Source organism: Diuraphis noxia, unplaced genomic scaffold (assembly GCF_037042655.1).
Source record: "Diuraphis noxia isolate RWA-SAM2 unplaced genomic scaffold, SU_Dnox_SAM2 contig0003, whole genome shotgun sequence".
NCBI classification, from domain to species: Eukaryota; Metazoa; Arthropoda; class Insecta; order Hemiptera; family Aphididae; genus Diuraphis; species Diuraphis noxia.
The window spans coordinates 32641542-32705820 of NW_028301713.1; the positions used below are offsets into that span (position 1 = coordinate 32641542).

The 64279-nt window shown below is 28.3% G+C and overlaps 4 protein-coding genes across 10 annotated transcripts; 3 read left to right on the plus strand and 1 right to left on the minus strand.

Moving 5' to 3' along the window:
- Positions 1-4015: 4015 nt before the first annotated feature.
- Positions 4016-17060, plus strand: LOC107166469 (protein Fe65 homolog). Of its 3 annotated transcripts, XM_089222873.1 has the most exons (16): positions 4016-4472; positions 5142-5261; positions 7317-7460; positions 10528-10804; positions 10873-11028; positions 11164-11348; positions 11425-11537; positions 12016-12137; positions 12226-12418; positions 12514-12641; positions 12881-13047; positions 13104-13208; positions 14198-14397; positions 14462-14641; positions 14699-14896; positions 14959-17060. In XM_089222873.1, the coding sequence occupies exons 3-15, from the start codon at positions 7349-7351 to the stop codon at positions 14873-14875; spliced, it is 2115 nt and encodes a 704-aa protein (XP_089078999.1). In that variant the 5' UTR covers positions 4016-4472; positions 5142-5261; positions 7317-7348; the 3' UTR covers positions 14876-14896; positions 14959-17060. The 3 variants fall into 3 exon arrangements, with proteins under 3 accessions (XP_089078999.1, XP_089079000.1, XP_089079001.1); XM_089222874.1 differs by lacking the exon at positions 5142-5261; XM_089222875.1 differs by lacking the exons at positions 4016-4472; positions 5142-5261 and adding an exon at positions 7222-7238.
- On the minus strand, positions 16434-19386 carry CSN6 (COP9 signalosome subunit 6). Its single transcript, XM_015514648.2, has 3 exons — positions 18897-19386; positions 18296-18735; positions 16434-16823 (listed from the first exon to the last, which is right to left on the minus strand). Exons 1-3 carry the CDS (start codon positions 19203-19205, stop codon positions 16613-16615), a joined length of 960 nt encoding a protein of 319 aa, XP_015370134.1. The 5' UTR covers positions 19206-19386; the 3' UTR covers positions 16434-16612.
- Positions 19387-19634: 248 nt separating this feature from the next.
- On the plus strand, positions 19635-25175 carry LOC107166154 (dynactin subunit 2). Its single transcript, XM_015514709.2, has 8 exons — positions 19635-20219; positions 20582-20656; positions 21126-21262; positions 21332-21440; positions 22489-22628; positions 23329-23539; positions 23973-24258; positions 24400-25175. The coding sequence occupies exons 1-8, from the start codon at positions 20181-20183 to the stop codon at positions 24597-24599; spliced, it is 1197 nt and encodes a 398-aa protein (XP_015370195.1). The 5' UTR covers positions 19635-20180; the 3' UTR covers positions 24600-25175.
- Positions 25176-28691: 3516 nt separating this feature from the next.
- Positions 28692-38439, plus strand: Chro (chromodomain-containing protein chromator). Of its 5 annotated transcripts, XM_015515103.2 has the most exons (19): positions 29124-29540; positions 30729-30827; positions 30894-31033; positions 31267-31327; positions 31386-31516; positions 31599-32002; positions 33083-33378; positions 34076-34260; positions 34319-34605; positions 34670-34772; positions 34842-34932; positions 35611-35709; positions 35983-36179; positions 36244-36446; positions 36532-36799; positions 36903-37091; positions 37249-37462; positions 37531-37660; positions 37747-38439. In XM_015515103.2, exons 2-18 carry the CDS (start codon positions 30764-30766, stop codon positions 37626-37628), a joined length of 3030 nt encoding a protein of 1009 aa, XP_015370589.2. In that variant the 5' UTR covers positions 29124-29540; positions 30729-30763; the 3' UTR covers positions 37629-37660; positions 37747-38439. The 5 variants fall into 5 exon arrangements, with proteins under 5 accessions (XP_015370596.2, XP_015370589.2, XP_015370582.2 ...); XM_015515110.2 differs by lacking the exon at positions 29124-29540 and adding an exon at positions 28692-28833 and having other exon boundaries at positions 37531-38439; XM_015515096.2 differs by having other exon boundaries at positions 37531-38439.
- The last annotated feature ends 25840 nt before the right edge of the window (positions 38440-64279 follow it).

Consider the following 64279-nt stretch of genomic DNA (forward strand, 5'->3'; position numbering starts at 1 on the left):
TATTATTATTTATATTATCTAACAAACGTACAACATATAGCAAGAACGCCAAGAACTGTTTGCGCCTGATTTAGAAGCAACCAAATATTCACACTAAAAAGAGGAGAATATTTACTGTGCAACATGGTTTTTATGATTTCGATGTCACAAATACCAAAAAAAGTTCTGATTGTTTTAAAATGTATTATTTCAAACTTGAATAACTTTTTTCGTATTTTTGATGTCGAAGTAATAAAAACGATGTGGTACTGTACCATTGGTACCGTAAATATCCTCCTCTTTATAGCTTGAAAATTGTACAGATATGTTATTAATTGATTTTTGCTGGATACCAACCCCTTTAAAAAATCGTTAGTACTTCACTATGCAGTTCAATGATATTACATCCTGGCATAACGACATGTCATGTATGAACTTTTATGTTTTATGTTACAGTTAAAGTGTCTACTTCTGTTATTTTATGAAATAACTATAGGTAGTTCATGAATTACCTTCAAATATTAGTATATAAGTATGAAATTATACATAAAATAGGCGGGTAAGTCGTGGATGTCGCTCTGCTGTACAGTAGGTTACAAGTGGGTAAGGATACTGTAATGGATGGAATTAAATTTAAATCCAATGATATTATATCATTGTATACGAAAAACGATTCTGAGTGAAGACGGTTTATCTGTCTATGATATATTATAGATTATTAAAAATTTTCAAATCTTAGATTTAAAAAGAAAAATTTTTATGAATTTCTAGTTTAAATAATTTGCGAATTTTCGTGATTTTCGTGATTTTTACATATGTTGTCAAACTTCAAATTTTGAATGCTTGTAAAAAAAAATTTTGCCAATATATTTATTTTATTTTCACCTGCTATTGTAAAAATATGTTAGGAGCCTCTTTTATTTTTCAACTGCAATTGTTACAATGTGTTAGAAGCCTTGTATTTAATTTTCAAGTTTTTCTGCCCAACAAATAAATTTTTATCGATATTTATAGAAAAAAAAACCAAAAAAGTTGAAAAATTAAAATGTTAGTAAACAGCTCAAAACAAATTTAAATATTTTGAAAATTTTATCAAATATAGAAAATTAGAAAATGCCTAAAAAAATTGTGACTAAGCATTTCTTGTATTTTTCAACTGCTATTGTAGCAATATGTTAAGAGCCTTGTATTAAATTTTCAAGCTATTCTGCCTAACAAATATGTTCGAGCGCGATTGACGTCATGGCGACGCTTCTATATTATTAAAGCTGCTATCCAGCCTCTACGTCGCGCGATCGGACGATGACGACAAATCATCCCCCTCCTTGTCATATTATATTGCCGGCCGATGTCCACGACTCTCACTCGTCTGGCCATCACCGTTTTTTGTTTTTCACCAGCCGCCGAACCTGGCGTGTCTCGTATTTCGTCTGCGGTTCTTTATACTTAGTTTTTTATTTTGGTGACCTCGTGGTCAACTGACCCGTGTTTCATTTTGCTGGTTTTTTATTATACCGAGGGGTGTAGTGGCAACTGTCGTAGTTCCGAGATAGTTGGAGTCAGACTTTGCTCACTACATTCCGGCTTTATTCGAGCGACTATCAAATTATCATTTGTCATCGTCATTATCTCAAAAGGCTGTCGCCGTTCCAGCCTGGACTCAACGGAGAAGCAACAGCTCAGGTTTCACCTTTCTTTTGTGTATTAATTGTTGAACATTGAAATTGTATGTGTGTATAAACAATCAAACCTTTTGATTGACATACTATATTATTATTTATTATTGTCTTTTTATTGGGCCCGCGTAATTATTATTATTATTATTATTATTATTATTATTATATATATATTTATTGTTGACAATATATGTCTGGCGCCTATATTAGTTAATATTCAGTAATTTGTTATTATATTATATTTATTAACCCTTTTTTGTACGCCGTGGGAGATCCCACCCCCGTCCATCATCACTACGCGAGTCGTTTGCGCTAACCGCGATATTAGAAGTAGGAGCGCACGGCGAACAAAATAAATTGTTATCGATATTAATTTAAATAAAACTAATAATTATGAATAATTGCATGGTGGATAGAATATACTTATATACACATTCGGTGAAAAATGCATGTATCTATGGTCATTTGTTTTAAAGTTACATCAAAAACCAAAATCGATTTTGTCGAAAAATGAGTGTGCGTAAAATTTCCCGTTTTTCCCTTATTTTTTGGTTTGTTTTTCTCGATTATTTAGAAAAGTATTAAGAATTTTTTACTTTTGACCCCCCAAAGTACCAACTAGATTCACTTTCTGATCGAACGAGGTACTGAAGTCAAAAATTGATGCATTTTTACTGCCCCAAAATGTGATGACAGACACAAAAAAAAAAACACATCACATCATGGTAAAATCTATACATTCATCGCTCCGCTCAGTATCTAAAATTAAACTCTAACTAGTATTTCATACAATATCTAGTTATTCTATATGCAATTTTAGTTATATATCCGTTAAAGTATAAAATACATTAAAATTTAAAATATATTATTAGATGTTATATATTTTAAATTACATACCCAGTGGCCAGTGTTACACATCAATTAATTACTCGTTCATAAATAATATTTTTAAAATAAGTTAATGTTTACCTTTAAATAATTACCCTGTATACTTATGTTTTTAGATTATATATACAAATAAATTTTGTTAAAAATACTAAAATACTAAAAATGTAAGATAGTTTTGCAGTACCTATTCCAATAAGTCGTGTTCTGAAGATCACTACTGCATAGCACCTATACACTTTTCCAACGGAAGCGTTCGCATGCACTCATAGAGAGCTACAGTTGAAAGATAATAGCTATTGATATACAATTAGTAAATACAAGTATTTAAAAAGAATGGTAATACGACTAATACGTATAATTGCTTAGTATACATATGTAATTTATATATTAAATAATGAGTTTGCCATTTGACGTCCTGGAAATAGGTCTAAGGATGACATTGTATGTAAACATGACTTTAATATCTGTAAGGTCTACTGCTGATCATGTAATTAAAAATATAGGATATTATTTAAAAATCAATAAGGTTTCACCATCCGACATAAGGTGGAAAAAAATAAGGGCAATATAAAACGTCAATATTTCACGTGTTTCTTTGAAAAAAAGGAATTTCAGAGAAATTAAATACTTTTCAAAATAATTAGTGATCCAACAGTATATATATTATGCATATGAAGACAGTGGCGTATATATGCCGCGCAACTGATGCAATATCATTGTTTTCAATATTTATTAATTAGATCCAAATCCTGAATGAGACACTTATTTAAAAACTGTCGTAGCTACTGGAGACTTGTTTAATTAAATTAAAATAATTTTTCTTCCAGCATTGTGCATTTAATCTAAAAATTGTAGGTTAGGCGGTATCTATACGCCTATTTAGGTAGATGAACTTTTAGTAAGCTCAGCAAACTAATTTATACAATTCTTTATAGAAATTTAAATATTTGATATTTTTTTATTGGAATTGGCAAAATCACTTATACCTAGTGGTTGATTTATTTAAAAAGATTTTTTTTTTAATGATTATAAAGAAGCATTTTCAATTATTAATTTACTCAAATGCATTTTATCTCTTTTTTATTATATTATCCTTAAATAGTTAAATTCAATATTAATATGTGGATATTCTTCAAAAGACCATGGAATATAGAATAATTATATGTCGTTGTTAATTTCGTATATCTTGTTTTATCCTGTTTGTAAATCACAGTTTTTTTTCACAGACTCGAATTCGGACAATTGTTTCTCATAAGTGATTTTGTTGTATGTTGTTTCAGATGAGTAAAGGTGGTTTAGTCTACCTATATAGGCTGCAGTAGGCACATTATATTGTGTACACATGAACACACATCACACGATAAGTTGACAGACACACGAGGTCATCCAGGGTACCGTTATCATGTGCAGCGTCGCAGTGGCCGGGTCGTTATTTCCTTATCAGGAGACCGAGTGCGCGCGGTCTTTTATTCCAATGGTCTATCGTCATTCGCCAATTCGATTCTGGATTAAATGTTGTGAGTTCCACGCGGTTAATTTTTCTGCAGTGCAACTTTTTTACTTTTCTTTTCGTGTTTAGTGCGATAATACGAATACTGCCTTTAGCTCTAAATGTGTCAAAAGTCATTTTCCTTCCAAAAGTATTTTTCAAAGCCGTAAGTTCCATGTACATTATTATGTACACAGCATACATAGGTGTCATGTACTTGGGTAATAATTATACTTTTGGATAATTCTCATCGGTTATTGTGTAACAGTAAAACGGTATCTATTTATAAAAAAAAAAATCAGTATCGCGTTGACGTTATAGTGGATTGTGGATACAAAAATAATGATAATGCATCTATAATATTATTATAAACACTGCACGCGAAACGTAATTATAATATTATCACAATACGGAAGTAAATATTATACCAACCTACTGGCGTAAGTACGATTGTTTGTTTAGTGGCTAAAAGCTTTTAGAAACATCTACTCGACCTTTGGTAGTAGATAAAACAGTACGAAATGTATATATAAATCAGTCAAACTAGGTGTGGTTGTAGTTAGGTATATATGTATATAATAATATGTGCGTTGTGTTGGTTGTTCAACATAAATTAAATGATTATTAAAAATGGATCAATTTGGGTGAAAAGTTTATACTAGTATATTATTATACATTAAACGATTAAACGGAAAGTAGTATTGCAGATTATAATATGGTGCAGACTCCTCGCGCTTTATAAATATGACGTGCGCTTTTACACAACAGGAACGCGAACGGGAAACGCACCGTGCGCTAAAATAGTTTTTCGTATAATACTTGTACTATCCCAATTATACATCTATATCTATAATACATATTATCACAGCGTTTTTAAGAAAATAAAAAAATATATGTTTTCCATGACTTTCCAAATAGTTCGCTGTATTTTTCCAGAAATTTAAACGTGTCGAAACCTAATTCGATCCTGTTTTAAAATTAATGTCTCGCCGAGTGTCTGCGTAATGTGTATGTGTGTGCAAGCGCAGGAAAAATAATCGATACCCTCTAGCGTCGGCCATGTTTGTATTGTTGCGTCCTGCGCCTGACTAACCTTTTATGACCAACAGCTGGGTTATCGTTTCTTATACTCTGTTTGTCATTTCGGCGCTGCAGTGACAGTCGAACGCCAGTTGTAACTTTTATTACAAGGCTATTAATCATCCGAATCCTGTCGAAAAAGATATTTTGTAAGTATAATAATTATATATATGTATATACAATTTTATTCTCTAGACCATGTAACTGTACATAAATAATACACGAATTTATATACATAATATTATATTTATATCGAATACTTCGTTGGTTTAAAGCTTTTCATCAAATGTAATTTTTATTTGTTTTAAATATACTGGTGCCGGGTTGCATAAAATAATTATCTATGTTATGGTTCACTAAAACTTAATAAACGACCATGGGCCTTTAAATTATATTTATAAAAGATCATTATTAGTTCACTATATTGGTTAATTAAATTGTCTGCGAAAATATTTATGCAACTCGGAATAGTACCTATAACTTAATATTTCAATGTTCAATCACGTTGTATATTGTACAAAATTGTATTAAAAATCATTTTATATCTTTTTTTATTTAGAAAGTTGAAGCCTCAACAATACCATTGACTTGTAATACATACGAGTATAGTTAAATTTTATAATTTATTATTTTCATTAAATCCATCATCATTCATTATATTAATTATATATTTATGATATTTCATTCGATATCACATCAATATAACAGTACTTAATTGATAGAAAAGGTAATCTATTCTTAGGTAGGGATCTTTAATATTAGAAAATAGTATAAAAACCAGATTAACTCAAAAAATAAAAAGTTATTATCTGTATATCGTTATAATAATCTTGTTTTATAATTCATAGTTAGTAATTACTCGGTAATCAATATGTATATTAATATGTTTATTTATTTAACTAGATAGCCAAAATATATATAATATATATATAAGCATTTTTGTTACCGATAGACACCAGACACGATATGTTATTGGATATTTCTCTTTTTTAACACAAATTATTATAAAACAAAATTAAAACTAGAAAAGAGAATATAATGAACTTAAAACTTAGAACTTAGTAAGACTTAAAACTTATTTTAGACGCATAATATGTAGTTCAATATTATAAAACAGTCGATGCATAATAATGGAAAAAACATTCACAATAATAATCATTATTCATTAACTGTAATAATAATATTCTACATATTCCATGGATTCCACAAATTAAAAATAACATAATAGTTTGACTGATTTGAATAATGCACTTGGCTCCAACAAGTCTACATGTCTTTTTTAATTTCGGACCACCACGCAAGACTAGTGTAATAAAGTGCAGCCTTTGTGGCGCCAAAAATGGTCGCTCAGACCCAATCAATATTGCCGGTAGGATGGAGGAAATGAATACGTCCCGTCGGCCGTCTTAGCATTTCATGCATTTCACGCCCTCGCCTTGTAAACTCGTTTCTGGACTGTTATCGTCATTGTATTGGTGCACATTGTGATTTTTTTCATAATTAAATCTTTAAACGGCTTGTTTTTGAACTATATAGATATATTGATCATTAATGTTTATTTCATTAAACTCAATATAGTATTTGTGACATTTGTGTGATATACTGATATATTAATACCAACGGTTGAAGAAAAAAACGTTTTGAAAAAAAAAATTTTTACAGTAGGTAGTTAACGTTAATATAGTGTAACTTTACCTATCAAATATTCAATAAACGTTTATAACTTTTTCAAAAGTCGGCTGAAGTATAATCTGATATGAATTATTGTGAAAAATTTGTCGTATAATATGATATATTCATTGATCGTTCAAATCAGCCCTAAAGAGTATTAAAAAAAATCATTTTATTATATTTAAAATGTATAATAATTACTGATTATACTGCCTAGTGATTTGGCACAATGATAATAAAAACTATTGGATATTCAGTAAATCTGTTTTTATTTGAATTACCTAAGTTATAAATACAAACGAAAAAGACATTACTAGTTAATTAAATTTATTAAATACACGCTGCATTGATCAAACCCAAATGTCTGTTATAAAAAAATAGCTCAATTCAATTGAAGATTTTGAAACAACTACAACTATACAAATGTCCATATGAAGTGCTTAAAATAAAATAATGTATGAGTGCTATAGTATAAGTTAATTTATTATTTATGTCTTATGTTAATTATGCATGTACTAATTTGTGTTATCTAGGGTGTGTAATTTGAGGTCAGAACACGTATGGTATGTTGTGTGGTGAAATAATTAGATCCCCAAATCGAAGTCCATACGCTACATTGTTGTCGTCTCTATATCCGATGATGACTGCTGCAGTTGTTGAAGACGACAATTTGCTTGGTAAATACTAATTACTAATTACTTTATAGTTTATACCTTTATCGCATTGTTTATTGAATCAATTCGCAGAGGAATATGAAAATAGTACGCCTGCATCCAAAAACGATAATTTTTTTAATGATTTATTTTAGCGATTATTCAATAAAATAATTGCTAATATTTTCATTTCTACTTAATTATAGCAATTGATATTATTACGATATAGGTACATAAGTGTTAAGTGAATAGGTGCAAATAGACTATATTTTTAGGGCTATAGGTTATTTTTGTGAAATCCTAGAAATAACTTTCTTACGGAAGATTACGTCGTGTATATATGAACGGGTTTTTTTTGGCAAGGAGGGGTGGGCTTTGTCGCAGACAAAAATCATTAGCTCCTTCTGGCTAGTTTGAAAATAATTCGATTTGCACCTATAAATTATAATAATAGATAAATGATAAAAAATTTATATTTATTGTACATCACACTTATCATTATATAGGTATATGTATATTGTATACTGTATAGGTTATTATATTTAATCTATAATATTACCAAATTGCATGAAACATTTCTAAACATTGATCGAATTTTGAAATATTCAAGTTATTCATAATATAGGTACACTTATGTTTGGCTCTTGGATATTTATACAATAGTACAAAATATGTTACATATAATGCATGTTTCTCAAAATTAAAAATTAATCGTATTAATTTAAACAGTTGGAAAGATAATATAGATATTCATTGTAATAATTTAAAAAAAATTATAGGTATACGAATCTTTCATCATATTATAATATAAAATATTCGGTACTTATGTTTCATATTATCATCTAGCGTTTGATGGAAGTAGCATTTTTTATTTTGTTTTGAGAAACTGTACATTATTCATCCGGGAGTTTGTATACCCCATATAATATAGGTATATCGATTTTTATATTCGAGCGTTATGAGTCATCTCTACACTATATAGTGGCGAACTGGCTGGCTTACTATGCGCATGGTTAAAATATTACTACACACGACTACAGTTGTACTACGCATAATACGTTTTCTTTATTTAGTTTACCATAACAATATAATTTATTATATGTTTATCAATGGACTACGTTCAAGTAATTGTGGGTGTGTATTTTTTTTTATAGACGATTTAATAATTTATAAAATCAATATTAATTTTAAAAATTAATGTTTTCTTTATTTCTTTGTCTTGAATAATAGATAAATACTTAAATATGGTTATTTTTTTCATGAATTTTACAACTCAACGATTGAAAATAATTTTGAATAATAAACCTACCAAAAATGAGCTTTAGTTGAATATTTTGAATAGACTACAAACTAGCTATTATAACTTTTAAGACAAACTAAAACATTATGTTAAATAATTTAATAAATATAGGTGGGCAAGTATAATCAGTTATTTTCATTAAATTAGCCAACTCGAAATTAGCCATACGTAGGTAGATAATTTTTAAATAATTCAAAAGTACACTAAAATGTATTTATCACTATTAATAATTATTATATAATATTTGGTATTCAATATTTACTAATGAATATACATTTATAATTTTATGTGTACCTAGTACTACCTATACACATGTGACATGTGTAAATATTTACATTTGAATTAACGGTTATAAGAGGACACTATAGTGCTACTACACTTGCATATCTTTGTCTCTATACCATATACCCGTAAAATAACAAATCTATGTACTAGATTCTTACTACAGTTTATACTGTATATTTATATAGATAGTTAGTATTAAAGCAAATTTACATATTTCATCTGATTTATTGAGTATATACAGAGTGATCCATTTAAGTGGGTATACAGGTATACTTAAGTACTTAACATCTCGAAATCTATTAACTTTTTTTGAATTAATTTTTTTAAACTTTTAGGTTTATGTTTTTCTAAAACCGTTTGATATTTAAATTTTTTCACCCTTATATTTATTGGTGAAACCACTCTCAACTTTTGATTTTCAAATGGTAATATGTAGTAAAAAATCACAAATTAATAAAACCATTTTTTTCATGAATTCATTTAAAATTTTTATTTTTCATTAATTGGTTTGCGATATACAGCTTCTCAAAGTGTTAGTGGTTTTTACTATTTTTTCAATAATAGTAAATACCAGGAGCTACTGATAAATTCAATATCGATGAATCCAAGGTAACAAAATATATAACAATTAATTAAAGATTACTATTGTACTTTGAACCATAATCATTTATTGACTTATCGACTAGAAAAGTAATATTGTTACTTATTAATTCGAAATATTATATTGAATTTATCAGTTATAGCTCCTGATCTTTACAAATGAAGAAATAGTATAAACAATGCTGCATTTCCGACTATAACACCCGCTTCAACCAGCAATAATTTGAGGAGCTGTATCTCGCATACCAATCTACGAAAAATAAAAATGTTAAGGCGTAAATTCATAATTGAAATGGTTTTATTAATCCATGATATTATATGTTACCATTTGAAAATTAAAAGTTAATAGTGACTTCACTAATAAATATGAAAATTTTTTTAATGTTATACGGTTTTAGAAAAACATAAACCTAGAAGTTTAAAAAATAATAATTCAAAATAGTTAATACATTTCGAAAGGATTAGTATACCCACTCATTATGGATCACCCTCTATATACTAATAATAATATGTCCAAGTCAAGAGTTTTTTTTTACATTAGTTTTAAAACCTGGCTAAATTCTTGGAAACTTAATTATTTAAGTACTTTATTTAACTCGATTTAAAATAAAGTTTTCCAAGCATAAAAGATATAATATTACATTTTACTTTAGACAGGATATAATAGTATATAGTGTCAGTGTGGGTATTTATCTTAAGTTTTAATATTTTACCACAGTATAGCTAGTAGGTATTTTACTTAAAGTATATTATAAAAATTAGCATTATGAATTATGACCATATTTCAAATTTAAACTTAAAAATACAACTAATAATGTACGTTATAGTTAAATCTATAAGAAAATAAATAAACAATAGTTTATTATTCTTAATTTTCACAAAAATGTTGAATGTTTTTTTTTTTAGAAAACGGTCGTCTAAGTTATGAGAATCCAAATTATCATCTTGCTGGGACGGGTCACTTAGCCCTGGATGATGCATTGAATTCAAACCTAACATCAACTACTGATTCTCCAGCTGGGTTCAATTTGAATGATGACTGTATATTATATTCAGAACTTTTGTGTCGGGAATTCGACACAGTGTGTAATATTAACACGGACAACATTAATAGAAAACGCTACAAATCCTTGGATTTGGGATCAATGGGCGTGGACGTGTTGGGCCAAACAGGAAAAAATTGGTAAAATATTGGTCAAACATAAAAATTATAATTAAAAACTGAAGAAAATTATGTAATTTTTTACATAGGAATACAAACTTAAGTCGTAACGTGACAAGAGACATGAGTATTATAAATCAGCATGATTTAACGAACGTTAGTAACCAAAACCACCAAATGCAAGTGTCGTACGTAAAACCAGATTTAATCGAAGAATCCGAGCAAACAAAATGTAAAGGCGGGAAGTAAGTTTATCTATTATCTGATCAATTAATAATACACGTTTAATATAAGTACATTGTACATATGTTATATTGTACATAATAATTATTAATAATAAAATTAAAATAATATAATACATACCTATACCTATATTATAGCATAAACGAGAAACGCACGCCACCTAATACTCTATCTTTAAACAAACAAAAGGATACATCTAATATTAACATGGATATACAACATATTCAAGGTGATTTGAATAATGATTTGTATGCAGTTCCAGTGAAAAATAATTCACACGAATGCAACGATGAATTGCCAGCCGGATGGGAAAAACACGAAGGTGCGTACAGTTTCAATGTGTCTTTACTTTTTTCCTTTCAAGAAGTTATATAGGTATTGGCATAATTTAATTTTAGACAACGACGGTCCTTATTATTGGCACATTAAAAGCGGGACGATTCAAAGGGAACCTCCTGAATACAGTGGTAAAAATGAACCGAAAACACCATTGGTCAAAGATGCAGAATCGGTAATGATAATATAGCTTAAAATATTAAATACCTATAGGTAAAATATAATATTATGCATATAATGCATATTATAAAATATATATACATATTAATTTACCATAATCAATTCTATAATATTAAATTCTAATAGATATAACACTAAAACCAGAGCATATTTTAAGTAATGTTTACTGGATAGCATTTTGTTAAAACATTTTATTTGAGGAACACTGATATAAGTTAAATCAACCTTCAGACCCAACGCTTTTTTCCCACTGGGCGGCACTAGTGCCACGTACTTTATATGTTCAAATATGCTCTGACTAAAACAGTAACAAATTATTTGAATTATAAATTGTTTACTTGTCGACTTAAAAATTAAAATCTGTAATCCACGTATAACAATTATATTAACTTAATTTTTAAAACTTTTGAATACATTAATTATTAAAACTATAATATAAGATACACCATATAATATATTGGTATTTGTTTAAGGTATTAAATAGTTTTCAAAATAACACTGGAGGTTTAGTAAGTTCAGTGACTAGAAGTACGACGAGCTCAGCTCTCGAAAATCTTTGTTACCAAAAGAATAGAAAAGAAGACATGGCTTATAAGTAAAATATTAAATAAAATAGTATAGCATTATTTAAAACAAATCTATTCACGTTGATCTCACTAAATATATTATATAATATGCTTTAGACGAAGAAGTTATCCAGCTAGAATCGAAAATGAAAACAAAGGTATACGATTTGCTGTGCGTTCTTTGGGATGGGTAGAAATTTGCGAAGACGATTTAACCCCAGAAAGAAGTAGCAAAGCTGTGAACAAATGCATTGTTGATCTATCACTTGGGCGTAACGACTTTATTGATAATGTCGGTCGATGGGGAGACGTGAGTACCTATTACCTATATCCGTATACTGCTTCAGTATCAACCTAACTGCTAAATAAATATAATTTTTTTTTTTTTAATGGATAACATTTCAGGGGAAAGACCTATTTATGGATTTGGATGAAGGAGCATTGAAATTAATAGATCCAGAAAACCTCACTGTGTTGAATACGCAACCCATACACACAATTAGAGTGTGGGGAGTTGGACGAGACAATGGCAGGTTTGTTAGTCATTGATATCATATTTATATTGTTACCTAAATTAATAATGTATTGTTTTTTATAATCCATTGTTGTTATTTTTTTTCAATGCTTAACCCATAGGGAAAGGTAATAATAATAATGTATATAATTTAATTATGAGTTTATAAAAAATAATAATAATAATAAAATATAAGAGTAATATAGTTTATTGGCATTATATAAATCCATAAATCGAATCTACAAAATTATTTCTCAGGGATTTTGCGTACGTAGCTCGTGACAGAATAACCCGCCGACACATGTGCCATGTATTCAGATGTGACATGCCTGCTCGTACAATTGCTAACACTCTTAGGGACATTTGTAAAAAAATCATGATTGAGCGCAGTCTCCAGCAGAATATTTCTAGATCTACAGACATAAGTATACACTAAACATATTATTTTTTAGAACGGTAACTAATTAGTACGGTTTTGTAGATACTGCAACAAAAATGAATCAACCGGTTAGACCAACGAACCTTCCACTGGAATATCGCAAACGTAGAAGTTATCGGGGCAGTTACTCTGCAACCACCAACTTGAGTATAATATTATGTCTTCTTAGTCAGCGCCCAACTTAGGGGGGCTAGGGGGCTGCAGCCCCGGGCCCCGATATTATTTGGCGCCCCGGGCCTCTGTTGATATTTAATTATTAAAGTGGCATTTTGAAGTAATTGGTTACGTAGTTTCGTTAGTCACGTTGGTATCGTGATGGAATTTATGATTATTCTCTAATCGATAAAATAAGCTATTAAGTTTTAAGATAAAGTTGGTCAAAAGCACTTTATATCGTTATGATTACAATTTATGTACCGACACTTCTTTATTTATATTCATATTTTTAATTTCATCGTTTTATTTTTATTAATTGTCATTAAATAATTAAGGTACGTTTTCCTTGCAGCATCCGGACGCGGCGTTCGGACCTTGCGGCTAGTCGACGCTAGACGCGGCGTTTGAACGCCGCGTCAAAACGGTTTTACAAACAGCGTCTAAACGTCGCGACCGTTCCAATTTTTTTACAAATATTCAATCGAAAATAACTAAAACCAAATTTCTTGTCAGTTTTTTTCTAAATTGTTAAAAACCTTTTACAAATCGAAATCAGGAATTAAGAAAGCATCACCAATCAGTCGATCTTTATAGGACTATAGGTGATCGCAATAAAAATGTAGTATACACGATACAATATATTGTATAAACTTCATGTTCTAATGTAAAAAAATGCAAATAAATATATGTCGATCATCAGTTTTAAAATTAAGAATATAACTCACTTATTTGAAAAGGTTGACAACCCTTAATCTAAAGCAACATATTACTTATATAGCCTTATTATGGTATAATTGATTTATAACCTTAAATTAATTGAACAAATCTATATAGCATAAAGACTACATTTATAATTTAAGTTGATTATTTAAAATTTAGATAATAATTAATTTTGGGGCCCCAAAATTCCTAAGTTGGGCTATGTTCTTAGTTCTTATATCATTCAATTATGTAATAATTGTTCGATATTATTTTCAAAGCTCAATCATTCCCTACACCGATGGAAGAACCACGTAAAGTCATTCGAGCTACTTACTTGGGTTCGATTGAAGTGAGCAAAGCATCCGGGATGGATGTACTAAATGACGCGATTGTCGCTTTGGAAAATTCTCCTACATCGGTACCCCAAACTGTTACAGTGGCTGTAGCACCTTCAATGATTACCATACAACAAGATACTGTAATACGAAAAATATTAAAAAATACGAGTGACACAAATATCCATAATATCTGTTGGTTTTCAGGATGAAGGAGATCAAATGGTTGAATGTCGAGTTAGGTACTTATCATTTTTGGGAATAGGTCAAAATATAAAACAATGCGCTTTTATAATGCATACTACCCAAGATCTGTTTATTGCACATGTGTTCGAGTGTGAACCATCTGCCGGAACACTTTGTAAAACTATAGAAGCTGCATGCAAAGTATGTCGTTGCTAACTAATCGTAGTTTACATTTAATTTTAATTTTACTTTTTGCAGTTACGATACCAAAAATGTTTAGATGCACACCCTCAAGGTTTAAATCCAAATGCATCTTTATGTCATAATATTGATAGTCCAAATGTAAATGGCATATCAAGGAAAGGTATCAGTTCTACATTAAAGTCATTGGTGGGCACCATCACGGGTCGTAAAATGAAATTAACCCAATCCTGAGAAGAAGTCTTCACGCTACAGGTACAAATTAATTACTAAAACTTAAAAAAAAAATTATTTACATTTTTTTTTTTATAATTTAGGAAGAGTTAACAAATCCTGGAGTGCGTGAAGTAATACCACATCGACATTTGAAGTCTCCACACACTATAAAATATTACGCTCTATCGACCAGTTTACAGTCGTTATTGTCACCAACCATTGACAACCGGACCATAAATGACCCTTACTAATTATTTATTAAGTCGTAAAATTGTGACTAATAAATGTAATCACTTAGGGAAACGAAGCATATGAAGTAACATTAGTTTACTCATTTTGAGATACCACTTATCTAAATAGGTTATAGAGTATCATAAAAGACAGTCTTTGAATATGTCGTAATATCATGGGCATGATCTTTCTTGTCCTTCAAATGCTGTGTATTATTAAATAATAATGTATAATTATAAATAAATAAATATATATATATAATATATTATATACATATATAGGGTGATCCATTTAACATAGGACACTTTTTATTTCGAAAAGTTTTAACTTTTTATTTTTTTTTTGAAATGTTAAAATTAAATGATATCTACATATAATTAATATTCCCAACATTTTATCATTTTTTTGTTATATGATAAATATGAAACAACTTTGAGTTTTAAAATGATAACACCTATATTTAATACCAACAAATTATAAAACTATTTTTTTTAAGAACTTCTGCGCTTTAATTTTTTGTTTTGATTCAATATCTTTTGAGGTATAACCAATTCAAAATACGATATAGGAGAAGCTTTTTGTGTTTGTTTACACTTATTGTTATTAATTTTTAGGTCAATCATACAAATCAATAATCTTTGAATCAGGGTCATCAGGACAGCTTATAAACACTTATTACATTACACAGATAGATATTAGACAATAAACATATGGTGACTTGGCCTGGCACATCTACAAAAATAAGGATTAAAATATTAGGGGATATGAAAAATGTTTAAGTATTATATCATTTTGATATTTAAAAAATAAAAATTTGAAAAATGTTAATACTTTTTGAAATAATGAGTGTTTTACGTTAAATGGATCATCCAGTATATGTATATCTATAGAAATTAGGCCTTCAAATGTTGCTACAATTTATATGTTCCATGAAAAGAATCTTATTTAAATAAAGCCAAAGCTGGTTTTTTAATCATTAGGAAATAAAGATGACAATAACCTGAAATTTTACAAGCATGTAGACAAAAATTTAAAAAGCACCTTTTTTATTTTTCTTAAATGCTCTCCACATATCAAGCTTAATTTATTGTATTTTTTTTTTGACTGATAACTTTTTTCTTCAAACATACTTATTTAAAACCTATTAATAAATAAAACAAAATTAAATTCCTACTATTGAGTGATCTCAACAATTTTGGTTCATGGGTTATTTGTAAATTAAATATAGCTTGTTAAAAACTAATTCTTATTTAGGGAATGAGCACAACTATATTGATGTTGTGAAGTTTAGAGCTAAGCTTTATAAGTGTTAAAATAAAAAAATAAAAATAAAAATATCAACAAATTCACTTAAATTGTACATTTATTCAATATTATGACAGTCTTAGTTTTTATTTTTATTTTTCAAAATTGGTTTACATCGCCTAAACCGATTTACAAAAGTTAAAAGGTATTAATAATTAATAAATGTGTATTATTACATATTGATTTATAAAGTTTCAACATTTTATATGAAAAAAAAAATTATAAAAACAAACCCTTAACTTTTCTACCAACCACTTGACGGTCATAGAGTGCATTAAACTTGTTACAGTAATCGTTTACTTCATTACTACATTTTGTCAATACACCTAAGTAAGCAATCAGTGCTACATCATTACAATGTGTATACAAATCCCTGTAAAACTCTCCAGATTCCATAACTGGTAGTCGATGACACAAAGAAACAAATTCCCTAGAAAATAGAAAATGTTTACATATAATATATTTTTTATTGACAAATGACTTAATTTATTTTATTGTTATTGGATTCATAATAAAATTGGTATTTTTTTTTTATTATTATTATTATGCTAATATTTCTGGTTATTATTAGTTTTATAACGAAACACTAAATAAAACAAGATTTTGTTTATTATAATATACTTAATATTTTATAGAACCATTAAATCAACCATTTTTAATTAACTAATTTATTTAGTACTATATTGATTGTATTTAATGATAAATCCATATTAGAAAATAGAAATGTAAAATCAATTACTTTCTGGTATAGAAAACTCTTAAATTGAAGAGATCTTTAAGTTTGGAAGACGGATGAAGTATAAAGTATTAATAAATACTAAAATATATTACATATACATCTGCAAATTGATATAAACATAATGGAAAAAAAAAATTAAGCGATTGATGAAGATAAAACTTAAAAGTGAAATTAAATTACAATTTAAAGCTTTTGATGGTATTTAATAATGTATATTTAATTTTATAAACATTAAGTATAATTTATATTAAATTTTATAAACATTTAGTATAATTCATATTTCATTAACATTAAGTATAAAAACGTCTAAAATCCTAAGTTTCCAGTGTATTACATAGACAAATATGGATAGTTACGGTATCAAATCCCCTTAATATAATTTGCAACAAAAGGGTATCGAAGGCAAATTTTTGATGAGCAAATTAATATGTTCTAGTTTCAGTAAAATAATGTAATCAGAACATTTATAATGAATTTTAGGGATGAAATTTTCAACCATAATATGCCACTGCCCACTGATTTTTAATTTTATTTTTATACACATTGGAAAAATTCCCATTAAATACAAAAGATATGTACAATATACACATTATTTAGGTTTATTTTATAAAGGTAAGTGTATCAATGCATATATTTTCAAAATTAAGTGTTTAAGATATTATATGTACTGATTAATTGTGAATATGAGTTACTTGTTTACTCGTATTGGAATTCAGACTTTGATACTACTATATGAGCAGTGTTGGGAAGTAACTTAACTTAAATAACAAATTTACAGGAAATTACTTTTTAAGTAATTTTATGGTAATTTAATTACTAATTACTGCAAGTAATTTATACGTAATTTAGATTACTTTTAGGTAGCAATATTACAAAACTACTAGTTACTTTTTTTCTTTTAATATTATCAAAAATAATTGATATATTATGTATATATATATGTGAATATTATAACATAATATCAAATAAGTATTTAGTATTTTTATTTATAAATTTAATATTCTTAATTGTGATATTTTTCTAATAGCTATTTTTATTGCCTATTTGACATAATACATTTTATTTTAAAAACAGTAACTTCTATTGTAATTAAGTTACTTTTTAACTCAAAAGTAATGTAACTTGACTCCCCTCCATTTCAAATCTTAAATTTAAATATTCACCTCAATAATTCATTGTTCACTGATTCGTCAGATTTCTTTACTTCTTTCAAATACTGAAGTAACATTTTAACTCTACTATGTAGCATCTTGATGGCATTAAACTGAACAGTTAGTGTTTCAGCAACCAAACTATTTTCTTGTGCATCATTGGTTGACATTCGTGCAACATGATCAACACCAATACGTTCTGCATCTTCAGTAGATAAGGTGTATGTCAATTCAACAAATAACATTTTTGGGACTCCATTCATTATATCAATGACAGATTCATATACTTTGACTGGCAGATCGGTATGTCCACCATGAGGATCCATTTTTAAAAATATAGGACTTTCAGCAATATTTATGATTTGCTTATGTATATCAATATCTTGAGGTGTCGGTTTATCTGAACCAGTTCCAGCTATGTACCAACCAAGAAAGTCCAAGTCACAAAACACCTAAAATAATAAATATAAAATTAGAAAAAATAACGATCTGAAGTTAGGAAATTTTTTTTATTATTATTAAGTGTATCTGACATACAAGGTCATCAAACTTATTGATAATATAATAGAAAATATAACATGAAGTTAGGACAAAATACTAATATTTATCTAACCTGCTTGAATTGTTCTTCTTTAGAGTTGTAATAATCTCTATCAATAACCATTGTCACATTATCTTCAAGTACGGTATATGACAATTCAAACGAGTTCATTATTTCAAGAGTTCGATCCTTTTGTTTACCGATCAAGGCCCCGATTGAAGGAACTGAATTACCAACTTGGGCTGTTAAACGAGTCCAGTGTTCAGATATATTAAGAATGACTAGCGGATGTAAAGATATAGATACACTGCCCGTAACATTTGTAGCTAAAACATTATTTTGGGGTTCGTCTACTTCCATTTCCACACTAGTGTTTTCCATTTTAGAATAAGTATATCACAAATAAAAAAATTATCACAATCAGGACAGCGTAATATTTAAAAAAAAACCGATGAATTGAACAATAATTTTATATTTAAAAAAACAAACCAAAAAGGAATAAAAATTAGAAATCTAAGTTGAATAATTATTAATTTTACAATATTCAAATTTAATACGAATTACGAATGAAATGTTGTTATCACATTGATAAGTAGTGATGTACAAAACTACAAAACAAATTATAACCACAACCAAGGTTAGGTTAAGTTAATAACTAAATTAATTAACCTAACCTAACCTTGACCACAACCATGATTAAAGATAGTAAGGTACGATACGATACCTAACTCTGTATAGTATAAATATTTTTTTTATAGTTCAATGATCGTTAAAAAAAAATAAAAATTATTATGACATAATAGGGGGTTGTTACTGCTTGTTAGTTGTTATCCGGCATTAAAAAGAGAAAGTGAATCGTAATTTGAAGGTATTTAACTCGGAAATTGTCCCTAGTAGACAGTAGTACAGTACTACGTTTGTTCTTTGGTACTACTAAGAAGGCTTCTTTGAGTAATTCTGTGTATATAGTGGTATATCATCATAGAACGTATAAAACCAGATGGCGTCTGTCTCTACGCATCATTGCGTCAATACGTCTTGTGATTTCCATACTGATACCGTATTGTTCTATGCTGATACCGTTGATATTAATACGCAAGTTGCAATCCTTGCATTAAAAAAAAAAAGAAACTAAAAACACTTATTTTGCTATCTATAATATCTGATTTAGCTTTATCTATACTATGATGCCTTGTCAATATATTGTCTATTGAATCTTGGGTATTTGAGATTTGAGTTTAGGCATACCTTCTATTTCATTATCATCTTTTCAAAACATATTAAATTATATAGTATTACCATTATTATTGTTCTGTCATTTTACATAGGACGTGTAAAATAATAAACTCTATTAAGATGACTGTCGATTCAAAATACGCTCATTTAAGTGGAATTGTAAGTATTGATTATTAGTAATTGAGTATCCACATGTCACAATATTATAATAGTTTGTGACATGTATACTACTTAACAGTTTAGGTATCCATTAAAATAATAAAGAATGTACATATTTATTTAAACTTTAGATTTTTAAGTTGATGCTGGATTACAATATGTTATAGCATCAAACCAGATAGTTATTATGTCTAATTAGTTATAATTATTACATCTTATACACCTTGAATCGAGGTAAAGTGATTCTGATCACTTAAACAAATGTATCATTTAAAATTTCAATATACATTTTAGAAAAAATTGTATTAATTATGCTGATTATTTCAATATCAAGATTGTATAATAAATAATTTTTTTCCAAGGCTTATGACCAACCTGATGTCTATGAGACTTTTGAATTACCAGAAGATGACCAACAACTTGATTATGCAGAAGAGGTAAGGTTTAATATGTTTATGTCTTATGTGTCTACTGTCTATGTTATACAGTTATATGTAGAAAAATATATTAAAATATTAGGGAATTTCAAAAGATTTTCTATTAATGTATATTTTTATGATACTTATTACATTTTCAAATACTTTTTTTATATTTTTTCAAAATTATTGTTTCAACACCAGTGTAAGTAGTATAACAAGTATTGTTCTTGGAAAAGAATCCTTTCAAAACTTTCTAACTTGAAATAAAATAGCATAATATCATGGGTATCAAATAACACACACGAGACTCTTACTATGTTGATTGGTAAAAATATTTAAATTACTTTAAAATCTTGAGTGTGTCAAACAAAAAATATGCATTACAACATCATCATCATCAGAAATAATCAACCAAAAACAATATACAAACATATTCAAATCTAAGTCCAATATTACTAAATATCTAATTAATATAAGTTATAACTAGGACAATGATGATATTGAACGCGTCAAATTGGCTCCTACTGAAGCTTATAAACACTTTAAAGACAAAGTCATCAGCTCAGACAATATAGACTTTTCTGATAAATTGGGTAGATCACTTAAAACTGGATATAATTCAAGGTAAGTATTTACAAATTGTAGATACCTATTTGCATTCAATTTAACATGATTACCTTTAAACATTTAAAGCCAACTATGGGAATTAGCAGCACAAGGAGAAAAAGAAACTCCACTACAAAAGTATTATAGATTGAAGTTGGAAACTGAAGAATTGGTTCAAGAAATAAGTTCTTTGCAGGTTAATTTTACATTATAATAATTTATATAATACCTGATTTAATTGTATTTTTTCTTAAATATAGTTAGACAAATTTTATTAAATTATTTAACTGATTTCATTAATTAAAATCACATTCTTAATATGTATTATAATAATATTTACCTAACAAAATATAATTTTAGTATTAGCTGTTTTATATAATAGTTAAAATGAAAGCAAATGAGTTTAATTTTTTAGTCCAAAAAATATTTGTATACATGTATTTGCTAAAATATTAAACTTACGCTTTTATTCTTATCTTATCTGATAATATTATATACTATATAAATACTATTACATAGATAAGGTTACCAGACGACCTCTTTTCCCTGGACATGTCCTCTTTTTAAGTTTAAATAAAAACGTCTGGGGGAGTTTTTTCAATATTGGAAAATGTCAGGGTTTTTCATGAAATGTGAATTTTTTTAATAATCACCTCAATATCAGTATATAGATATTTATATAATTGTCTTATTCTGTGTTAGTACTTATTTATTTCTAAATTACGAAGAAATTCTATAGTATTTAATTTATTTTCTCAAGTCTAAATATCAACTAATAAATGTGTACAATTAAATATAATTTATACCTAATGATATATTATGTATATCATATGATTATTACAGTAGGTGTAATAGGTACATTATAAGAAAAATAAAATGTACTTATTAATAATTTACATGATCTTGAAAAAAATGTCCTCTTTTATTGTAAACCATAAATGGTAACCCTATACATAGAGAGCCAACCATCTGATTATATTTGTGTTACTCTATGGGCCCTTCACTACTAAACATTTAAATACACATACCACATTATGGGTCCACATACTCATTAAAATAAAAACAAAACAGTACTTATCTTGAAGAAAAAAAATGTTGTATGGTCCTGTTCAAGGTGGATTTATAAATTTATAAATCCACCTTGGTCCTGTTTATGGTGGAAAATTTATTATTTTACTATATATAAACCCAGAGATAACAGAGAAAACTTTTAATTGAAATTGATCATTATTTTTTTTTTTTAGGAAAATAAAATTGATCTTGATGAGCAATCATGTACTAACATAGGGTCTCAAGTACAAGATGTTTTACTGAAACTATCTACATTAAATATTGAGAAGTCTTTTAAACAACAACTAGGAACATCTGAAATTGATAATTTACAGTAAGTGTGGTTAAAAATAATATAAATTAGTTTTTAGTTTATTTTTTTCTTGAACAAAACGAGTATATGGCTGAAACTAAATAGTAAATATAAAACATTAATTTTAAAGTATAGGACTATTAATGATGCACACATTGAAATTAATATTAAATTGTTTCATCCTACTCTTAAGTCTTAATTATTAGTCAAATGAAATTGTTTCTTGTTATTTGGGCATAAGTATAAAAAGCATCTAAAATATAATTAGTAAATATGTCTTTGTAATATTATTACGATAATGTGTTTAAAGAAAAATCAGAATGAAATAAAACTGTTAATTACAGAACAGCAATAAATTATGTTAAGGACTGGTTGGAGAATGTACTGGTGGAAGAGTATTTTAAGAACAGAAAGACAAATTAATCATAATTAATATATATTTAAAATTAATATTAAACTATATATCTTTTACAGCATTAAAATAATTTTAGGAAATCATTGAAACTTCTGTTATTGAGTAAATATAAGGGTGTAAAAAAATTTAGAATCAAAATTATATGGTAACAATTATTTATTTCATTTATAAGATTTTTCATCTGAAAAATTTTAATGAAATTCTAAGAATGTTTTATTTTATAATTGTATGTCCATTTTAAATTTTTTATTATTTTAATGTACCCTTATTTTTATTATTCTGATTATGTTAAAATTTATGTTTTAGGAAATATGTAGAAACTGTTACTGAATTGTTAAATAAACGACCAGATAGCAGTGATAAACTACAAGATAAAACAGGTGTTTCCGAGGCATTAAATTTTCAAGCACTGATAAGACCTAACAGGGCTCAGCTTGATCAAGTTTCTCAAATTTCTAGATTAGAAGAACGTTTGCGTAAATTGGAAGCAACAATTGGAACTGGCACTTTAACACTAGTAATTATATTGTTTTTTATTTTCAAGATTGGATTACGTCTTACAGTTTATTTTGATATAAAAATTTAAAGAACAGAGTTCTTTTACTTTGAAGTTTAATTTTTCTGTCATAAAAAATTTTTACAAACTAGACTTTTCAAATTCATTTTTTTTCATTTTAATGTTGTTGTTCAGATTTTATTTAAATCTACCGTTTTTTTTTTTTAAATTAAAAGTTTATCCATTACAATATTTTAAATAATAATATTTCAATCAATTCCATTTAAATAACTTTTGACTTGTGAGTGTTAACTATATCTCAATTGTAAGTTGTTAGGAGACAACACAGAAAAAATGGAAAATAATAGATTACATATTATTATAACATATACATTTTTAAATCATAAAATGATTTTTAATTATGAGTTTTAATTTTAATTTTAAATATTCGCAGAAACGCTTAGGCGTATGTGAGAGTGGAGGTTTGATTGAGGCTGTTCGGCTATTATTAGGGCAGCTATCTGTTCTTAATTCAAATCAATTGGATGCAGTTGATACTAGAGTCTCCAATTTGCTACCCAAACTTGAACAAACTGCAGCAAAATTAGATTCTCAAGATCCTGAAAAAGATAAAAAAATTAATGAGCTCTATGAAATAATTTTAAAAGCAACTCAAGAATCACATTTATTACCTGAAGTTTTACAAAGGATGGTAGCATTGGAATCACTGCACCAAAAAGGTGATTATTTTATAATTGATTAGGTGTTAAAATAGATCAAAATATTAAATATTTATGTGTGGTCTTAATTTAAATAGACCGTCGTTTAACTACACTCAATGTCATAAACATATTCATTAAAAAGATTGTGTTTTATTTCAGTTGGAAAATTAGTGATGACAATTAGTAACCTGAGTGCCCAGCATACAGAAAATTCTCAAAATATTGAAAAAAACAATGAGTTTCTTAAAACTATAGAATCTCACATTAATCAAAATATAGTTAAAATGAATTCTAATATGAAATCTCTATATGAACGAATGGAAGTTGTTGTTGAAAAATTGAAACAATCTGAAGCTTAAACTTAAAACAAAATTTAGTTAAATATTTTCTTAATAAAATGTATACCTGATTATTAATTTTATTAATATATTTAAATAATCTTTTTTTATATATTTAAGTTAACATGTACAAAGCTTTTTAAAATTGCCAACTTGCTTAATTGTAGAGATCATAAAATTATTCATAATGATAAAATAAATAATCAATTTCATAGATATTATTGTTTTACATTAATATTTAAATATAAAAACTTTTTATTAACTATTAAATTATAAAAAAATGTGTTTTTATATCGTATTATCAACATTTCTGGGGTATTTATTTCATATTTTTATATTAATTGATTAAAACTTTTTTTAATATGATCAGCAAAAATCAGTTGAAAGTACGGAATTAAATAGGCTTTTAATATTTCTTTATGGAATCAATTTAAATGCAATTTTCCATTAATGCTTACTGTTGTTTATTGTATGTATATCAGTGTTTGGAAAAATGTCGTAAATGAATGCACTTTCATATTTAGAAATAATATTTATATTTTAATAAAGGCGCAAAAAGTGGAGGGGCTTAACTAAGCTCCTCAAACATTCCCTAAATGTTGTATTAAACTTTTTCATTATCATACATTTTGGGTTTTAACCCACTCCCCACCCTCCAAATTTCAAACACTGCGCCTATGATTTTCAAGGGATTTATTGACCATTCAATAAATATGATAAAAATATAGGTTCTTTCCTGTTATACAAGACTCTATTTATTCTTATTAATCATATTGTTCTGCCATTTTGCTGATCCCCAGAGACGTTCTACACTTTGAGTATATTATGCTCCACTTTGAGGATCTACACAATTTTTGTAGTGGTTCACTATCAAATATGTATAACCATCTTTTTCAAGTTCGTTAGAGTTGTATCCTCGCCAACAATCAGAATAAATTGTTGTTTGCTTTTTTATATTTAATAATTATGTATTTAAAAGAGTAGACCTAGTATGATCAGGAGCCTGAACAAAAAAACATTTTTTAGATTCACGACATACGAGTAGTCCTCCAAAAATCCATTGTAGTGGAAATATTCTGCCTGCATTATTTTTGCGCTTGGAACATAAGCTTATTTCCTCTATTTCAACAATTTACCAAGTCCTCCAATTTATCCTTGGTTTCTTGCCTCAATACTAAGTACACAAACTTCTTGCAAATAGTTATTTCAATCTACTACTGTATTTTTATTTATTATAAATTTTGTCCGCACCATTTTATAGAAGTTAATTCTTCAGTCCAAGCAAAAATGAATCGAATAACAGTAACAAATGGAAGACGAAAGTTGTTCAAACCAAATGTTATTTCGGACCACTTACCTTTTTTTGGGAATTTTTTATATTGCATTTCCAAAATACAATTTTGCGTCATGACCATTTTAGCAGGTTCTTTCGGAATGTAAAATCCCGTGATCCCGAAGCAGCCTTACTGCTTCCTCTTCGGCTTGAGGTAGAGACCACACGTCCATATCCAAATTAATATAACGATAAATACGTGAAATACGACAGTCACAATTATTGTTATACGGTTTGTTAAAGTTTCGGCGTGATGAGTGAAAACTTAATAGTCCCGCCACTCGGGTTTGTTATCGCTCCGCCATCCGTATAGGTATAACAATGAATACATCATACAATTAATAATCTAATGATTCGGCGGAAAAACATACCACTATTACTATAAAATACTTATCATAGTCTGTCGTTTGTTCGTGTTTAAAATGGATTTTTATTTGTTTTTTAATATTGTAGATATTTCTTAGTATTCCATTTTTTAATTTGTTTTTAATATTATATCAATATATCGTCGAATTATTAAATTAATAAATATCACTAAAAAACTCATTATTTTATACTTATGCAATGTATTTGCGACGCTAAAACGCAGCCTACAATGGGGTAGGCGGATAAAAAGCCCAAAAAACTAAACACACTAAGGGGAAAAAAAGCACAGAATTATAAATATAAATATGAACACTTATATACCGTTTTGCAATTTTATCCTTATAATTTTTTAAATGACAACATAGAGTTTTAATTTCATATTTTAAATAAGGTAGTAGTTAATGTGTTATAAGTATTTAAAGTTTAGACAACCGGAGTAGTGGACTAACATTTTGTTATTTGAATTTTAAAGAATAACTTTAGATAAAATTATCACCCGGTATATAGATAATATAAATATTTGAATTACAACAAAATAATTATCATCGTGTTATTCTTCGTTCTATTGAAATTATTATATGAGCTTTTTGAAGTTTATAGTTTATATAGGGAGTTTGACACTAGGTTAATGGATACATTTATGGACCACCTGTCAATAAATTTGATTTTTATTATACGATTATTGATAAGCCTTTTGACTATATATATATTAGTTAGCACTAATATTTATATTTATTAACCAGCTGAGTAATATTAAACACTCCATACAGTACTCCAACTCCATTACTTGGTTATTAAGATAGTTCCTAGTACTTACACGTCCTACTAGCACAGTTTTATCCTGTTATAAATTTGTTTTATATTTTATACCTTTGTTTGAACAAGTTTTGTTTAACTATGGAGATTATAAAATCAAATAAAGGTGGTGACAAATTAAGTCACAAAGGTTATATTTATGTTGTAAAGTTTATTGGCAAATCAAAAATAACATGGAGGTGTTCTAAGAAGTAAGAGGTTATACTTTTTTTCCTTGTTGTGTTTATTTTTTGGGCTTTTTTTCCACGATTCAGCAAATGGATATCGTTCAGCTAATTGTGGTAGTCACGATAACGGAGGTAGTCTTGGATGGTAGTCGCTAAAATAGCAGTAGTCCTGTATAACAGGATTGTGATGTTGTCAAAAAACAAGGTAGTCTCCCATAACAGGAAAGTACCAAAATATATATTTTTTATTTTAGTTTAGAAACAATATTATATCTACAATCTATACAGTGCATAGGTACAATCAGTAAATAGGATAACCAAGGCGAAAATATGTTAATTAATTACATTAAACAATAACATTTTTTTAGTGAACTTTCTGAACGCTGGTATTGCAGAAAACTTATATTAATGGTAGGTTTCTCAAAAAAATCAATTTAATTGAAGTTGGTAATAAAATAGTTATTTTATTAAATATTATTGTGTTAAGCACGGGAATTTGGAATAAACTTTGAATAAAATAATAATTTGCATAATAGTCAAATGGAAATTGTTCATGAATTATCAGGTATACAATTTTGCCATGTCCGTAATTATCATGATTCATGATCATGACGGTATGGTAAAATGGTAAATAAAATAGAAATCAACAATTTGTTGACAACAAGTAGCGAAGCCGTGTAATAATAATATTATATCATCGAGGAGGGCGCTGCCACATTCTGCACTAAATGTAGTACCTTCGCGGGTCATGTATAATTATAAATGTGTTCGTGAACGGTTTAAAAGGTCGTGGAATTCGTAAAAACTATGAAGTCCGCGGCAGCCGACAGAACGAGAAATACAAAACGTAAACTAAAAAGTGTCCACGTATAAAAATTAATTATTGAAAATCACAAGTGGTGTGGAATAAATGTAATAAATAATAACACGCCAATATGTTGTGTGTGTCGATTACGACGCGTACAATCTGGGCAAAGGGTAAACGATAGTAATAATGTGTGTATTGTTAATATCTGTTTCGGTATATTTTTTAAGCCCAACAGACGGGCAATAATGATATAAATGGTGTTTAGTATGGTTACACGGCAAACTGCAGCAACACACATTTGGGTACGAGCACTGCGAGCGCAAAAACGATTCATTGTAAAAAATAAAAATACAAAACGCGGGCCCCACGACAATAATTGACAAAGGCGAAGCGAAATGGCGGGCGGCAAGCGATGCGGGAGGAGTAACGCATGTGCATTGTGTGCGTGTGCGTGCGTGAGCGTCGGTGCGCGGGAGCGTGTACGCCGATATAATATACGCGATACGTTTGCGTTGGTGTGGAAGTGCGTGCGTGCGTGTGCGGGTTCGTTACGAAACGACGGCGGGCCGGGAATCGATGCAGCGATCACGTGACAGCAGCCGTCCAATGGGGGCACAGCGGACGGCGCGAACAGCATTCCGCTCGCCCGCGCTACCTATGTGCAACGACCGCAACCGTCACGTCCTCCATTTTGTCGTCGGTTTCGTATCAACACGAATTTTGAATAAATTTTTATCTACCAGAATTGCGTCCCGGACAAGATAAGTAAGTATTAAAATTCGATCGGCACGCTCGTGCCACCGGTCGAAAATTTTTTATGCACGCCGATCTCTATACAGAAATTTTATCATCCCTCTCGGGCGCTACCCGCCGCGAACAAGTAGGCACCAACTTAAACACAGAGCGCGTACCGTTTTACGATAGTTGGTCAATCGGCGGCGGCGGCGGCGGCGGCGGCGGCGGCTATTCAGTGGTGGCCGGGAAAATATTTCAAGTAAATTTTAACGTGTATGTATATACATAAAAAAAAAGGACGCGACATTGCGTGTGTGTGTGTGTGCGTGTGTGTTTGCTTTTTTCTGTGCGTGCGTGCGAGTTTGCCGTGAGTGCGCGCTTTTCTCTCTCATCTGCGGGCCCGTTCTCTATTCGGATTTCTTCGATTTCCGATTAAATTTAGGTTATAAAATTTGTCGGTACTTGTCGTCGTTCCGTTCTTGTTATTTTTTTTCTCCCCCCGAGCTTCCGAGCTTTTTTATGATAACAGTGTTTTTGCGCGAATTTCAAAACTTGTGTATACTGTACCGTACCGTCCGTCGTCGTTTTACTCATTACATCTAGCAACGCAGCCGCTAATCCCAAGAGCCGTTATAAAAATATGGCGCCATTTATCCGGACACTTTAGAGTCCGCTCTCTCGTCCACCGCCGCGTTTGAAAAGCGAAAGCTAAAACGAAAAACTGTCCTCTTTAACAGGTAATTAATGTTTAACGGAAACGGTTCGTCCACTCGTCCAGTTTTCCATATTTTGTTGTTGTTGTTGTTTTTACGCGGTGTTTACTCTCCAATAAAATATTCTCAATGCAATAAATTCGAGACGTCTGATGTTGATCTCTAGGATCTAGTATTTAGCATATTAACATCATCATCCAAACCGAATTCTTGGTACCTATTGTATTTTGTGTTAATTTTCAGTTGATATGTTAATTTGTTAATTCTTGGTTAAATTTTATTTTAAATCCCAACAAAAATCAATTTTTTACTATTAAGTGCTGCATGTGTTGTACAATAAATAATTTTCAACTGTTCTACAATTACTTGGGTATATTAATACATTAATTGACTTATTAATATTGATCTTCATCTCTATTAAATTGGAAATTTTGTACCTAGGCGCTCATTATTCTAAATTCTAGTATGGTTCATGGGTGTATATGATACATTGAGTTTTGTTTATTATTGCTGTCTCTTGGTTTTAAATATTCAAATAATGTCTAGGTGTGCTAGGTAATATGGAAACATTTAGTACAACTCTCATTTAAACCTAACATATTTTTCTATTCTATAATAGTTGTGTTCAATTCATATATTTGATAGTGTTAATATATTTAAAATAGTTTTTATAGCAATAATATAATGTGTACTTAAAATTAACAAAATTATGTCTGACTGTATAACAATTTTTATATTTTAGTGTTTTTACATTTTGTTTTTATTTATTTTTCATGCTAAAAGCATTTCACGTTCCTAATTAATAGTTACTACAGTAGTTAACAAATGATTTGCATAGGTTTTCATGATACTTTTGGTAGACACTATTTGATTAAAATCACAATTTATGACATTTATACAAATTAGGTAAAAATAACTTATTTAATTATGTTTTTAATGTTTAAAATCATCTTTAAAATAAATGTTACTTTTTTAAATACATGTTTTTTACCTAGATTAATAGAATTGTATATTTTATAGAACTTTATAACTTTATGTTTATTACCTATCCAACAAAAATATTAGTCTTTAAAATATTTCTATTAAAAAAATTAGTAGGTAGTGTAAATAAATGAAAGCAATTTTTGAGTTTCAAACTTTAATTTTATTTAACTATTCATTTGTATTTATCATGTACTCATTTACTAATATTATTTCTTTCAAATTTTATAGCATTTGGTTTCTATGTGAAATTATATTAAGCAATAATGAGTACAGAAGTAGATGAAGCATTAGTTACAAAGATTGATGAAGCGGAAACTGACGGAAGTGGTAATTTTTCATCATAACAGTATAAATTTACTTTTTACTAATTTGGTTTTTGTTGTTTGTTGTTAGCTATCAAACAAGAACTTACCAATGTAGATGTGTTAGTATGTGGCTTATGCCATATAGGATTTCATTTTGTAGAAGAATTTCAAGAACATAAAGATGGGAGATGTAATAAAACATCCTCATTTCGAGACCAAAATACCCCAGTAATTATTAAGAAAATATTTTTATTTGTTTATTTGTTTGTACAAATTAAAGTTTTAAAATAAATTTACCTACAGTGATCTAATTATAAGTACCTATTTTAATAACATTTTTATCTTTGAAAGTTATAAAATAATGATTATCCCATTATTAGAAAAATGAGTATTAACTATCTTCAGTTTTATTATTTCGTTATGTTATAACATTTGATTTTAATTAAAATATTTAATTTTAGGATAGCAAACCACAGATCCTTGGATTTTTACTATGGAAAAACTCTCAAACTAAACAAATAGGTACTGTAAATTCATGTCATTATTAATTTAATTTAATTGCTTTTTCGTTATATTATAGCAGAAAATGAAGAGGCATGGAAAGTGTATAAAATGTGGTGTGTCTTACCTGCCACAGTAAAAGACTGTTGGATAGAAGCTGCCAAAACTATCCATGCTTATGATGAGTTAGCTAAAACTATTCCCAATAAGGTTAACAACATTTTTTTTATTATAAATTATATTTTATTTTTTATGCGTTTTAATGATTTTTAATGATTTTGTTCAATTGTAGATGATTAAACTTGAAACCTTACCAAGTTCTTCAAATGGCAGTTTAGATGAACAGCCACCAGCAGTTATGAAACCTAGTGGGGAATTTCCTTCAGGTCAAGAGTTTGTGGTTGAACGAGTTGTTGCACGTCGTTTTAATCAAAAAAAAAGACAATTTGAATATTTATTGAAGTGGGAAGGTTATCCCCCTGAACAGAATACTTGGGAGCCTGCAGATAATATGGCTGCTTGTTCCCATCTTATAAAACAATATGAGGATTCGTTAGTTAAAAATGGTACCGCTTCTACCCCAGGCAAGAGAGCAGGGCCTGGACGTCCACGAAAGATTGAACAGATCCAAAATATGGGTGTTGTCAAGCCTAAGGTATCCCCACAAGCACAAGTTGACCAAATTGGTATAGCTGGGTAAGATTAAAAGTTTGTTTGTAAACCTACTTATAACTAATTGAATAAACTATTTTTAAACATTTCATTAATGAATAGTTAGTTAATAGTCTCTTAAGCATGATATAAGATATGAAACCCATGATTGGTACATTCATTTAAGTGTATTGTGTAATTAATTAATGTATTATTTTCTTTGAAACGAAAAATTTATATAGAATTTATTTAAATAATTGAAATTAATGGATATAAAATAATAAAAACTTATTTATGATATTTAGGCATAGTGGATAGTTAATAATTTAAAATGACTTATTTAATAATAATCTTAATTTTATTTACCAAATACAATTATCAATACAAAATTGAAAACAATTAAACTTCTTTTTATTGTAAATTAATTTGATAACTTAGTTGGAATTCCATGCTCTCTGTTTAAACCAATCCAAACTTATGTTTGTAACTGTTGATATAATAAAGTATTTAAAACCTTTAAGAAGGCATAATACTTGCATGCGATGTCTCCGTCTTACAAGTGTGTACCATAACAAAATGTATGCTCAGCAAATCACGTTGAGCTCTGTTGTCTTATGAACTAGAGTAGATTGATCTCTTATACAATTTTAAAATAAGATTATTATTTAGACACCCTCATGGGCTTCTTATTATATTTTAATTTTGAAGCCAGTTATATGTATTTTTAGATGTACAAATAATTTACAATTTTAAAATACATTAATCACTTCAAAAATACAACAAGAACCACATGAATTATGATTACTTTGGCCTTTAAATTTTAAAAGACGTCAGTTCTTTCACTCTAGTTTCTAAACTAACAAAGGTAAACAAAATTTGGTAGTTACGCACTTGCTAGACGGAGAAACACTGCAGGTATAACGTCCTCTTAGTAGTTCTCTCTAAAAACTATTATAATTTAACAATCATTCATAAAATTGTCATTGATTTAAAAATAATTATTCTTTTGTTATTTTTATTTTTAGTACTTAGTATTTAAAAAAACTTATTAATTAGCTTCTAGATTTGAATAATAAAATTTGCCTTTTTTCATTGTTTTTTATTAATCTTATATTCATATTAAAGGAGGCCAGTTCGTAGCAGTAAACAAAAAGCAATGGACCAAGTTAAATATTGGTGTGGTACCATGAAAGCCACTGAAGAAGTTGTTGAAAATAAACCATCTCAACCAAACATTTTAAAACGTGATTACATAATGATGGAAGACGAGGATGACGAAGACTTTCCAGTGTCAAAGAAAAAATATTTTCATCAAGATTCAGAGGATGAAGACTGGGATGATCCATCATTGCATAAATCTAATGCATCAATTAGTGAAAATGAAGAACCCATTACCAATTGTGGAAAAATAATTTCAAGAAGTGAGTTAAAATTATTAATATTTACTACATGTAGATCATAAAATATAATGATTCATTTTATTTATTTATCTCATTATAGATGATAAAATATCATTTAAACATCAATTTACTTGTTATAAAATATTTAACTCTTTCAGTGAACAATTAGTGATTATACTAAGTTCAAACTAAAATAGTATGCAAATATTAGTATTATTGTATTAAAAAAATTATATTTCACCTATCACAATGGTACCCCACACCTTAATTACATGCAAGTATACAACCACTTTACTAACTTGTATACTCTGATCATGTTAAAATGATAATCCCATCCACGGCTATATGTTATATGTTGTTACCATGCATTTTTTATTTCTTGAAATAACAAATTTACACGAGTGGGGGTACATTACAAGATCTAAAAATGGCAAATGCAACTGTAGTAACAATAACATTACACTAATTTGCCTTCTAATCTCAATAATAGACATGACTATATTGGCATAATCAATAGAACTAAAGAGGTATACTAGAGGAGTATTAATTTACTTATTATATTTTATTTAAAAAGAGTTAATTTATAATTAATACAATTACCTTTGGAAAAAAATAATGGTTATTCCAGCAACCACTAAACTATTTAACTTCACTGATAGTTAAAAATTCAAATATTTATTATTTATACTTTTGAATATAAAAACTTACTTATTTTAAGGTCAACTGACAATGGAGGAACGCATAAAGTATAATGTTTCAAGAAGCATTACAAGACCATCAGTATTTCCTGTGTTAAAACGAGAAGACAGGATTAAAAAAATTAAAACACACTTAGCCCACTTCAACAATTTTCATAGAAATTCTGAAATGGGCTTATTACAAATTTCACCACATTTAACTCAAGTAATATTTTATTTAATACTGTAATTGTCATAAATTTCAATTGTACTTTTAACTTTAGGTAACTTTAGCATCAATGAAGGGTTTTGTGAAATTAGAAACTAATCAAGTACCACTATCTGGTATATACGTATATTCTAATAATGAAGGATTTACTAGATTAAACTTAAGTGATAAGACTCAGAGTATGATGATGATGATGAAGAATAGGGATGATCCAAAAAAAGGAAAAATTGTTTATGCTGATGGAGCCCAACCTCCACAACCTCCAAAGAAAACTCTTGACCTCACCAAAGCAAGAGAAGCTGTAAACCAGTCATCTCCTTTAATGAAATCCTATGCCAAGAAGTATATGAAATACAATAATTATTTATAATTAAACATTTTTTAAATTATATTGTATGTTCCTTAGACCGTTTGTTCCACCCACTAAAATTCAGGCTGCTGTAAAGCCTAGACCATTTTTACACAAAGTTGCTGCTGCTAATCCAGAGTTTGAAAAATCTCTGCTGCAGGTACTAAAACACAAATATATCATTTTACCTATTAATATTATGTCACTAATATTTATATAATTTTTCTAGAAACACCAAGGTTCTCCAGGGATGAAACCTCATCATAGTAATATGACATTTGTTCCTAGGCGTACTTTAAATAACAGGACAGTCCAACAAGGTAATTATTGTTTTAGTTTAAGTGTTATTATTATAAAATGGTTATTATTTATATTTACTTATTTGAATAACTTAAAAAAAACATTAAAAGTAACTGCTTTTGTTTTTATTGTTGTAAACAATATTTTGTATAATATTGTACCCTAGTTTTTTTTAATTGCTGATATATATATATATATATTATTATATATTATTATATATTATTATTTTTTTATAATAATTAAACAACTCGCTTAACTATTTCATAGCCACCTAGAAAAAATTATAACTAACCATATATTTCTTTATTACTTAAATTGAGAACAAGATGATGTTTCTTAAAGTAATTCCATAATGATTGTGAGTAAGGTAAAAAAAATACAGCTTTATTTTTTTTCCTGTGTATAAACATGTGACGCTTGTATCTATTGCCATAATTTAAAAAATAATACATAATACCTATGTTATATTTATTTATATTTGATAACACAAATCTTGTTTAAATTATTTGAATTAATTATTGTTAAATTTGAACAAGATGTATTATTCATAATATGTTAATTATTATTAAACATTATAATTATTTATATATATAGTTATACATATTTTATAAAAACAAAAGCTATTATAAATAGTGAGTATCCCAAATTTTAAGTTTAAGCGAAATTAATCGCTGCTGTTCATGGCCAATGTTTTCCAGGTGCTTTCGCTTTTAACACCCTAGAGCAGTTAGAATTTTGGGAAGACACGGCATCCGACACTGATGACGGCGGCCTGTCGGACCATTTCCCATCAGAAGGTTCTTAAGTTTTAGATTTTCGTTTGAAACAAGTTTTTCATATCATTTTGACAGATTTTTGATGACTTACATCTTGGTTCAAAAATTATAGTTATTATTCTTAAATTATTTTTAGTAAATAATAGTTCTAGAAAACGCAACATGGTCACGACAGCAGCGGTTATAAGCCGCAATAGAGAATCGGCTTTTATGTAAAGCATGCTCATGACGTTTGTCATCAAAAGTTTGTCATGACACATTCAGTCAATATACATTTTTTATTAATAATTTCAGACGTTTCAATTCCACCTAATAGTCCAAATAGACCATTAACACTTTGTCCAACAACTGGCAAAAGATTAATGAAAGCAGAAGGCGAAAAAACGCCAGAACCTACTCCACCATCAAGTCCTAAAACAATGATAACTATTGATGATTCATCTTTAATGGGTAGACAACATGACAATTCTTCAATACCAACAATAATTAAAGTATGCAATTTTTTTTTTTTAAACTGAATTAAAGAATAAATAAGTTAATGAATAATTTTTTTAGTTGGAACCTGGAACTGGACATTTAGGAAATCAAAATCCTATGATGTCTTATAGTGAGCCAGAAAAACTGAATCTAAATCGTACACCACAGATGCAACATCATCAAGCCAGACAAAGTTTTGTTAATTATAAAGACATTCCAGCTGCTTCAAACTCTGGCTTACGCATGAAAAAAACTAATTCAAGGCCTAATAATAATAACAGGTGTGTTTAAGCATTCATAACTATTGTATGTTGGATAAATTTGTTGGTATTACACCAAATTCATTTTTATTTCCATTCATTTTAGCAATAAATCACAATCACTGCATGTGAGCTCTGGAATTTCAAAATCCCATAGTTCTCTAAATGTTCCAGCACGAAAAATACAACAAAAACAACAACAACAGCAACTACAACAACATCAACAACAACAACAACATCATGAACAACAAATTAATCAACCTTTCCCAGGACAGCAGGCTATACTGACAGATGAATCTGGTCGTTTGATATTATCTGCTGATGATACTGATAGCATGATTACTTTAACTGGAGATGATGGCATGCTCTATCAGGTAAAAATATAAGATATAAATTGATATACTTAAATTAAATCTTGTAAATTTGTCTAATTAAAATTAAACACGGTTTTCTAAAATTTTAAATTATTGATTGTAGGTTTCTGCTGCACAGTTAGCTGCTAGTGGAGGAACAGTTTTACTAGCCGGAAATGAAGGAGATGGTCAACAGTGTGTATACCTTACTGATGATGCTAATAGTAGTATAATGCAAACCAACCAAAATCAAGAAGGAATGATAGCGTTAGATGATTTTGGCAACACCGTTGGTCAATTAATGCCGCATCAAGTATGTACAAATATTTAAAATACTTATTACTGTGATGTGAAAGCCATCAATTTGGTTCTGACTATTAAACCAATGTTATTAATGTATTGTATTAAATTAATTTCTCATATTTTATTCTAAAATAATTAATTGATTTTACAATTATTATTTGCCTTAGCTTGACTTGGGTAATTTAGTGACTGATGACGCGGGAAATATGTATATGAAAGATAATGAAACTGGTCAATATGTACCTGTATCAGCAACAGAACAGGGAGGCCAAGTTGTTATACAAACAAATGAAAACTTTACCCAAGAACCTCAAGTTATGCAAGAAGAGTCAGATCAATTAGTAGCACAAATCGTTGATGCTGGAGAACCAACTCCTGGAGGTATTTTTTATTCTTTTGTGCTTAGTTATTTATTTATTTAATTAATAAACTATTTTTGTTTTAAATAGGTGGTCCACGTAGAGTTGTGTTGCAATTACCTGATGGTAATTTAATGGTGACCGAAATGGACGAAGAACAGTTTGCTGCTTTGGAAATGGATAAATAGTATACATTATAGAATGCTATTGATGCTAAAGAGTCAGTACCAACATTTTCAGATATTTTAACAATATTGAATAACTAAATTTTTAATATACATTGTTATATTTTATTTGTATTAACAGTATGACTTTATATTGTAAGATTTTTAAAATCTTTTATGTATGACTGATTCAAATTGAAGAAAGCAAAAAAAAAATAGTTTCGTTATTGAAAAACAATACATTATATGTATAAAATATGTATTAATATATATTTTACCAAATAAAAATTTTATTATTCAGATGAGATATTAAAAACATATAATTACAAAATTATAACATTTTTTTTATCTAAATTTCTTTGAGATTTAATTTTTAAACTTAATCATTGTTAAAAATTAATTTAAAAAAATAATAGAAATGTCGTTTTTTTTAAATTAATTTTGGAATTTTGTTTAGAGAATAAGTTTTTTTTATTTGATCACTTGTTTAAATAAAAAAAATTAACACTTGTAGATTTTATGTAAATAACCATGGTTTTGGTTGTTACTAAAAAATCAAAACCATTATCATTTAAAAATACAATAGTTTTAACAAATGGAATCAGTTATGTAAAATTTTCATGTATATAGACTAGATTTTATTGATAAAATATATTTATTTTAATTTTATACTAAATATTTTAAAATAAAATCTGAATTAAGTTCTCTTTTATACATGTACATAATTGGAAATAAAAAATATTATACTTGAATTATTTTTTTTATGTATGAACATTTCAAATATATTTTGTTAACATGATAATATACATCTGAATATATAATCCATAGTATGTTATATTCTGGTTTGCTTGTCTTATGCTTAACACTTATGGGTCTAATATAAACTATATTATAATATATTTGTAAAAAGTTTTATCCTATGTAGTTAAAAATCATTGTGTGCAACGTTCTTAAAAACCTCCATTATTGTTATAGATAACAATCTTTTGGTCAGATATATTTAATATACCCTACAAACTTAATCAAATTTGTTAATTTACGAGTGAATATCCATTATCTAATCTTATACCCTTGTAAATATTTAATTTTACTTTACAGTAACTTGTATTATTGTTAAATGTAGGAAAACTTTGGGGTGTTGTCCTACTCAAAATGATTTGATGATTGTGGTAATTTTGATAAATTTTATAAAAATTTACCTTTAGGCATTCATAAAAATTAATGTACATTTACACTCAAATTTCTTTTAAATTTCCACCAACAATTTTATCAGACATTTTCAAATTGATAAATAGAGAAAAATCTTTATTGACAATAATTTTAAAAGAAAATTCAGAATAATCGTTTTAGGTCTAAAAGTAGCTCAAAAAGTCAGAATATTTTGAAAAATTTATAAGGGATAGAATTTCAGCAAACATTTTTTGTATTTACAGATACATTAAAAAACGAAATCAATTTTTTGAAAACTGACTATTATTAAAAAATCTTAGTTTTTCTAACGCTATTGAACAATATCGGGCTGAGCCCCCCCTCCCCACAAGTAACGACCACAGAAATATACAACCGGTAAGTGAATGTTGCTCTGCTGCACTGTAGGTTACAAGTGAGTAATAAAACTATTCTGAGCAGAAACGGTTTGTCAGTCTAGACTATTTTATATCATATTTATATCAGTGGTGTATCTGGGGGGGGGGGGGGGGTAGAGGGCTGTAACCCTTCCCAAAAATGTTTCAATGTTTAATGTATGATACCTGATTATAATAAAAACACAAAATTCAAAAAAAATTTATATTATATTCTTCTGACCCCCCCCCCCCCCCACCCAAGAAAAAAAATTCTAGATACGTCACTGATTTATATTATTGATATTATTATTATTTATTATACTGTAGCAGGTAGGTTGAATTAATATTATTCATTATAATTTAATTATATTATAATCCTAACATTATCAACGGGAGAACTGCAGTATACCAAATAGAGGTTTTAAATAAACCATAATGAGTCTATTCACACCACCTTTACGACTTTACACAAAGGGAACTGGGAAGGTCCTTAACCTGAGGTAAATATGCGATGTTCCAATTCCATCCTCTCTTACAGTAATATACCTTGGCCTTACGCTGTCACACTTGGTAAAAGACCAACGTAGTAACGTGAGCCCACTATAATATTAAGGAAAACACTAAAACTATTCACTGTCCACTGAACAACCGATTTAGTATCTCTAATAAACACACCTCCCCTAAGTCATAGGTGGAGATTTTATATATATATATATTTTTTTTTTTTTTTTGGGGGGGGGGTCTAAAATAATTCCACAAAAGTGACCTGCAGGGGTGTTTAAACTGTTAATATGTTATGTCTATGTAATTCTTTCCTCATACATAGGTACATGGGAAATAGTTCAAATTAAATAATAATAACTTCTACATATAATTATTATAATATTAATATAATTATTTTATTTTATTTTAAAATAATGTATCTATTTTTAGATGCAAATTGCATCTATATCATTTTCAATATCAATTTGAATATATTTTTCTATGTACAAACATTACTGAAACCAATCTGGACATGAGGCATCAAACTATTGTGAAGCACAATAAAAACAAACTTAAATAAAATTCAATCTTTACAAGACATAGTTATAAGAAAATTAATAAATGCTCACCCGCCATACTCTCATCCATACTGACCTGTAATTAAAAACAATACACGAAGAAGCCAAACACTTTTATAATTGATTCCACAACCGTCTTTCCTCTCACTCAAACTTTTTAATTAAAAACGAAAATTCGTCTCAAGATCCCAGGCAGCTCTTCTAGACGCTTAAAACGCAAATGGTGTAGTTGAAAATATGGTAAAATCTATAGGTACCTGTTTAAAATCATAGTTTGACTCGTTTGAGTACATTTATTATTTAAGGAAAACGCAGGTTTGAGAATGCTTGATAAATAACTGTAAGGGTATGTTACGGGTAATTTTAGCATTTGGATAAAGTCGACATTAGCCATTCGTTTTGGCTAATGTGTAATTTTTCGTTTATAAACATGAAATATCCACATTACCCGGATAATGTTAATTTTAACCAGTCAATATTGGATAATGTTAAAAGTTATACATTAAATAGAGTTGTTAGCATTCTATACAATAATAAAGAGTTCGATTACCAGCTAGAGTATAATATCTTAATTAACCTATAACCTAGTCAGTTATCTTACCGATAAAGTAAACAGTATAATACAAAACGCTATTTATACAATGAAAAATAAACTCATATTAATAATTTATGCATTTTATGGTAATTATACTAATTGTGTTTTAAATACACTCGATATTGTTAGTAAATTAAAATGATCTCATACATTTTTGTGGTTGTTAAGACATTATCCAAAAGTTCTTGGATGATATCATATTATCCGGTTAATGTTATTATGTTAATATTAACCAACACTTGACGGGTATTTGTTAATATCAGTTGGCTAATGCTGTATTATCCGGATGATGTCAACTTTATCCAAATGTTAACATTGCCCGCAACAAATATACTTCCGTATTTAATTATTTAGCACAGTTTTATCATAATATAGAACGATATTCTATGTTGTGTCCATGTACAAATGTAGTTTTCATTGGAAAAGTTAGCTATATATAGTGTTGTAATTAATTTGTTTCATTTTGTCTTCTCCTATAGATAACTGTTTAAAAAAATTGTTACGACGAATTTTTTTCTGTACAAATCGTTATAATTCAATAATTTACCGAAGTACCTATTATCATGTCTTCATCGGTTTCGTTAAACTATACGTCTACGTGCATTTGGAGTAGGCGACGGGACGTGCCCGCCATTATTTCGCTAAATGTGCGAGATTTTCAACGAAAAAATTGCAGAGTGTATCGACACGTATCGCTTTAATTTTGAGTGTTCAAAAAGTTACACGTTCAATATACAAGCGATGCATATACCGATCTGCATCGGGCTTATATAGACTTCGATACTAATCGGCAGTGGCGTAACTAACAGCAAATATTTGGGGTAACGAACACTTTTAAATACTTCACCATAATGAGTGATGAGTACTACTTATACGCATAATTTCCTCCTAAATTATTTTGAAATAATCATTATACTTATATATTATTATTATATTATACTTATCATTATACTATTATTATACAGTTTTATAACACGAAAATTCCGGTAAAACACGATTGCGTACGATTTTTGTCTGCAGCTTTGAAGCACTGTTGCCATTTGCTTTGAACTTATAGAACAGGGGTTACTTCCATAATTTTTTTTTTTATTATTATTGAATAACTATTTTTTATTATATTATTTTAACATTTAATTATTTTATTTTGTGTACTATATTATTATAACATAGGTATTTATCGAAAATTGAGATTTTTAAGTGGTACCATAACTTAAGTCATTTTTCCAAAATTTAAATTTTACTGATCAAAAATAAAAACATTAATTTAGCAACGATGCACAGTAAATCGTACGCAATCGTGTAACGTACGCAATCGTGTTTTCAAAAAGAAACATCGTACGCAATCGTGTGGTACCCCGAAAATTCACAAATAACGTATTTTTTTCTTGATAACTATTTAAAGATAAATAAATAGTAAATACACACTGACGCGGATTTTTTTTACTAAATTATATAAATAATTTTGGGGTAACAAAATGATACTCTTGCCACCCCATAAAAATGTTTGGGGTCACGACCGCTACCCCTCGCTACCCCATAGTTACGCCACTGCTAATCGGTACGTAACTATTCCCAGTCGATACGTATCGAATCCTTCTTCTTGAAAATCTTGGTGATTTTGCGAAAAAAACCGTCATTCCGTGACGAACATTATTAATTTGTTGACAACCGACGTATGGATGACATCCAATCGCCAAAGTCCGACACGATGGTCACGACAGAGTCGTAATTCTTGACGATGGACGATCCCGATGTAGCGGTGCCGGTCGCTTGTGAGGACGACTTGCTGCACCAGCATAAGCGCGCAACTAGAGGCCAAACACTGAGGGTGCTAAAATTATGTAGATTAAACAGACCCGTGGGGGCTACGCCCCCACACCTCAAGTACCATACTTCAATTTTATAATTACTATAACCGATCTTAAATGCATTATAAAAACATAAGCACATTAATATCTACTTTATAGAGACATTAGGTATATTATTATTTAGGTAATTCAAATAATGACCTAGTATAAACAGATAAATAATATTATTTTTTTTAATAACTAATGTCAAAATAATTATACAATTTACATTTTTAGCAGTCACTTACATGAGGCACAATAATATCAAAGGTTAGGTAATAATACTACAGTGGTGGTCAAACGGGGGGATAGAAGGGGGACTTTTTTTCTTTAATATTTATAACGATTACATTTATGTATACCTATTGTATTATAATGTTAATGTATTACATTTTGTTTTAATTTTTTCTCAAAATAAAGCTTGTGACTAATGAGCGTATATTATTATTATATAGATTCTTGAGATCAAAATCCCACATACCCCTCCCCCATGACAAAATCATTTGACCACCACTGTAATACTATGTTTACGTAATATATAATATACTATTTTTCTTTTATTAGTGGAATTGAAATATATTTCCAATATTTCTGAAGAAGTAATTTTATTAACAACATCTCTTTCAATATTTAAACAACCCTTACGTAAAACAAAAAAAAATTTTTCATATAATTTTTCCATTTTTTGCGTTTTTGATCTGGGAGTGCTAAATTAAAGGCTGGGGGTACTTAAGCACCCCCCTAATTGCGCCTATGTGCACCAGGATGTGGATCAGGAAAAGTGTTGTCCCCCATCAGTGCTGTTTTTCCTATGTTTTAAGTTTATAAGACGGAGACTGCGCATGCGGGTGTGACGTCCTCTTAAATCTTTTTATAATTATATTACCTAAATACACGTCTGTTGAGATTCAATCAATTCGTCGTTAATTACCTATATAAACTACACATTTATTTGGGTGGTTTTGATCAAATATAAAATACGGGTCTACAATTATACTTTCTGTAACTAACAGTAGTTCTAATAGTTCTATAAAATAAAGATACAAAATATTTGCTTTTCTTGAACCAAACAAAGTATAATAATTGCTCGACAACCCAGCGTTATATATAGGCAATTAAGCTATACATTGCTGCGTATCCATCAAAATATTATCATAATTCGTAATTAAATGTTTAACCGACTACGTGTCGCAACTTAAATACATACCTATTACCTAATAATAACTACTGGTTGATAATAAAAATATAAGTGTTTATTATTGGATTCCACGACAAACACTATTTAACTTCAAATGTTTCAATTTTTTAGATGAATTTTAATATTAAATTGGTATATCATATGTATAATATTATACTATTACATAAAAGTAAACTGTTGGAGTAATATTACTCTATATGGTGTATAGAGAGATCGCTTATTCGCTTCCTTTTTGAATCTCGAAGATACATGGCGGCAACATGGTATGTTTAAAAAACGGGTATCGAGCCATCAAGACTTGATATGTGAATGTGATCCTTTCAGAACCTCACAGCTAAGAACACAATCATTAATGTATTGCAAAACTATTATTATTAATAACTTCATCATCATCCTCATCAATAATAATTTTTTTAAATATATATATTAACCGTTGCCTATTTATGATTGATTGTTTTAGATAGTTAATTTAAGTCAGTTAATGTGATTTTAGGTGTCGTATAGTTGAATCCAAAATCTGACAATCTCTTGTTTTTGGAAGTTTTAAAATAGAATATATTGACAGGAGTTTATACACGTGCAAAAAAAAACTTAAGTTTTTTATATATTGTGAAGACTTCTCTGGAACTCTGCTGAGTAAAGAGACCATGGTCGAATAATGATAATTATAATTTATAATTTTCCACAAATATAATCAAAAATAATTTAGATACCTACCTGATGAATGTAAGATAGGTATGTCATGTTACTATGTTACGTACTCGTAAGTGAGATGGAGACATCAAATATGTCCATGTCAGTATATATATATATATTAACAGTATATAATATGTTCATGGTCAATTGGTCAGTGTATTGTAATGTAATGTGTATCTTATATTTTTAAGCCGCAGTGCAACACTGCTTACCGTACAATAATAAATTCACCATTTATTTATTTTGGTTAATATCTCCACTAGAGCGTGCTGACTAACCTCTGAGAACATAATAACAATATTATTGTTGCAATTATTATAATGGGTACCCACAAAAATACGCGAATTAAAACTGCTAAAACAATGTTGATGATTTATTGAGCAACTACAAAATGTGTATATTTATTTATAAATAATAAAACATAATATTTATTTCACAAAATTACGACTAAGAAAAGATTTGAGCATAGTAATAATATATTATATTACATTATTACTCATATAATATTATACTCATTACTCATTATATTATCATGAAGATTTATTCTCATACTCATAATGCCATAAACAATAATACAACAATTAATTAAAGAACCGTCTTTCATAGTCGCATATGATGTTCCTACTCAGTAAACACCTATAGTTTAATTTTTTTTTACTTATTTTTTAAAATGTTGTTTTTACTATTATAGGTACTAATATAATATCACTTGCACAACACTTGAAAAAACATTGTCATTATGATACTGAGCCACTGAGGTGTACCTACTACGTTCGTTCGTCTAGATACCTATGTACCTTTATGTAAACCTAATTTTTTTTTTATATAATATAAACCTTATAAACAATATAGACGTTTTTTTTATTATTTTTCTGATGAAATATAATTTTTACGAGCAGTGTAAATATTAAAATTAATTTAACAATATATACTAATGTATACATTACAATATGTTATAATTCTAATTTATTTATGCATATCGCCACGTGGGTTTCGATGTCATCATCACGTATAATTTACATCCAGCATTACATTATTTATTTGTATGTTGACCATGCTTGGCTTCAGTAGAAAACCCTTGTTAAAATGTATACACATATATTTGTATTTTTGTGGTTGCTTTTGATATAATACAGGATCTCAAATTTAGACGATGATCGATGCTGTGTGTGCTGATTCAGTGATTTTATTTTAACAGATAAGTATAGGTTCATTATACATTTATAGTTGTGTCATATTGATGGGAAGGGGCTCTTAGGCGAAAATAGCGTTTGAAATTTGATGGAGCTGAAGCTCTACCAAAATAATATTGAATATTAGTCTTAAAAATAATTTAGGATATGTTAAATGTTTTGTGGTACTATTTAAATTGTTTAGGAGCTTAGTTAGAAGTAGAATAGCTCTCCTATTTGTGTCTATTGAAAATTAAGCTCCTGTTCTCTAAATTGTAATTGCAACATCGTATATATGTAGGTACTAAATATTAAGCCTTGAGGCTTGGTACAGGACACTGTCACACTGACATTTTAACTCTAAATGCTAATAAATTTAATAATAATATAGTAAACGGTAACTTTTGTATCTTGAATGATATATTTTTATTAGGAACTGAAAGTTTGTAAGTACCAATTGTCATTACTCATTATTAGTTATTACATAAGCAAAAAAATTAATAAATACTATCACTATATATGTTTTTTTTTTTAATTTATTAACATAAGCTAACTTTATACATTATATTGTAATTGTATGTGTATACTTAAAGCCTTAAAGGACATGACGCGTTTGTCAATTTTAGAAAAGTTATTAGTCATTATCCATAGGCAGCCGTAGGTAACCTACTTTATATATTCAAATAGAACACCACAATGTCATTTTTAAGAACCACTTCTCCTTTTTAGTAAATATAACTACGTTTGAATTTTTAATTTTCATGCAATGTTTGTTAAGGCTAATTAATAATTATAAAGTTAGTTAATTTGTTACGTTTCTGAGAAACAGTCATTTCTATTAGCGTAATATAAGATCATTAAATTCAATGCTGTCGAAAATTTTTATTTGAAACCTACTTATTCAATGAACATATCATATGAGTGAATACATTTTAATATACTTATAGTCATATAAGCGTGAAATTCAACAGTGTAATTTAAAATACATAATATTGAAATCATAATAGATTCCTGCATCTATATATTATTATTATGCGTATTACGATATCGACATACTATACAACGTATTATCTTATACGATTTTATAAATAAGTGTTTCAACATATGTGATCATAATAATTCGTATATTAACAAAACAACGTTTGTATTTACGATACAACGTATAGATCGGCGAGCCAATACATTATGTGTGTAAGCTTTAAAACTTATTGTTTTTGCAATGTGAGGATACATATTAAATTTCCACTGTAGTTTGGATAAGACCATCACCCCATCTTGTATAATGATAAATATAGGTGTTCGGCTCTTTTATTTTCCCAGCGACCCTATCACACATCATTCGCTATTCGGTTTCTCATTACAAGTCTTCTGATGTTTTCAATTTGAGCTGAAGGAGTCATCACACTATATTATCTAGTCTCGCGAGACTATAGGTAATTACCTAATATGAAAATAACCAAAATAAATACAAAATATCTTCTTTTGTTATTTTATTTTTTCGTATTCGTATACCCTTTATCTTGCCCGGTCAGTTTAATATTACCAAAAACGACGGTCAATACAAATTGATTATGTTAATACAAAATGTATACTGGAAGGAAGAATTTTGAAAGAATTTTTCAATATGTATATCAGGACTTCAGGAGACCGAAAGTTAGTATGCAGTATTTTTAAAATGTAATATTATAAGGATGTATATTGTATATTATAATCACTGGTCAGGGTTAATAAGCTTAACTATTTTAAACTTAACAAATAGAAATTATAAAAAAAAATCTGTGTTGCTTTAAAAATACACAGAAATCAGATACCATACATTATTGCAAAAAAAATTGTCGCAAAATTATTTAGTTTTTTTGATTCTGAGTGGAGCAATGAATGTATTTATTTCACAATAATATATAAAGACCTTTCCTTATTATATATCTTATCTTTCCTTATTATATATATAATGCTTGGGTATTCAACTTTGAGAGTGGTTTCTAGTAAAAAATCAGATTTAGTTACTAGTCACTTATTACTTTCAAAAATAAAAAATCCCCGAGGAATTTTTTAACATATAAACATTATTGGGAAAAAAAAAGAAAAAAAAACAGGAATTTTTACGCAAAATGCTTTTTTTGCTTTTTTGCTTTTATGTTGGAACTCAAAAACCAATTAATTGAAATGTTTACCAGATATTTATTTTAGCATCCCTATATATGATACAATTTCAAAACATTTTGACTCTTTTTGAGTACCTAATATAAAAGACATTAGGTTTTAGGTTTCTAAACATATATGTTTAGAACGCCTTATTTCTCCGTTTGGCTGTTGATTAGGTTACCAAGAAAAAGCAACAGAAAAAAGCGGGTAAGTGGGTATCGCTCTGCTGTACATTAGGGGATGGGGTGGACCTCTGACTAGGGTAGGTTAAATTTGAATGCAAAGATAGGTGTCATTGCATGTATACGAAAAACGATTCTGAACGGAGATGGTTTATCTGTCTAGGGTATATTATAGATTATTAAAAAATTTCAAATCTTAGATTTCAAAAGAAAATTTTTTATGAATTTCTAGCTTAAAATAATTTGCGAATTTTCGTGATTTTTACGAATGTTGTCAAAATTAAAATTTAAATGCTTGTAAAAAAAAATGTGACTGCATTTCTTTTATTTTTCAACTGCTATTGTAAAAATATTTTAGGAGCTTTGTATTAAATTTTCAAATCTTAGATTTAAAAAGAAAAACTTTTTAGTTAATTACTTTTTGTGTACATTTTAATTACACATTATTGATATTTATTTATTATTAAGATTTTCAGTTGCTCAAGATTTAATTAAATACTAAACAAAACAATATTTTACTTATCAAAGAAATACGTGGTTATATTTTGTAGCTGAACTTCCTTTAAATAATTAAAATTATTATTTTTTTTTAAACTATTACATAACATTAAATATGTTGTAACCATCAAACTATTTTAACGATAGTAGTAAAAAAATTCTAAAGCTCGCCTTTAAAAATTACGCTTTTGAGTATAGGTAGTAAGTATTATTTAATTAAAAACTTGAATGATTAATTGTGATTTATTATTATTATACAAAATAATTTAATTATATTTAATTATTAAACATTGTTATTTATTTATATTAATAAATAATATTTTATACTTCAAGTTATTAAGTACCTAGTAGTTTTGTTTTTCATACAATTAATTTTTGCAAAATAGAATTTATTATTTTAAGTCTGAGGTGTTAGGAAAAAATGTTCTATACAGCATATTATGCTTTGTGCTATACCTACCAATATACCTTTCCTCTCTAGATTCACTCAGAAGACATAATGTGCAAAATATTATTCGATAAGTTCAAATTGTCCGTCTCATTCGCTCATAATCGATTTTCAGATACATGCATACAACAATTTATTGAATTCAAATCAACTATGGAGCAGAAGTTACAATAGTTCATAATAATTCCCAATATTATTATTTATTAGAAAATAATATTCTAAAATTAATAAGTGTTTTGCAGGTATGTTTACCTACTACAACTTACTAGTCTATAGTATATGCAAAGTAATTTTCTGTAGTTATTTTGGACAATATTTATGAACAACAAAAAAAAAATAATAATAATATTACAATTATTTTTCATTCGTTTCTAGATGGGCTTGAAAGGCTTTTAACGGGCCCCCTGTCAAGCGATCCCCTTTTACGATTTTCGCCATTGAATATAGGTAGGCAATATACATAACATATTATAACAGCTTGAAGAAATGGTCAGCTGTATACAACCTTTATCATGAATCTGGAATCATGATCATGATATTAAATTAGGTGTACGCACAGATATATAATTATATATTTATTTATATAAATATTTATTATATATTTATATATATATATATAATATATTGTATTATATATCTGTGGGTGTACGCGTTTTATTATTTCAATTTATGGTATCCGACGGATTATAGCTGATATTATTATTACGGATTTAATTATTGTTAAAATGAAAACAATAATTGCGCACTACTCAGTTTAAAGTTTAATCGCCGCACACACGGAGTATTACAATATTGCGATACGTATTATAGGTACGCGCCGGCGCGACTTTGTGAAAACCCTACCACCCATAAATGCGCCCCTGCTGCAATCGTGTTTGTGATGTAGTACGCGGTCATATTATATGAATGACGTCACCCGATGACGTAATCCCCGTGACTCGTACTCGTATTATACATATAATATTATGTACATACGATATTTTTTGTACCCACTACTCTAACACGATGTATACTATGTATAGTATAGATAATACTAAATAATATAATATATATACATATTATATACGATGATACATAATAATATTGTCGGGAGTAGTCATTTTTTGTACGTATACCGGTATACCTACGATATTCTACTAACGCATTTGTACATTTTTTTTAAATGTCTTTTTATACTATATATATGCGGTATAGGTACATTAGCTATAACGTATTTTATTATCTAAGACACGCATGATAATACATATACATATAATATGTGTGCATTTGCAACAGACGTTTAAGTATACATTAGCATTAGGTATATTTTTTAACACATATTCCAAATATATAATATTAAACCTCGTCTCCTGCAACAGTCGATAATGTTCTTACATTTTACATACAATGCTATACATTATTTACCTATAATATAATATTTTATAGTCATTAGTTAAGACATTCGCATGCAGTGATAAGACCTATATAATATGCCTCAATGTTTTGCACATTGTTTTAGTTCTAGTTACCTAATAATAATCAAGAATTTATTTTGTACCTATTTAAAATTGCGGTGGTCTGCAGAAAATATCGATACGGACAACTTGGTTTAGTCCAATATATTATACGATCAATATTTAAAAATCTGCACGTCCGTTTATTGTTTATTAATAAAGTATACTCATTGTAAAAATTCAGTTTTATAAACAGGCAATCATATCAATAATAATTGATTTCGATAATACAACATCATATTATGTTATGCACCTAACTGTCTTCTATCTACTAACACATTATATTCCTAATGTTCGGAGACTACAGAATGATGTTTATATCGTAGATTATAGGACCTTACACTATAGGTATAGCCGTATATGAGTTTTTCTAATTAATGTGTCTTATTTATTCATCTACCCACACTGTGATGTTATTTTCTCGCCCGTGTATTATACATAGGTATAAGTGTACAACATTGATTACAAATTTTCAAATTATAATACATATGATAGCTGGTAGATGCGATTATTGCAATTAAAAGTAATCTACCAACGCCAAATAAATTGTAAAGTCAACTTTCATTCCATATTGCCATATATATATGAGCTATCGTGCAAATTGAATGGGCTAACTATACCAAATGAAAAAGTTACATTTAAAAACACTGTTTAACTTAAATATAGTTACTAGTTAGATAATTTTCCAACTAGTTAAATATGTTATGCCAACTTAACTGTTTTTATTTAATTTCATAAATAATATTCAACAAGTCAAAATCCTATTTGTTTAAGTAAAGGTACTTACATAAATATTACAGTAAGCAGTTAAAACGATCTTTTTGTTTGATCACGCTGTATATACGATGATTATGAATACATTTTCCTATATTATTAAAAACTATACGAAATTAAATGAATAATAATATTAAAGTATTTTAACAATTTATAACAAATTTTACTTATTCTAAAATATTTAAAAATATTTAATTAAATAAATAAATATTTATGTATCTGTTGATGTATCTTTATTATTTAGTATCGTACGAACACACGCGTGTTTATAGACATTTTTAAAAAACCTCTTGCCCATCCCTGCCATCACCCCCCTTTAGTTTTTATATTAGCACCTATGTTGAAAATTAGAACACATATTATTTTAATATTTCGCACCGTTTGTGTATACAAATATTGAAATATACAATCATTATTAATTCAACGCGCAAACATTGTAATGAATTAATATTTACTAATTAACTATATATTTGACATTAAACGTGTGTATACTTGTGAGGTGTATATTTATGTCAAGTCAAGTATGTTATTTATCTAAGTGTATACAATACTATATTTATTCATGATTTCTTAAACCTATTTAAGCCATAAACAATAAATTTAGTATATACAATGCATAACATCATGTACAGATACACATACACGCATATTTATGTAATTAGATACTGCAGTAATACATAATTTAACTGAGTAAATATACAAACGTTCTAGGCATAAGTAGGTACAGAAAGCACGCATGCACAGATTGCATTTTATATATTAATTCGCATGATTTTACAAATAACATTTTGATATTTTATTGAATTATTATAAAATGCTGCATTAAAATTTCACGTAAAAAAAATTAATTTTCGCCAAATATTTTTGTAATAACAACATAACCTCGTTGTAACGTGGTATATAAGTATACCTTATTTATAGCTTCGTGTATAATAACAGTATGTAAGTAAATTATGATAAAATTATGACGTGTAAAAGTAAAATAGATTAACAGTATATACGACCTAGTTTTTTTTCTGACGAATAATGCGCTAAAACTTTTAAGAATAAAAAATAAGTAAATATCAATATCAAGACCGGTATAAGTATACTCAGATTATCAGTCATTTTTTAGAATAACATTTGTCATTTGATATACATAGGCAGTGCCGCGCGTATTAACCAGTAAACACTATAAGCTAGTGCTTAGGGCGGCAATTCCTCAAGGGCAGCAAATAATTTTTAATATTACATTTTTACTAAAATAAATGCAACTAATTATAAAATGTTTTTAGACCAACGGGATTGTGGTAATATTTATATTTTATGTTTTTCAATTTCATAATCGTAGAGTTTATCGCTCTATTATATAATATAGCATTGCTGCATTATTTGTAAATTCATAACATTATCTATTCGAAATGATAAATGTTTTAATGAATATGAAATTTCGGCAAAAAAAATAAAGAGTGAAGAGTATGAGTTTGATAAAGTAAGGAGTAAAAAACGCAAACTTCAAGCAGACGAGACAAGAGAAAATGAAGTTCATATGACTGGAAGTGATAAGTTAAGAATAGAAACATATTTTACCATACTGGACCGAGTGAAGAGTGAACTTGAAAAAAGATGCGCTGCTTATACTAATACATTTGACAAATATGACTTTTTGACTAATTTAATACTACTTTCACCAAAAGAAATAACTCAAAAAGCAAATAAGCTTCAAGAATTTTATAGCGATGATTTAGAAAAATCATTCGCTTGTGAATGTGTTCATTTTCGAGCATATCTTCAAAGTATTTATACAAATATTGATGGAATTATCGAGTTATCAATACACTTATATACGCGGTAATAATTTAGATACAGTTTTTCCTAACGTAGATATGGCTTTACGTATGCTTTTATGTTTGGCAATAACTAATTGTTCAGCCGAGAGGTCTTTTTCTACGTTAAAACGTGTAAAAAATTATTTGAGAGCAAGTATGGAAGGAGATAAACTAAATTCATTGTGTTTATTGGCAATTGAAACTGAACTAGTGAACAAAATGGACTTCGATGCCATAATAGATGATTTTGCGACTCAAAAGTCGCGCAGAAAGCCGATGAGTACTAGACATTAACTATTTAATTTTGAATATAATAATTAACTATTTAAGTATTTATTACTACCATGTTTTTATCTTTATATTTTATATCATATTTTTTATAATTAAATTTTTTATATGAATGTATATATATGCATTTTTATAACAGCTGTATATTTTTATTTTTCATCATTAAAATTTTAAGTAATAAAGAAAAAACAATAATTGTATGATTTAATAACATTTTTTAGACTAGAAAAATATTTATATTAAAAGGCGGCAATTTATTTTATGCTTAAGGCGGTACAATGGTTAAATCCAGCACTGTACATAGGCATATGGTATAATATACATAAGAGTTGAATACAGCCATTTAGGTATATATATATACATTTAATTATAATTATATGCATTGCCAATAATTAGGTATATTCCTCATGTTATTAATATAAAACATAATATCTTAAGAGTTGTTGATAATATAATACATAGGTAGGTACTTATACAGTTATAAAGCTTTATTCCTGAAATTGATTCAAAACATTGGAATATAATATTAATTTAGTTTTACGTTTTACTTGCGAGTTTATGTGTATAGTTGTATCTATACCAGTATAAAGTATTATTTGTAAAGTAATATTGATTTGAAACTGTTGTTGATATTTATTTTTATTTTAAACGTCTGATACCGCGCATGCAAGACTAATGCAAAGTTATAATACTTACATAAATATTATGTAATATAATATACTTACAGTAAGACGAACACCTATATAAACTTTTTATTTGCTCTCATTATTATTTTCTTCCTTTGAACGCCACGGAAATAATAAATATAAAGAGCCCGTTGCTGTTGTATATAGAACAGCGAGTCAAGCAATAGGGGTGCAAAAACCTTCGAATGAGATACAGGGTGTTTCATCAAGCATGCTCATCCCCATTTTTACTTTAATGAAACATTTATTAAAATTCTGATGTATGGCATTTTTAGCTATACTTAAGGACCATATTTTAAATACTTTATTTTTATATGCAACTTAATAATAATGAGATTCCATGCTGATACAAAATTATTTTTTCCACATAAGAACAATAGGGTACCTACTCTTTTTATTGAAGATCTTTCATTTATATAAATCAAAATTTGAATAAATGTATTTCAGAGCTATTATAAGCTTTAAGGTATTAGGTACCTATAGTGCATAATAATAAGTATAAAATATGTGAGTAAAACGTATATCACCATTCACCATACAGCATATACTACGGTGATTTCAAACGTAGGTAAATTAATAAATATTTACTTATTTTATATTTTTATAATAAGTAAAATTATTTTGAGTATATGTAATATACTATAATATGTATAGTAAATATTACGAATATTTTTAATCACAGTAAAGAACATTATTTTACTTGGATACATTTAACATACCTATACCTATACTTGTTTGAATTTCGATTAGATTTATTGATTATTATCTATGAAAAATCATTTATTACCTAATCAATTTACAATAAATTTAGTGGTTTTTATTTGAAAAAAGTATGTTTTACCACAATATTATAACCCATAAATAATGGTAAGTACCTACACAAATTCACAAAGTATTTAAAAAAGATGGGCTTTTAATGTACCTACCAGCTGCATAAGTATTTAAAAATGGCAAAATTTAGAATTTGAAAAAATAGTTATCAAAGGATAAAATGGGATGACATGAGAGACAAATTACTCTGTATATTATATATTATATAATAATGACATCGAACAAATATAATAAGTACACACATGTGTATCACTATACCTAATATATCATGTATCATACACTATAATGAGAGTTCTGCGTGTTGTGGTTTATAATATATAATATAATATAGTAATTAATAATTATAAACATCTATTACCTTTAATAGGTATACTAGATGATAGACTGATAGAGTGACAGTCTTTTTTTTAAGTACTAAAAACTATTGATCGATAATTTTTACATAATATTATATTATATTTGTTTCAGTTTAAATTACGACGTATGGGCACAGCGCATGAACAAATGAAAAATAAAAATGTATATAACTATCAAGTAACTATTACAGTATTACCTAATTTTTTTTGTAGTAAAGACTTGATATGACTCGTTGAAGAGAGTAAAAAAAAAATCAATTAAATTTGAATGGATTTTTTTCAACTTGAAAAATGTATTGGTCAGCAATTTTTATACCGCACACTCATAGTTTGCGCATCTCGCTTCATTCGTGGCATGAGCGACGGTATTGATGCCTTGTCTATAGTGCCTTCTTACTTATTATTTTTAATTTGAACATGACAATAAGTTTATTACAGTCTGACAGTCATAAGATGTTAAGGTTTACAGAAAATGTCAATTTTGTTTTGTAAAAAAGTAAGGTAATTTTAAACGTTTGACTTGCTTAAAGTAATAAAACAATAATCCATTATTCATAATATAACTAGAGTATAAATAGTTTATAATTTTAAAAATCAATACATCCATAGCTCTACTCAGAATCTAAAATTACGTCCAATCGATAATAATATGAAAAAAAAAATGTATTACGAATTAATTTGTAATGATGCTTAGTTACTGAAGATTATGTAAGCATATTATAATAATATTTAAATAATATTATTAATTTCGAAAAACATTATTTCATCGTACAATAATACTTAATAAGCCATAACAATTAAAGTGACTATAGAGTAATAACAATTAACAGTAATAAAATAAGTATAATCATTGCAATAAAATTTGATTTTTATATGTATAGGTACTGTTGAAAATGAGAGTCATAAATCCAACAAATAAATAATAATATATGTTAATAGATATGCATTATGCATATTGTATAGAATGGTGTATTATCGATATAATATAGCTTATTTATTAATGATCTTATACGAATATCTCACAGTGACACAGTATAATCGTAAATTCAATAATTCCAAAATTATGTGGTTGCTAACATTACAAATTTACAACTTACTATTTAAATTACCAATTGTCATTATTAATTATTATATATTTATATATCATATTATACTGAATGATGTATGACAGTCAACACTCATTATATCTCAAACGACTCGAACATAGTTGTTAGATAATTTAAGATAATTTTGATATTTAAGTCATTAAAAACAACATATTTTTATTAAATTTGTTTTTAAATGACTTAAAATAATCCAAAAAAAACGTTCCAAAAAGTTAAAAAATATTGATATAATGATTAATGAGTATTTATTATTATAGAATCACACTATCATTGGCGCAAATCGCAGGGAGGGTAGGAGGACAGCCCCCAAGTCATAATTAGCCCCCCCACAATTTATTAAAAATTCGATGTATAAATAATCAGGGTCTTAGCCCCCCCCCCCCCAATTGAACAAATTTGCGCCTATGCGATACTGAATATAATAATATTATGGACATATTATTTATAATAGTACACGCGATATAGTTACTCATAAACTAATAACTAATAAGTAATTAACACATTGATAGATCGTTCATCCTTAATAGATAATTATAATTATAATTAGACGATAGCATTGAACATCTACCTACTAAAATATTACGTTCAGTAGGTACCTATACAAAACAACTAGGTAAAGGTATAAGTTTATATGCCCATTTATTCCAGTACAATATAATAGAATACTGACAGGTGACAGTATAATATTATACCTAATAGGTGTACTTTACTGCAGAGTAACGCATTTTATATACATTACAATATAGCTGTAATAGTTTTGAGTGTGCTCGTTCCCCGCACGATTATATACGTATATTAAACAAACAACGATTTGAAGAAAACTTAAGGCCATATTGTACGTATTTATATATACATGTATTGTATATTTTAATAAACAATTTAATAATGCACAATAATTTTATATCTTTTTACACGCGACTGAAATGTTCACCAATGTATCTATAAAGTTTAATTTTTTTTTTTCGTTATTTACTTTGATTATATTATGCCTAATAGTTAATAATGATTTATGAATTCGTTAAACGTCTGCTGTAACAATAATTGTAATATAAAAATGTTTTATGCAACGTACATATTAAAAACGAATGCGGTTTGAAAGTTTAACATTAATATTAAACGCGATACGCGAATATATATTAATGAGCACTGCAAAATGTTTAAACATTGCTAATAATTAGGAAAATCACTATTTATGAGCATGAGAATGTCACATGTATACATAAATGTATGAACTCTAAATCTGCTAGTAGTTGGCTTTTAGTAGATGGTATTTAATTTAATTTTTTATATAGTTTTACATATTTCATTATTGCTTAAGCAACTCAAAAAGGTAAAGCTCTAAAAAAGGTTAAAATTTTTTTAAGGAGTTTGATGTTTGCACACACTGTATATAATATATACATTAAGTGTCACTTTATTATTTCTTCGTATTTCTCAAATTATCGAATAAATTAAAAATTACACTATTAAAAAACACAATTTCTGTTTAATTTATATAACTTATTAATTTAGTAACATGAAGACTTAAAAATTTTATTGATCTCGAAAAAAATTATTCATACAAAAGACAAAACAAATATTATTTTATAACATGCATATACCAATTATTTAGTTTACAATCTTACAGTTTCCTTGTTATAGGATAGGAATTAAAATAATAAATCACCATAATAATTTGATAACTAAAATGTAAAATAAATTGTATGGGCATGTCTATAAATTACAATATATCATACCTAATCTGTTAAAATTTTAAGATTATTATAATAAACCTATTAATAAACTAAATTCAATTAAAACTGGTTTACATTTCATTAAATTATCTTTATCGATAGTTTTTTCGCAATTCTCTTAAATACTGTAATGGGTAATTCAAATAAAGAAAACGTCTTTAAAATACAATATCAGCAAAACTGTTGTAAAACATAAAATTCAAATAATTTTTTTAGCAGCATAGGGGCCGGTAGTAAATTAGAAGCCTAGAGTTCCTCTTGCAGCTAAATTTCAATGTTAGATCTCGTGCTGTTAACAATACTTTTGAAAAAATGATCCAAGTATAAATAAATAGGTACTACATTTAACATTACAAATAGTTTTCATTTTTGTAAAAACATTTTTAAGGATTATTATCCTTATTCCTAAGTAAAAACATTTTATTAACTTATAAACATCAAAATTCTCAAAAAATTATCCACTTAATAATTTTCAATTTTCAGTAAAAAAGGAGAGTTTTCGCTTGAAAAATATAAGTTTGTATCGCCACAAGATACTTCTTCAATATTACAAAACATATCAGAAATTTGAATAAATGTACTATTAAAGCGACAAATGGGTGTAAGCATGCTTAAAAAACCACCCTGTATATATCTAAATAACTTATTGTAATGTATAAGGTAGTTTTTTTTTATATAATATTATAGTAGTTGTAGAAATGTACTCGTTGTGTTATATTATACTAGTTCCACTTCTCGAGCAGTGAGCACTGTAAAATAAACAGTAATAGGTAGCCATTAAGCACCTACTCGTTGTTATAGTTGTGGACTGCACCACTTTGGTAAACGATAACAACTATATATAACTTAAAAGTGTTATACGTTATACCTATACTAAGTACGGTAGGTAATAGGTATATATATTATATTAATTATATTACGGTATATCTAGACAGTAGACGCCTCTCCATATAATGTGTAACTTAACATGATATATAGGTTGTAACAGGTTGTAATACACCTAATATAAATCTAATAGTATCAACGCGAAATCTGGTGTAAGTGTAAATGGCGCGCGTCAATGCATTAGTATATATAAAAAAAAATATAACTCACCATTCCTCCATTTGTAGGTCTATGATTATGACGATGGATATGTGTATATCATACAATGATACTATGTAGGTATATATACCTACACAAATTTAATATACAGCGTTCACGCCGAAACTCATGGTCAAAAATCAATGACAACGATAAAAACTATACATACATATAATATATTTATGATATATAATAGCTGATTGCTGGTAATATAAAATACGTGATTTAAGGCGGGTCTCCACCAAACGCATGTGCCGTGTACACGAAAAATGTTCAGCTATATATAACCAAAAACACGTTAATGTATAATGTATATATGTATAATCATGTGATGGGTAACCGAACCAAACCACCTAATCACAGCATAAAATATTTAAATAAACGTGCATGTAGTGGTCTATATACGGGTTATATGGTCGGTACATATAAACCTATACCGTATAGTATATATTATTATTTATTATTTACGTAAGTACTATTAGTAAGTTTTATTGTGGTTTTATACACAATGCGTTAACAAGGCGAATATTATAACATATAGGTAAGTCGTAAGTACGTATACAGCGACTATTTTTTTTATAGTATAAAAGAAGAGAAAATCGATGTCGATTTTTCCCGGAAAATGTTTATAAATCACTCCACCAGCGTGGTGTATAGTTAAATCAAGTATGTATTATACTATTATGTATATAATATAATAGGTAGGTACAACGGCGGTGTGTAATAATAACAATTATCGCTAAAACTCTACAATGTCGTATTCTCGCATATATATACGTATGTATGTATATATATATACCTACCTATATCACGTTAATAATTATATTGAATTGGCGGTTTTTCGTCCCGATCTCGCCAATACAAGAAACGTATCCATCTTCTGCCCCCCTCCTCTCAAAATCAGCATCACACACATACAAGTGTAACTTCACATTATTTTAAAGAAATATTTCATCTATAATAATAGTCATTGTATAGTGTCTCGCGCGGATTATAATTTTGTAAAATTTCAACCATATACATAAATCAATATATTATATAGTAATAGCCACTAATAGGTACTTATATGAATTGTACCCAGGATTCGAAACAAAAAAAAGTTTTGTAGGGGCCCTTATCATAAAGTTTCCGACAACATTTTTTTTTTAATAGATTAAATTTCACACACTTCCAAACACCTCAGGAAGCACATCATTATGTTGTAATACACCATTGGCCCGAACGCACATACTATATATTATACTTAAAAAATGTCAACAAGCGAATCGGATTTTATTTATTAAAATGTTCTATAGATTTTCAACCGAGTTGAGATCTATGCAACGAATAATCAAGTTATGTACAATTCACAGACTTATACATAGTACAATAATATTTCGATTCGAATATTATTATTATCAGGTAGTACCTATAATATTATTTAGCAGCGCGTATCTCGACGACCTTGAAGGGCCAGTGTGGTTGGGTTTTCCGCATAAATATGTGTGAGTTTTTTGTTTCTGCAATTCTACGATTCAGAACGGGTTAGATAAACGTATAATAGAAAAAATTACTAGACAAACCGGGAATTAATCGTAATTTTTATAGGTACCGACATATGCATGACGATGCATGACTATATTATAAAGTTATTATTTTTTATTCAAATCGACCCGTTCACACTCGACCTAACCTATACGGGCTATACGTAATATACACCTCACCACCACAGCCAATTCAAAGGCATTGCTCTACAGCATACTATACGTACAAATTAATAGTAATTACGTTTATGCGTGATAGGCAAAAAATAATTATATGTTATTGACATCGAGAGACTTGCAACAACAACTAATACAATTTGATTTGTGAAGCGGTTTGCGCGCGAACCGCAGCAGCACACACGATGTGTCTCTCCTGCGGTCTTCTGCTTTTCGAACAATAGTATATATATAATTATTTTATTATTTGATAATAAAAAATTAATCGGACCGTCGCCGTTTACCGCGTAAGCCGTGGTTTAACACGCCATCATATATATAAAAACCAAATAGTTGAAAGTATTCAATTAGGTATACTTATAATTCACTGTAGCGCAACCACAATATTGTTCGACGAGTTGGGGCGATCATGCTTCATTGGATCTTTACTAGTAAACAGATATACTTGATAAATTATTTTCAACGGTCCACGGGAAGATCCTGAAAGCTAACCTAGCCTAACCTGGTTGCAAACCCATCTTCACTGTGCCTGTGTGCCCGTGTGGTTGGTGGTTCATAATTTGTATAGGTATACCTACTACCAGTACTACCTATTATACCTATATAGGTTTATATATTTTTTTTCAAATCACAGGCGTTCACAATTCGATAATAGGGGAATGGTTTAGTCGTTTAGTGTAGTATATACTATATAGAACATCAGAGGCGGTGTATAATTAAAAGTTGGTACACAATAATAATATATTAAGCTGCAATTATTTTTTTTGCGTAAAAATACATTTCGATTTACGGAGTGTTTTGAGTGCGATTCACAGTAACAAACGCTATAACCGGAGAAGAGGGGACTTGGTTGTTTTCTGATGTCATAGGCGGATTGGCCTACCGGGCAACCAGGCATTTCCCGGTGGGCCCCCCTTCGTATTTTGGTAATGGGGCCCTTTAATATCATATGTTATTAAATTTGTTTTCATGTGGAGGCCCCTTTTTAAAATTTTCCGGTAGGCCAAAAATGGCCTATCCACCCATGTCTGATGAACCTTTAATATACGTAGTAATTATTTATTTTCAAAATGAAAAATTTTTCGTCATTTTAACATACTAAAAACTCCTATCACTAATTATATTATTACATTGACGTCGTTTTTGTTTAAACCGCGTTACAATAATAACATACAAAATGGTTGAAAATATTCGACTACAGTCTACTTCATCGTGTGGTTAATAATTATTTTCATAAAGATATTGTTATACCTATCTGGGTACCCATCCTAGCGACTATATGTATAATATGGCGTATATTTTATTTCAGGGTGGTCCAACCTGCGGCCCTCCAAGCCTTATTTTTGCTCTCCTTAGAAGACATAATATATCTTATAATTTTAGATGACGAAAAAAAAACTAAAGAAGTGATATGGCGCGGCCGTGCATACTAATCTACAGGTTTATTCTATAATATTATGATAACTTGTGTACTATAATATATATTATTACAATTATATGTTCATTATATACAATAAAATACCAATAAAAATATTTAATTTTTTTCGGCGGTCCCCCGGTGTTTATAAATGTGTAAATTGACCGGCCAACTACAAAAGGATGGATCGCCATGTTTAATTTTATCAAATCGCGAATTTCGCACTTTAGTTATCCTTTAAATGCATAAGATAGATCAACGCCGGTATTACGTATAAAACGTTCGTTCACAATAATCATAACATATTATGCAATAACGAACTTATATGCGCGATGGGTACAAAATAAATAATTACCTAAAATAATATTTTACTATCGCCGTCAAACGACTGCAGTGGAATAACAGCTCGTCGTCGTCATATTATGCATATTTCGATTTGTGTAGCCGCAATCAAACCCGCAATGTCAGAATGTCACCCACCGTTTCCGTTTCCTTGTTTCCTTCCCCCTCCTCCTCACAGTGGCTTTCTGCTTTTCCCGACTAGATAAATTTATTGATAACATAGGTAATTAATATCAATAATTATTTGAGAAAAAGATTTTCCACGGTTTATTGAGCTTTAATTTCATCAGTTCCAATTTAAGTACTTGCAATGTTCACATATTATTATTTTTATAGTCAGTGCCGGCCCAAGATACGGGCGAACCGGGCGGTAGCCCCGGGCGCATATAATATGCGAATATTTTATAAATTTTAGCGTAATATTTATTCACATTGACAATAATATAGCTAAATGACTAAATGATCTATGACAGAATATTCTGTTATATATTTTATAGATTTTACTCCACTTTCCAGTTTTTATTATTATATTACAAATAATTAAAAATAATATATTATATTCATTAACTCAGGAAAACCAAAAAAGTATGTGTTACAGCCGATAAGTCAATAAATTGTATCCAAATAAGTTTTGCAATCCTTTACACCTATCCATAACTATAATTTTAAACAAAATATGTATAGGTAAGTATAAAAAGTATTAAATGTATTATGGAGCCTTTGATTAAGGGCGCCTTTCAAAAAACTGCCCGGGGCGTCAAAATACCTTTGGCCGGCCCTGTTTATAGTATACGCCGCACATGGTGAACCTTTTCGTCGATCGACCGCGCAACAATATCATGATCGCGATGTCGTCGTTAAGTCGGTAAAAAATTCATAATAATGTCGTTCGACCGCACATAAAAATGTCTGATGGCGGCGTTCTAATATAACCGTGTCTGTCATTGATATAGATATGATATTATATGATATTATTGATATTATTTTCGTTTAAACAGACATTTTCCTATTGTAAGACACACACACACACCACGAAGCGATAATTAATATATATATATATTATATTTTATGAGCTGAATTGAAAATAATAAATATAATATTATATACGTTCGATAACTTCAATATCATAATGGTAAAAAAATTATTAATAATAATTTATAATCGAGTATGATGCACATTGGCCGCCGCCACTGTTACAACTATTACAAGTAAATAAGTAATATTATGCACAGGAGTGCAGCACGCGTTTACCGGATTACAGATAAGCAATAATAATATTTTATTAATAATATGATAATAATAATAACTATGATAATATTCGGATAACAACGTCATTTTCAAATGATGAAAAGTTTTTAACAGCAGTAATAATAATATGTCAATGTAAAATAATTATAATGGTGTGTAAAAGCGGTACGGCAACGAAACGAATTTTGAAGTGTTATATTGTGCGTGTGTGGGGGGGGGGGGTCTAATGAACGCGGTTACGCTCGCGTAACCGAACCACGTACGGCGTACATATTATTATTTATTATACGTTTTTGACATTGTCGTTGTTGTGTATACATTATAAAATATAATTAGTAATTAAAATGTAAAATATTGAAATCGTGCAACGGTGACTCGAATTACATTCAAACGTTGAGCATTT

What these genes read in the sequence shown, in the direction of transcription:
- Chro (XM_015515110.2), top strand. Translation starts at nt 30,764, where the DNA reads ATGAGTACAGAAGTAGATGAAGCATTAGTTACAAAGATTGATGAAGCG. An exon ending in AGCGGAAACTGACGGAAGTG is followed by an intron (nt 30,828 to 30,893) that starts GTAATTTTTCAT and finishes GTTTGTTGTTAG; the next exon opens with CTATCAAACAAGAACTTACC. An exon ending in AGGCCTAATAATAATAACAG is followed by an intron (nt 36,447 to 36,531) that starts GTGTGTTTAAGC and finishes CATTCATTTTAG; the next exon opens with CAATAAATCACAATCACTGC.
- LOC107166469 (XM_089222873.1), top strand. Translation starts at nt 7,349, where the DNA reads ATGTTGTGTGGTGAAATAATTAGATCCCCAAATCGAAGTCCATACGCT. An exon ending in ACAAAATGTAAAGGCGGGAA is followed by an intron (nt 11,029 to 11,163) that starts GTAAGTTTATCT and finishes CCTATATTATAG; the next exon opens with CATAAACGAGAAACGCACGC. An exon ending in GTTGGACGAGACAATGGCAG is followed by an intron (nt 12,642 to 12,880) that starts GTTTGTTAGTCA and finishes ATTATTTCTCAG; the next exon opens with GGATTTTGCGTACGTAGCTC.
- LOC107166154 (XM_015514709.2), top strand. Translation starts at nt 20,181, where the DNA reads ATGACTGTCGATTCAAAATACGCTCATTTAAGTGGAATT. An exon ending in GAACTGGCACTTTAACACTA is followed by an intron (nt 23,540 to 23,972) that starts GTAATTATATTG and finishes AAATATTCGCAG; the next exon opens with AAACGCTTAGGCGTATGTGA. An exon ending in GGAATCACTGCACCAAAAAG is followed by an intron (nt 24,259 to 24,399) that starts GTGATTATTTTA and finishes GTTTTATTTCAG; the next exon opens with TTGGAAAATTAGTGATGACA.
- CSN6 (XM_015514648.2), bottom strand. Translation starts at nt 19,205, where the DNA reads ATGGAAAACACTAGTGTGGAAATGGAAGTAGACGAACCCCAAAATAAT. An exon ending in AAGAAGAACAATTCAAGCAG is followed by an intron (nt 18,736 to 18,896) that starts GTTAGATAAATA and finishes TTATTATTTTAG; the next exon opens with GTGTTTTGTGACTTGGACTT. An exon ending in GTGAACAATGAATTATTGAG is followed by an intron (nt 16,824 to 18,295) that starts GTGAATATTTAA and finishes TCTATTTTCTAG; the next exon opens with GGAATTTGTTTCTTTGTGTC.